This window comes from Mustela lutreola, chromosome 1, assembly GCF_030435805.1.
Source record: "Mustela lutreola isolate mMusLut2 chromosome 1, mMusLut2.pri, whole genome shotgun sequence".
Lineage (NCBI taxonomy): Eukaryota > Metazoa > Chordata > Mammalia > Carnivora > Mustelidae > Mustela > Mustela lutreola.
In genome coordinates, this window is record NC_081290.1 from 85,651,583 (window position 1) to 85,723,671 (window position 72,089).

Here is a 72,089-nt window from a genome sequence, read left to right on the forward strand (position 1 = left end):
TTATTTGCATATAACACCCAGTGCTCATCACAACACGTGCCCACCTTAATACCCATCATCAGGTTACTCTATCCCCTTACTCCCCTCCTTTCTGTAACCCTCAGTTTGTTTCCCAGAGTCCAGAGTCTCTCATGGTTTGTCTCCCTCTTTGATTTTTTCCCATTCTGTTTTCCCTCCTTTCCCCTGCACTATTCCTTCTGTTCCACATGTGAGTGAAACAATGTGATAATCGTCTTTCTCTGCTTGACTTATCTCACTTAACATAATTCCCTCCAGTTCCATTCACATCGTATATACAATGGAATATTACTCAGCCATTAGAAAGGAAGAATACCTACCATTTGCATCGACATGAATATTATATTTTCTGCCTAAGATCCTTTTTGACTTCAGTGTCTGCTTCAGATATCCCCTAATCCACTGCATAATCCTGGATGCCTATTGACTTGGAAAGTCTTTGACCCTTATATTTTGTTCAGACTGTAGGCATTCATGGTCGTGTTGACCCTGCACTAGTCTACTAATCATCTCAGCATCTCCTTATTTCCTCAACAAAGAAGTAGGAACTTCAAATATCATAAAATTCTCACCCTTCTGCAGGCTGTAGAAACCAAAAACACGGCCCCCAATTCATTTGTCCACCTCCCTCTGTGCATGATTCTGATCCAATGCCATACTTCTCCAAGTGGTCAGCCACATGAGATGTGTTTGTGAAATAGGCCAGGAGATTTGATATTCACATTTGCCTTGTTATATTTACCTAGATGTTGCCCAGCTCCATACTTACCACCCAAGGCTGATTTTCAAAATAGTACAGAAAGACTATGGCATCTTATCACTTACCTCTGCTTCCATATTCTTCTCTTTTCCCAGTCCACTGAAATAAATGGCAGGCTTTCCATTACTTTCCCCTGGAAGGAAATTACCTTCTATCATGTTTTTCTCTGTTCCAAGGTGATATTCGGTGTTCATCGTTCTGAGAGTCATAGCAAAAGAAGTGAGAGGAAAAGAAACTGGTAGAGTGGAAAGAGAAATTCCAGAATCCACTCTAATAGATGTAAGCAGACGGCTGCAATGTGGATAGATACAAACTAATCAAAATATGGATATAGGTAGATATGCAATATCCTTTTGTACCTGAATGGCTCAATAACTAGAAGGTGTGTCCTTCTCTTTGAAAGAATCTGGCTCAATTTATCCTAATAACTTGGAAATCATTTTTGAGAACTCATGAATATGAATTAAACTGTCAGTGTTCAAAAAAAACATTATTTGATTTCCTTCTTCTAAGAAATACAGCATTCACAGGAAATAGAATTTAATGACAAGTCACAAGATAATTTGGGGTAGACTACCTCATTGTCTTTCCCAGCTAACCCACCAGAGGGAGGGAAATGCATATATAATGCATTTATAATCCCATCCTTCTAGTCTCTGATTTACTTCAGCAACAATGGGAAATTGGCCTTCTTACATGGAAAAATTATTTTGTAACAACAACAACACAAGGGCCAAAGCAATAACAAAGACTTAGTTATAAGAAAACAATCACTGATAGTTTTGTGAATGTTATCTGAAGATGATTTAACAGAGGATTTTTCCACAAAGTTAATTGCTACATAAAGTAAAGCTGCATACAAAGAGCTAATTGCTATAAATCAAAAAGGGATTCTAAGAATTTCTTGCCTAATGAGCTTTCTGCAACCATATTAAAAAAAAAAAAAATCTCAGTGTTGCTTAGAAAAAGCAATTCTCCACCAAACCTTCAGAGAATATGTAAACCTCTTTTTAAATTAGTTCAGTTTATTTCTTCTTATTTTTGAACTTTATACAATCTTCAAAGAACAATCTATGTTTGATCAATCATAGATTGTTCTTTCCAGTCCACCCCCTCTCCATCTTTCTTGGAATTTCACCAGGACTTCCAGTCCTCCCACTTTCTCCCTCATCTAAACTGATGTTTACTGGCCAATATATAGTCCAGAGCAAATTCCCCATTATTCTTAAGAAGTAAGCATGGAAGTGCTTGATTTGAAATGCAAGCAAGGATAATAAAAAATGGAAGTAGGAAATTAATAGACAAAATTCCCTTACTTTACTTAACTTGACTTCCAGTTTATTCAATTCTTATAAAAAGAACAGGGAGAGTAAAAGGACAGTAGTGCAAATATGAAAATCACCCTCAGGAAAAATGGTCAATTCCTTATTTAAGCACATTCCTCTATGTGTGTGAATTTAAGATAAGAAAACACAATTGCTTCTAAAAATAAAAATAAAGATTAGGATTCCTTCTTTGTATGCTTTTTTAGTTTCAGAATCTATTCTCTCCAAAAAGGCAAGAGATTTTCTTCAGGATGCCATTGTTTCAGAATAATGATCTTGACAAAATAATGAAACTGATATGTGAAACATGTCAGATGCTCATTAAACTGATGATAACTCTAGGGATTTTCTCTTTCTCTGTTTCTTAAACACACTAGTCATAAATGACAGAATGAGACACCTACTCCTTCTGTTATCAATGAGGGAGGAAAAGATATTGAAAGGAATTTTGGGAACATGTTGTGTTTGAATAGATGACTATTCTTGGCTACTTTCAATTTATAATATTTTGAAATAAATAAAATGACAAAAATGAAGATTAAAGTTAATATCTAATAAGAGTAATTAATAATAGTATGAAACATCTAAATTTATATACATAGTAGATTTATAATGTGTAAATTATACCAAACATCTAAATGTATATGTTATATATATACCATATATAAATTTTATGTACACATATATGATATATGTATGTGTCATATATTTATATCTATTATATATAATTTTTTATATATATGTAGGTATATAGAATATAAACAATATGATGAATATATGCTACATAATATGTATCTACATATCCATACCTTTACATGTCATATGTATATATATGCATATATAAAAAAATTCTGGTTGATTATGTGTGTGTATATCAAATTGTGTGATCCTCTAATACTTTATTAGTATTGCCTCTTTATTATCTAATATAGATTATTAAATTCAGTTTTTAAAAAAAAAACACTTTTTAAAAGATGTACTTATTTATTTGAGAGAGTTAGAGATAGTGGGGGGGAGGGTAGAAGGAAAGAATCTCAAGCAGACGTGCTGTGAGTGGAGAGCCAGACACAGTGGGGGTCAATCTAACAACATTGAGACCTTGACTGGAGCCAAAATTAAGAGTTGGACATTTAACTGACCGAGCCACCCAGTTGTTCCTACGTTTTTTGTTTTTATTGGTTTTACTATAATTATCTTCTGTTCCCTAAATAGGATACATTGGTCCTCTGTATTACAAAGTCTGAAAATTCAAATTGAATTACATTAAAATCAATTTTTGTCCCACATTTTTGTATTTTTTAAAAATAATTAGTGTATAAGGATAAAAACTTGAATAATATGACAATAAAAGATAATAATTTCAGAACATGAAAATGAAAATTTTGAGAAATATAATTTTAGTCAAACCTAATAATCCCTTTTATATGATTATATTTCAAAAATAAAATATGCCAAGACCACTAACTAAAAAGACTGAATTACAATGTTTAGAAGTTATTAAAAACTTGGAAATAGGGAAAAATAGAGTATCTATTGTATTGAAGCTCTATCTCACAAGCACACTAGAGGACTGATTATTCAACTTTCTAGAATGCCCTTGTCTTCTAACTGCTCAGTACCCACACACTGATAGATTACATATCAATTTGCTTATTTCAGTCCAGTTGACAGGATAATTCCAAAGGTTACAGCTTTATTGTTCTGTAGGCCACTGATCTGTTTTATTTTTAACTTACTTAAAAATAATGCTTATAAATACACAATTCCTCAAATGTTCTTAAAACTTTGCTTGAAGAGGTGCCTGGGTGTCTCAGTGGGTTAAACTTCTGCTTTTGGCTCAGGTCATGATCTCAGGGTCCTGGAATGGAGCCCCACATTGGGCTCTCTGCTCAGCAGGGAGACTGCTTCCTCCCCTATCCATCAAATAAATAAATAAAATCTTAAAAAAAAAAAAAAAAAAAACTTGCTTGAGATTTTACTTACTTTCTCATCATTGTGTTCTAAAACTTTTGATGGTCATTCCATATTTGTAGGGGAATTATGGTTTTAATATTAATTTTTTAAAATTATAGTTTGATTCTTCTGCGGAACCCACTAAGTTCTGAAGTCCTCCAGTTGGATTTATCTGATGGAGCCAATAAAGTGGGCCTCATAGACTATTAATGCTCAGACACATTTTCTTGACTTTCAGAGTGATTCCCAAGTAGGACCAAACTTTACCTTTGTAAACATTCTATTTCTTTAGTTGTTGTTGTTGTTGTTACTGATATGCTAGTTTCCTACTTTTTTTTTGTTGTTGTTGTTTTGTTTTTTTGTTTTGTTTTGTTTTTTTGACAGACAGAGATCACAAGTAGGCAGAAAGGTAGGCAGAGAGAGAACGTGTGCAGGAGCAGGAAGCAGGCTCCCTGCTGAGCAGAAAGCCTGATGCTGGGCTTGATCCCAGGACTCTGGGGTCATGATCTGAGCTGAAGGCAGAGGCTTTAACCCACTGAGCCAGCCAGGCGCCCCTCCAGGGGTGTTTTTGTTTGTTTGTTTTTGTTTTTGTTTCTGTTTCTGGTTCTGGTTAAGTCTGTTATTCCTTCCATCTTTTGTCTATGCCATGCTCCTTTCTGTGGCTCTTCCTACAATAGGAACTAGTGAGTCTGTCTTGTCTCAAAACATTGAGTTGGTTTCCACTGTACATAGAGAGAGTAAAAATCTGATCTGTGCAAGGCCAATAAATCTTTCCGCATTAGTGGCTGCAGGGTTTGGGAATCTGGTTTCATGACAATTTGGTGATTTCTATTGGCATAATAGATGTCTATTTTCTGTTGGAGGAGGAACAATAGAAAATACAATTCATAAGTCTAGTTTTGATTATTTTGCCTATTTTATTCATGAGAGCAAATCAATTAGGAAAATATTTTGCACCATCCAGAAGTAAGAATGGCTCTCTGCAATCTGATCCAATTAGATCTGTATTCAATGTTGACCTGTGATCCATGTCTGAGCTTGGACAAACGAAACTATAAGCACTCTGTATGCTTATAATTCAGAAAAGCCTTTGCATATTTACCCATTTCCATAAATAATATTAAATATTATTATTACTACTAAAAAATCCAACTATGTTCTGACTAGTATAAAGAGATTTTTATGTACCTATATAAATCTAATAATCCCCACCAAATATGTAAAAAAAAAAAAAACCCATCTAATTCTTTAAATGGGATAGCCTTTTAAAAGATTGCTTCTTTCAGAAACTGCTAGCTCAGCAGGAGTTTTATATAAGACTTCAAATAATTATGAGAAAAGTTGAAACTTTGGAGAAGTCAGACTAATTTGACTAATTTAATATTTTTTTCTTTCAATAGATTAGCTATATTTTTTTCTCTGTATAAAGTATAATATAGAATTTAAAAAAAAAAATAAGGTTTTGGGGGCACCTGGATGGCTCAGTCATTGGGTATCTGCCTTCAGCCCAGGACATGATCCCAGGGTCATGGGATCAAGTCTTTTATGGGGCTCCCTGCTCCAGGGAAACCGGTCCTCCCTCTCCCACTCCCCCTGTTTGCGTTCCCTCTCTCGTCATGTCTCTCTGTCAAAAAAAAAAAAAAAAAAAAAATCTTAAAAAAAAAAGAGTTTTATTTTCACTAAGAAACTAATTAACTTGTTGAGTGTTTAAATTTAGTATATTAGTTTACCCATTAGTTAAGGTAAGACAATAGCTGCATATTTATGATGTTGAAAATGGTTCAATTTTATTGAATTAAATTTATGTGTCATGAACACATTCTGTATGGAGAGCATTGAGTTTAAATGTAATTTCCAAGACCCTTAGTTACTTTAAGGTCTCAAACTAATATTAAATAAAAGTAATGTATGGATATTATCTTGATAACCAGATACTTTCTAAGTGAGATAGAATACTGACACCTGGGACACTAAGTAATTGATTATGTTTGTGTATATGTATATTTACTTCTTTAGGATGTTACACAGTGCTTGTTCTTTTTTTTTTTTTTTAAAGCTTTTATTTATTTGACTGAGAGAGATCACAAGTAGGCAGAGAGGCACGCAGAAAGAGAGGAAGAAGCAGGCTCCCTGCTGAGCAGAGAGCCTGATGCGGGGCTCGATCCCAGGACTCTGAGACCATCACCTGAGCCGAAGGCAGCGGCTTAACTCACTGAGCCACCCAGGTGCCCCTACACAGTGCTTGTTCTTATGGATCATATTGATATGTTCATTTTTGCTGCTTGGAAAAGATGTAGGAAAAATGTGGGAGGTTGTAGTACAGCATATCATGTATGCTTGTGAGTATTATTAGTCTGCTAAGATGTTTTGTGTGGCAAACAATTATCAGGTACCTACCCCCCAGTTTTCTCTGTGAAGTAGTAATTATTTTGAATATAAATTATAGTTAATATGGGTGATTAATATTATACTAGAAGTAATGATAGCATAAGTGTTATATGTGTATGCAAGACAATGGAATCTATTTTATTTATCAAAGATACTGAGTCTAGTAAATTAGTAAATTATCTAGCCACATGAAAAAGAAGATAGCAAAAATCAAAACCTTAGGGATACCTGGGTGGCTCAGTCAGTTAAGCATATGTCTTCAGCTCAGGCCATGACCCGAGTGTCCAGGATCGAGTCCCGCATCTGGCTCCTTGCTCAGTGGGGACCCTGCTTCTCTCTCTCCTGCTCCCCCTGCTTGTGCTTTCGGCTTTCTCTGTCTCTCTCTCTCTTTTTCTTTCTCTCTGTCAAATAATTAAATAAAATCTTAAAAAAAAAAAAGAGAGAGAGAAGAGAAAAAATGTCAAAACCTTAACAGATATACAAAGTTGTAAGTAGTAGAAAGGAACTTTTACTTGTCTGGGTTTATTATGTTTGTAAATAATGAGTCTGTAAAGAAGCACAGAAACTTGCTGAATTTTAATAAAATTTGTTCAGTTTTAATGGATTATCAACTTATCAATGAGAATTTTAAAAGAGTTTGTGAATATTGTAGTGACAAATGTTTTATTTATATATATTAAAATATCTAATATATCTAAATATATATTAAATATATAATATATATATATATCACAAACTTTACTGTTTAAAATAAGACTGTTTCTCATAGCATGTCTTTCTCTGGACTTTAGATTTATGGGTTCTCCTAAAACCTCATTTCTCTAACACATGCAAGAAAAGTTAATATTTGCAGGGGTTTTTTTAGCTTTTTTCTTTATTTAAGGATAGAAGTGATGTTCCTATAAGCTCTGTACCACTGCCTTGAAACTGGAAATCTCAAGTCTGAGTATTTTAAATGCTGAATTTATATTATTTTAGAAGCATATTTTTGAGAAAATGGAGTTATATTGCCTAAAAATGATCAGAAATGTCATGGGTTATTCTTGAGTTTTATCTACAGATTAAGAAAAAAGTTAACTCCCTGAGGAAAATCATATAAACATTTGGAAGCAAAGAAAAAAATAATAATAAATAATAAGGTCCTTTACCACTGCATTGCTCAAGTTTTCTCTGGTTTAATCTAATAGGAACAATTCGTTAATTCACACTGCAAATCAATAAATTGTACTTGTTCACTCAGTATTTTAAGGGAGAAGAATGAATCTAATGAGATTTAATTCACTAAAGTGTTTACTTGGGAAATGTTCATTAAGCTGAAATTGGTGAATTAACATTGGTTAAACAAAAAAATAATTGAAGTAAGAAATACTTAAAAGAACTGAACGGAAAAAAAGTCCAGTCAGAAAATGGAGCTGTTGGCAGATCTGTTTGGATTAGACTCTGGGCTGGAGTGAAACTGAGGCCCAGTCAAAGCCCGACTGTGGCAGAAGGCTCCACTGGTGGTAATACTGGCCCCAAGGCTCCTGGTTTGTTCACCTCTGATTCCACATCCCTCCTCTTAAGCAGCTTTGCCCTTCTATGCGCCTATGTATATGGATAGCAAGTGGTTCCTGCAATGTTCCCTGGGAACTTTCCCTCCTGAATGTGTGAGGTGGGATTTGTGCCTTTTCCCCTCTGTTGGTTTTTCTTTTTTCTTTTCTTTTCTTTTCTTTTCTTTTCTTTTCTTTTCTTTTCTTTTCTTTTCTTTTCTCTTTTCTTTTCTTACTTTTCCTTTCCTTTCCTTTTCCTTTCTCTTCTTTCTTTTCTGTTCTTTTCTTTCTTAGTCCTTCCTATTTCCACATGCTTGAGTTCAGTCCAGTTCCATATGTTAGGAGATTGTTTCCTGAAAAAAGAAAAACTTTTCCTTTTTTTACAACAGTGTTAGGAGCAAACTGTCGAGTGGCCTTGGATGCAGATGTGACAATTCCTATCACACTAATTACACACACCTTTTTCCATAGTTTCTGTATCACTTGTGTGGCCTGCTCAGATCCAACTTAAATGAAGAGTTATCACTATTCTCCATCCATTTTCTGATTCCTCCCAAGTGAATATGGCATGGAAAAAGACTTCCTAAGGGAAAGTTTACAAAGTATGGCCCTGAAGGAACTGCTAAAGCATTTTCCAGATGGTTTGGATTGGTGGTTTTTGACATCCGATGTGAGGGGTGTTTATGATTCTTTCAGCTTCACTAAGATGCTGATTCATCTGTCAAAGTTTCCATTGTGTTCTTGGGTATCCTAGATACTTGAGATATTCAAAGAAAAAAAAATTTGGACAAACTTTAAGCTTGCCTCAGATTTGGAGGACTTAAGGTGACCCCAAATAGGCTTTTGTAATGTGGTAGAGAAATCCAGGGCTTTAGATTCAGAAACACCTATTTAAATCCCCAGCTCGATTACCTAGAAGCTTAGTTACCTGGTGCAGTCGTATTTCCTCTATGAACCTCATTTCCTCATGAGTAAAACAGGAGTAATAACTATTTCAAAAGAATCATTAGAAACTTGATAGAAAAATACCTATTAAATACCTATTACAAAGTTTAGTATACTGAAAGCACAAAATGTGGCAAGTATTATTATTAACCATATTGGAATTTTATTATTACTTTTTTTTTCCTTTTTTTTTTACCACAAGTGATTTTATTATTTATTTATTTATTTTTATAAACATATATTTTTATCCCCAGGGGTACAGGTCTGTGAATCACCAGGTTTACACACTTCACAGCACTCACCAAAGCACATACCCTCCCCAATGTCCATAATCCCACCCCCTTCTCCCAAACCCCCTCCCCCCAGCAACCCTCAGTTTGTTTTGTGAGATTAAGAGTCACTTATGGTTTGTCTCCCTCCCAATCCCATCTTGTGCAGGAATCATTCTCAGGCCTACCCGCTAATGTACAAGTTGTGGAGTTTTATTCTACCACAGAACACTTGTGCCTATGATGTGCCTTTAACTCATCCCTTAAAGCAAGTCGAATGCTGTACACATATATACACCTTTTCAGAAAAATAATTCTGATGTTCAGGGCGATTTTCTTCTTTTCTCTTAAAATTTTAGGGTGCCTGAGTAGCTCAGTCAGTTAAGTGTCTGCCTTCTGCTCAGGTCATGATCCCAGGGTCATGGGATAGAGTCCCAAGTCAGGCTCCTTGCTCAGTGGGAAGCCGGATCCCTCTGTGTTCTTTTTCTTTCTCTCTCTGACAAGTAAATAAATAAAATCTTCAAAAAACATTTCATAAGGGGTGCCTGGGTGGCTCAGTAGTCGAGCATCTGCCTTTCGCTCAGGTCATGATCCCAGCATCATGAGGTCACACCCTGCATCCGGCTCCCTGTTCCAAGGGAAGCCTGCTTCTCCCTCTTCCACTCCCCCAGCTTGTATTCCCTCTTGCTATGACTCTCTTTCTGTCAAATAAATAAATAAAATCTTTAAAAATTTTTTCATAATATTTTAATCTGTCATTTTTCATATCCTTTTAAAGATCTCCTCAAATTAAAAAAAATCAAGACAAAGCAATAAATGTCAGTCATTGTATGTCATTGCTAAGATGGCACTAGGGCAAAACATTTGCACGAGGGAGTAGAATATAAAAATTTTCTCTGAGTAAGAGAGCTAATTAATAGAATTATGTACATTTTCTCCCATAATGGCTTCCTTTCTGGCGATCTTAGTCATTGCACTGGGTTCTTAGCTGTTTCCTCAAATATGTGTTTGACACCTTTCCTAATTCAGTTTTCAGGGTCTTCCCCCAGATCCTTCACATTCCTCTCTGACTTTGCCCTATGATTTGCTTTTAGTTTGAAATTTGACATGACATCAACTTATTGATCATCAAACTGGAGTGCTTCTTGTTGGGATCAATGGATTTCAAGGTATGTCAGTATTCTGCACAATCTTACCTCCATGAGTACTTTAAAGGAATTCTCTGGATCTCTCTCTCTAGAACACTTTTTTTTTTCCCTGTCCTTGTGTAGGAAAGCTGTTTAACTGAGGCTAACTAATCCTGATCCTGCCAGCCTCCCCTCTGTTGGTCACCTGAGGCCCACAGGAAAAGCATCCCATGTAATATGATATTAGGAACTAACTCAGGTTTTGACATCTTTTCTGCAGGTACCATGGATTTTAAACTCTTCATTATGTGTTTACTCATCTTTTTCTCCCAGGAGCAGCTTTTGCTGCCTCCTTTCTAGAACCTCACCTGTAATCTCTTCCATCCCTGGAGTCCATGTTTTTTGTTACTTAGATAGATTTCCTGGGATAGGGGATGCTGGTGTTAACAGCCCAGTACAGATTTCCTGTATATTTTACCTCTGGAAAGAAACATGGCAGAGTGAGTGGCTCTCTGGCAGGAGAGCTCCCCTGATTTTCCATCATGTTTTATTTATAAATAAAACAGTCATTGATCTCTTTGGAAATGAACAACACGTTAACATCTTTGCAATGAAAAATAGAAGAGAGCATATTTCAGATTTATGTAGGTGTTCATGTAAATAAGTTAGAATTAAAAAAATCATCCCCCTCTGTCATTTTGCTTGACCAAAATATACTATGAATAGTCCTTCCTAGCTTCCACTGACAATTTGTGCTTTGGACTCTGGCCTTGGACGTCTGCACAAACTAATTCTCCAGGCTTGTGACCTTAAGTGCCTCTGGCTTACACTGACGTGGGAAGCCACAGAGCAAAAAATCTCCAGGACTTACTTTGTGCTTTTTTGCCTTTCAGCTTTTTAGTCACAGCTATAAATCCTATAAGGTATGTACCTGGGAGCAGCATGAGTAACCTCTGTCCTACTTCTCATTGTTCTCTGAACCCTGATACTAAGCCTATGGAAATTTATTTTTACCTATTTTTGAGTAGGTCTTTGAATTTATTGAACAATTTGAAAAGGCACACAGTGTTACTAAGGAAACTAGCATTTGCTAGACGCCACAGTGAGGACACCAGTATGCTACCCACTTTAGATGTTGCTCTGCCCTCTGGTTTCAGGTCAGCCAGGGGTTTCTATCAGCATGCGGGAAACCACCATGGAAAGGGACTGTGGAAAACCCGCATCCTTACTCACCTCCGACACTGAGCATGAATCATTTCCTTCCTTTGCAATAAGATCCAAGGGAAGGATTTTAAAATAAGATGCATCAGCCATCTTCATGGCATGAGCAAATATCAACAAATCAAGTTCTAACAGGAATTAACAGAAAATGTCAGCTGGTATATGAGAAGGCATTACGAGACAGAAGGGAGAGAAGCAAAATGGTAATGACTCAGAGGAAAATCCTTCCTAAAATGGGTTTAGTTCATGACACAAAAGAAAATGTAGAATATTTGCTTCTTAGTAATATAAAAGAAAACTTTAATAGCTTTAAATAAGGGCAGGGTGGATATGACAAGTGTGACATTCGAGGAGACATAATTGCCAAATAAATTGTTCAATGGGAAGAGTAAAAAGTAGATTGACACTGAAGATATCAAACTAACAGTACATAAAATGGACTTACAAAGCACTTCTAGAATCTAAAAAGAAAAAGTGAAAAATATGAGAGAAATGAGTGTACATAGACAATTAACCATAAAAATTCAAGTTATGATTGAAAAAGAACGTGGAGGGGCGTCTGGATGGCTCAGTGGGTTAAAGTCTCTGCCTTCACCTCAGGTCATGGTCTCAGGGTCCTGGGATCGAGACCCGCATCGGGCTCTCTGCTCAGCAGGGAGCCTGCTTCCTCCTCTCTCTCTCCACCTGCCTCTCTGACTACTTGTGATCTGTCCTTCAAATAAATAAATAAATAAATAAGAAAAGAAAAAGAACGTGGAAATTTAAGTATAAGTGAATTATCAGAACTAATGTTTGAAGATACAAGTCCAGAGGCTTTTATGATCAGATTAGCACTTGGGCCCACTCTAAAGCCCTGAAGATTGTACAGGTGTATCCATTAACATGGTGTTCAATGTAGACCACCATTACTTGGACTTGTGAAAGATGTGGGAACATTCAAGGAAACAAAGCAGTGATCAGAAAATGAGCAGGAGGGAAATAATGAATACTTTAAATGCATTTTATGAATAATTGCCTATGGAATGCTTTTTTTTCCTTTTTTTCTTTTTTTTTTTTTTTAAGATTTTATTTATTTATTTGTCAGAGAGAGTACAGACAGGCAGAACAATAGGCAGAGGCAGAGGGAGAAGCAGGCTCCCTGCAGAGCAAGGACCCCGACGTCAGATTCAATTCCAGGACGCTGGGATCATGACCTGAGCCGAAGGCAGCTGCTTAACCGACTAGCCACCCAGACATCCCGCCTATGGCCCACTAACATCAAGTTGGATTTAGAGCTTTCCTTTGGTAAAATGAATTCCTAAACAAAAATCATATAATATTTCTAAAACATTCACTAAAAAACAGTTTAGTCATGATTGTTTCAAATGCTGTCAAGCATTTGAAAATACATTATGTTCAGGTATCACAGCCTCTGGGAAAATGTTCAATGAAACACTTTAGATTATTATAAGAGAAATCAGAAAAAAATTCTATGAGATAATTGATGTCAAAAACAGGATGAAAAGATAGAGAAATATATAAATAAATTCTTATGGCAGATAACCTATTTATTAGTTTCTAATTTCTTCTCCCTTTGTCCTCAGTAATCGTACCTCAAAATTATAGCTAAGTACATGACCACAAAGTAAAGGCTCCATTCCTCTGTCCCCCTCACATAAGTGTGATAATATAATTAAGTTTTGGACAATGAGGTACAGATGAAAGAGGTGAGTGAAACTTAGGGGAAATATGTTATAGTGAGGGATTATGCCTTTCTCCTTCCTGTTTCTCTTTTTTGACTGGCTGGATTGGTTACCTCTAAGGAAAAAATAATTATAAATGAAAAGAAACCTTGTGCCTGTATGGGGGCATGTATGTCCACACATGCATGTACACACACACACACACACACACACACACACTCTGTCATTGTCCTTACACCAAAAAAGAAGCTATCCATATTGTAAAAGATATGACAAATAAAGCATGAAGAATAGAAAAAATAATACAGTGACAAAAGCATGGCAAAATATTGCTATTAATTCATAACTATCAAATAAAAGACTTGAAATTACATAAGCTGTTTTAAAGGAGTTTAATGCATATTTATCTATTTAAGGAAATACTATAAATTATTTTATTTTCCACCCATCATTAATAAGTTCAGCCAAATTCAGACATTTAATCTCACCTATATTTCCTAGTACTTCTTGGTTTGTTTGGCTTTGTTCTTATGATAGTCTCTTCTGCAGATTTTCCTACTGATCCTTCAAATCACCCCTCATCTCTTTAGATTTCTGTTTATATTTTTTAATGGTTTTATATCATTGAGCTTCTGTGACAATTGCTTCTCTAAAAACATATATATATATTTTAAGGGATTAAACCTCAAATTAGGAATCTACCATAAGGCAAATATGTGCATACTAGTATTTTCTACATTTCTTAGTCACTTATATTAAGAGCCACTGAAGTGTAGTGGCCAATGGCAAAGGTGGCCCAAAAATAAGTCTAGGAAGGTGTAAAAAGAGAGGTTGGAAAGAGTCAAGGATATTAATTCAGGAAAGGAAATGAGTTCAGACGGAAGAGTGATCATTAGGATAGTATCATTAAAAATCATAATAAAATGAAGGAGAAAGAAGAGTAGCTCTAAGAAAGAAATAGAAAATCAAGGCAATCTTATTTTTTCATTGTAGCAGGACATAGGTCCCACTCTCCATTGGAGAAATGGAGAGAACATAAGAAGAAGTAATCAGGGCGCTGGGGTAGTTCAGTTGGGGTAGTTCAGTGGGTTAAGCATTTGCCTTGGGCCAGGTCATGATCCCAGGACCCTGGGATCCAGCCTAGCCTCAGGCTTCCTGCTCCACGGGGAGCTTGCTTCTCCCTCTTCCACTCCCTCTGCTTGTACTCCTGCTCCCATTGTCTCTCTCTCTCTGTGAAATAAATAAATAAATCTAAATAAATAAAATAAATAAATAAAAATATGTAACCAATAAAATATCGAATACCAGAAATCCAAAGGAAAAAAAAATACCCACTATCATAGCTTAACACAAAATTTAAACCTTTCATGTTTCATAATGAGTTTTCAACACACACACACACAGACACACACACACTCACATTTGCGACACACACCCCCACCACATCCACACACACAGACTGCCATATCATAAAATTTCATGCACCAGAGCTTGTTGATATTCACCAAAGAGAAATAAAGACAGATTTTTTAAATAGATTTTATTTAATATCATTTTTCTACTTTTATCTATATTTAATTTCTAGATAATAACTGTGATACTTTACCTTTTGTTCCCTACTTGCTTTCTATAGCTGTTTATGTAATGAATAATTTTATTTCAAATGATAAGTTTGTCACTTATTTTTCTAAGAGATATAGATTAAGAATCTTATTAAAGTAAATGAATCAATATATTTATAATTATCTCCTGAAACTGAGAGATATATTTAATCAAAGTTGAATTTTAAAATTTCTCAGTAATAAGTTGTACTCCTATCTTATAAATGAAAATAGAACTTGAATTAGTCAAATTCATTATATTGAGACCATACTATTAAAACATACCTCCTATTAAAGTGGTATTTCTTCATAAAGTAAAAGCCTCAAGAAATATCATAAGTAGTAAGTTGCATTTCATTAACAATTAAATTGTTTGTAAAATGAAGTAAAATAGAATTTCACTCCTAGGAAGAGAAATCTAAATAATTTTCTCAAAATTATCACATTAAATTATATTAGTGTGAGAAAACTAACCTAAGCATATTAAAACATGCTCAATCCATTACAATTTTATTAAGCTAAAAGGATAGAAAAACTCCATATTTTGAAGCATTTGCATATTCCAAAATACCTGCCTGGAAGGCCGTTTTCTCTGATGTGAGGGTGATTATTTCTCTGTGGTCTTTCCTATAATGCTTTCATTGTTCTCCAGAGCTCTCACAGGAAGCTCTGGGCTAGCTATCTAAATATAGAAAACTATTCTGATATTTTATCAGATAAACATGATACGTTCACCTGATTCTGTTAATCTGCATTTTGGGCACAGAACATAAATACAAAACCCTGGTGAGGCCAGTCAATTCAGTCAGCAGGGCAATCGTAGGGAGAGATCTCAGTTGTCGCCTTCCTCATTTCTCCTATGATAACTCGGTTAACGTGGTACTAATCATCTCTTCATTTGTGCATCGGTGCATCCAAATTCACGCTGGTCACTTTTGTGGAGTGAATTTAAGGGCTTCCAGGTATTTTCTGGATATCAGGGTTAAGAGTTGGAGTGGCTGAACTCTGTGATTGAATTTTCCTTGTATTTCAGAGAAAGAACAGGGAGGACTTTGATAGAGGAAAGGAAAGGAGGGCCTTTGTTTTGTAGCTAACTCTCAACATCCCTTCTTAATACAGTGGGGGTAACAAAGGTTGACACTAAGTGACCCTAATTCTGAAAGATTTACTTTCTACCAGATTAACACATAGGTTTTATCCTCCATGCCAACCCTGCTTGTTTGATATTTTTTGAAGCTATTTCTGATATTAGTAGAGGATAGTGGATTTAGTCATTTCACTTTCCATAATGGGGTACGAATCATCATCCTGAGCATAGAAATTAGTGTGTCTGATAAAAAAAATTGTGCTGCAGGACAATATATGATAGGGCAATTTTTAATAATGATGTTACTAATAAAATGATAAGTGTTAAAAAAATAATGGTAAAAGCAAAAAAAATAATAATGGTGAAATCTGTTTACAAATTGTCGTAACATCTCCTTTTGGCCTGCATTTTTAGCCATTTAAATAATAAATTTGGATCAATGTATCCATAATTCTGATAAACATTACATGTGTAATAACTATTATTTTAAACATTATCATTTTCAAAAAAATGAAATATTTTAGTGTTTAATTAATTATATTTCTAAAATATAGAGGCAAATCAAACTTGTACTCTGGTGAGTAGTAATATGAAATATGAGATGCCTACTCTCTAAAACACATTCTGATTTTCTTAATTTTTTCCATGAAACCAAGCCATAGATATGGTTGGGAAACGTGATTTTAATATAATAACTTAAAAACATGTGCCCTCACTTTGTTAAAATTTATTTGCCTGGCTGGATTTAAATACTTCAAAATAAAGAAATAAATACATAAGAGTATAAAGTAATCTAAGTAGGGTATAAATTTTGAATAGAGAACATCCTACTTTGGCACTGAGAAAATAAAATATATGCTAAACTTTCAAGCATATTCCATAGCTTTTTTCAATTGAATGTAATGAAAAAATGAGCATTGAATATTTGGTTATTTCCTATATATTAAAAACAAAACAAAACTAGGCTTTGGACAAGGTTTCTAGGATGATATAATCACAAAGATCACACAAAAAAAGTGGTTAAAAGAGGAGTAATTGTAAATGGCATATTCATTAGTAGTAATACAGCAATATATATTGTGGATGGTTTCGATGTGAAAATCAGCCATGATGTAACCAGGTCACTCTATTCTTGCACCAAAGAATTGGAGACCTGAGTCCGGAATGGGGAGATAGAGTTTGAGTAGATCTGTATAGTATCCTCTCAAGAGTGAAAGCTGGTCGCTGCCTGAGCAAGAGTAACAATGGCACCCCCGGAGCTCTAGTTGTATCCTTTTAAGCCTGTTTTCTACAAATTTATAAATTTGTTGTAAATTTGGTTTTGATTAACATTTTTGATTGACCTTGGTGATTATATAACATTATGGCTTCTGCGCATGTGCCTACCCATGATGCATTCTATTACAATTGTATTTATTTTTGTATTTCATATTTATGGGCTTTTAATGAGCTGTGCTGTGGCTCTAAAAGTACTTAAGATCAAGTTGTAGGTTTTGTGCACATGCTTAGCTCTTGGAAGTCCCCTTACAGGTTTTGAGACAGCTCTGGCTCTGCCTTTCCCGTTCCGTTAACCCTCAGCATTGGCACCAAGGGTATGGAGAGCCTCTGCTTTCTCTTTCCCCGCTCTAACTACCTATCAATGATAAATCTATAGAAGCTGAACTCTGTTTTTGTCACGTTGCTAGCTTTTTTCTACTTTCTCTTTCGCACTGTTATTAAAAGCACTCTTATTTATACATGCAAGTAACAGAGTGTTGTTTTTCTCTTGGAATTCACAAGACTTCTTGAGAGCAGCAATTTACCATCTCTTACTAACTTTTTTGTTGCCAGTTTCTTGAGCGGAGCCTGATGGACACACTGCACTCAAAGAATGTTTGTTAAATAAATGGTTTCGTGTACAGGTAGTTTAAGTAGAGTTTATATCTTCTGGTATGACATATTGTTGGCCATAGAATTTTTTTTTAAAATTTATCTCAAAATGACATGGAAAGAGTATACTTTGGCAGAAGCATCTCAATTCTATCCTTTTGGTAATATATTTTTGGAAAATGTCGTATTTGTAGCACTATACTTTAATGAATTATAATTTAGCACAAGCGACATTTATGTAATGGAAATGGGCCATCTTAATAAGATTATAATTTTTGATGGTTACATAGAGAAATAAATGCAATGTGAATAAGATAATTTTGCAACCATTCAATAACACTGGCTTTCACCATCTAAATAATTATTGCTATTACAACTTTAATTTATTTCATATGTTAAAAATTCTTTATGTAAAATTAGTATTTCAACACATTTTTGGTCAACATTAAAGAAATGTTACTCATTATGACTAAGTCTGCTTTTATTCATATATGTTTATAACAGGGTAAAAAAAATCAAATAAAATATTGCAAAAGTAATCACTAACAACTGATTTGACATTGCCAAATTTGTTTTATGTTTATGATTTCAATTTTTTCCTTCTCTTTTTTTTTTTTAAAGATTTTATTTATTTGACAGATAGAGATCACAAGTAGGCAGAGAGGTAGGCCAAAAGAGAGAGAGAGGAGGAAACAGGCTCCCCGCTGAGCAGAGAGCCTGATGCGGGGCTCGATCCCAGGACCCTGAGATCATGACCTGAGCCGAAGGCAGATGCTTACCTGACCAAGCCACCCAGGTGCCCCAATTTTTTCCTTCTCTTATATGTAGCAAGAATTTACAGACATCTGTATAACAATTTGAGTTGAGAATCCTTAGAAATTTTTAAAATTTTCCTGCTGATATTTTATGGCTGACACCCATACCAGATTTTATCAACAATTTATTTTCAAAAATATTTCTCTCACTTACTTCTATAGTATTCTATAAAATATAGAATACTATATTATAATACTATATAATATAGAATACTATAGTATTCTATAGTATTTCTATAGTATTCTATAGAAAAAAAACATTTCTATCACTTGTTATTTCTATAGTATTTCTATAGCACTATAGAATTAAGTTTAGGAAAGAAATTATCTTCCAACAACCATATGTCATTGTTTTGTATAATATTGAATTATATTGTGTAATTGCAATATTAAGTAACTGGTACCCAAAACTTTTCAGAATGAAGCCACATTCAGCAAACACTAGTAAAGCAAATACTTCCAGTGTCTTGGAGCCTACTACTAGCCTTTCGTGTTCAGTATTTTACAGACTTGGTTCTGCAATAATGTGATTTATAAGAAATTTATATTTGGTCATTCAGATGAGCCATTGTCTTTTGTTATGTTAATGAGGTGACTTCTGGAATGCACCCAAGGCAGATGGGGTGGGGTGGTTAATTGACAGAAACTCAATCTCCAAACCTCTGGGGAAAGTAGAGGGGATGGAGGTTGAATCCATGTCCGATAGTCAATGATTCAATCAACCATGTCTATTATAATGAAGCCTTTGTAAAACTGTCCGAAAGGAGTGGGCTTGGAGAACTTTTGGATTTGGTGAACAAATGGAGATTCGGGAAGAGAGGTGTGCCTAGAGAGGACATAGGAATTCTGTGACCTTTCCACATACCTTGCTCTATGCATTTCTTTCATCTGGCTATTCCTGAGCTATATCTTTTCATGAAAACTGGTAATCTAATAAGTAAATGTTTCTCTGAAATATGTGAGCTGTTCTAGCAAATTAATCAAATTCAAAGAGGAGATCATGGGGAGCTGTTTTATAGTCATTTAGTTGGAGGTACAGGTAGCAACCTGGACTTTGATTAGCACCTGAAATCCAAGGAAAATGTTATTGGAACCTTCAATCTGTAGCTGATCTGTCATAAGCACGGGTAATAACCCAATCTTGTAATGGACATCGGAATGGACAGGGGCTCAGGTAGTCTTGAAGGACTGAACTTTTAACCTAGGCAATCTGATGCTATCTCTGGGCAGACAGTGACAAAACTGAGTTCTTGGATACCCTGCTGGTATCTAAAAATTATCTGGTGGTGAGGGAAACACTTGCCTCTGCCCACATTGGAAACTGGTCTCACAACACAAGAGTTACTCTTGGGAACCAGTTAAGCAGAACTTGGTAAGAGGGTTTCCATAATGTTTTCCAAATTTTTCACAACTTATATATATTATTTCGAAAAGAAACTAGAACAACATACCTACGAATGATAAAGTATATTTAAAAACCGCTACCATGAAACATACTCGCAAGAATCACAGATTATATGTGGTTGATAAATATCAAGAAACCTGTATCCAAACTATTTAAGATGTGTATTAAACTTTTAAAATTTTTTTTATAAATATACAATATATTTTTATTTTTTTTGTTTGACATTTTATTCTTTTTTTTAATTTTTTATTTTTTATAAACATATATTTTTATCCCCAGGGGTACAGGTCTGTGAATTGCCAGGTTTACACACTTCACAGCACTCACCATAGCACATACCCTCCCCAATGTCCATAACCCCACCCCCCTTCTCCCAACACCCCTCCCCACTAAGATGTGTATTAAACTTATGAGGTATTTATGTTAAAATGATGATGAGGGGCACCTGGGTTGCTCAGTGGTTAAAGCCTCTGGCTTCAGCTCAGGTCATGATCTCAGGGTCCTGCTCGGCAAGGAGCCTGCTTCCCCCCTCTCTCTCTGCCTGCCTCTCTGCCTACTTGTGATCTTTGTCTGTCAAATAAAATCTTTAAAAAAAATAAAATGATGATAGAAATAACATTCAGAGGTATACAAACCAGATTTATTATATTTTATACATAATCAATAAAAATTATTCTTTTCAGTAACTCCGTGATCTATGAAAAAAGCAAGAATTATCCGGCAAGATCAATATACTGAAATATAAGCTAAAAAGAAAGTTAACAAGGTATGTGCACATGAAATGTGTCAATAACAGAATTAAGAAGTTACTACAATGAATCAATGTTTTGTGTTCAAAGACTTTTCTAAGCATTTGAAAAGCTTATAAAATGGTAAATGCTCTTTAATATTATGCCACATTTATTTCAAGGTTGCCAAAGCTGACCCAATATTAATTACTGGGAAATGTTCTCAGAGTCTTTTTTGAAGAGTCATAAAAATTCTAACAAACTACTTAGTGCTGAAATGCAAGACAGAAGTCTCAGAGGAAAACACTCTAAGGTCAGTGAAAAGAATCTGACAAGGTTGTCCTACTCTGAAATAAATGAGGGCAGATTCACATAAAACCACTTTACAGTTCTGCTCATATAGCTAATCAAAAGATTCATTTGATTTTTATTTGGATGGGATTTAGGTGATCTTTACAAAAGAATTTAAAATATTTATGTTGTTCTCTATTATACTTTCGGTGCACCTAATATTAATTCTAGTTATGTTATCAAGATTACTGCTAGATTTTATCTTTTACAAGAAATACCCATGAGAAGTAATAGATAACACAGAAATGTCCTCTTTTCTCAAAGTTATAATTTTAGTAAGATTTAAATCAAATATTTACTATTTGCTTTATAATATTTGTTTTATAAAATATAGATCTTTGAAAGATTTACTGCTGGTTTTTTGATGAATCAATAAGAAAAAGGAATATTTTAGCATCATAAAATTAACATGACTTTGAAACAAAAAACATTAAGAAAATGGCATTGATTTCTGTGATAATCTTAACGGTTTACTTCTTTAATCACCTCATACCATTTAATAACATTTTCACCAAACTGCTATATATGACAAAAAATATATGTAAGCTGTGTATATTATATATTTTCATAAATATACAAGCACACATATATCAAATAAAATATCTTTTTTCCTAAGAAATCAGAAATTGATTTTAATTATGTTTAAACAAATGACATTATTGGTTTATCATCAGAATCATGGACTGGACATCTTTTCTAAAATTGTTTATTATTCCTGGAGTGACAGGGAGAGGTTTGTGGCAAGAACTATAGAAATATACCAAGAAAAGGCTGATTTGTCATAACTGAATATGAATGCAACTTATCTTCTTATTCTTACTGAAACACAGCTATCTGGGATGATTTCTGAGTTAAGCTAACTGATAGCTAATATAATGTCTTATCTGATCATATGTTTTCATTCAAATATTCATAAAAATCACACAAATAATAAATGTTTGAATCAGCACCAGAAACAAAGTAATTAATTTGACTAGTTTATTATGCACTGTTAAAAGGTTCTTGGTTTCAGTGGTCAGTCTGATACCATAATTTTCTCCACTTTCACAGAATTTCCATTCTGGAGAGAAGAGCTAGATGAGAAATGAACAAGTACATTAGAGTAAAATCCTTCCATAAGAGAGAGAATGGTGCTCCTAATTTAATTATGTAAAATGAGGGTTGTGTTATATCAAAATTAATGGTTTCAACTGTCTTAAATGTACAAAATTAAAAACAGTGATAGGGCTTGTTTTTCCACTGTAGTTGTTGAAAGCACCCTTTTGCTCATCAAATCTAACATTTTCCCAGTTACTTAGATCTATGTATTCCATCTATTTCATTCCTGGAGGCACCAAGATCACTTTGTCTGTCAGAGGATGCAGATAACATACTCTAATTGCCAATCTACCTCTCCTGCCCATTATAGTAATTTTACCCACATTGTCTGTTAACTGTTATCAGCTCCTTTAAGAGAACTTTTTCATGACCCAGGATTCCAGAAAGTCCATTTAGATGGTATTCTTTCCCACTACCATTCCCTTCTTTCAGAAGACAGCCACTGCAGAGCCTTTTAAAGATGCTAGGACTCCTTATACCGATGTTCCCAGGGCTTTATTGTAGCAATTATCCTCTTGGCACTCCTCCCCCAAGTGCTTCTTACTGGCCCAAGTGATCCACAAATTGTTGGCAATAGAGTCCAGTAAATGTATTTGCAGAAGTCAGTTTCCTAAGATAAAACCAATACTGAGGAAGTTCAGAGAATTAATCACAGAGCAAATAGGTAAAAGAACACCATAATCATGCATAAATCTTGTTTGTTTTAGTAGATAAGGAGAGCCAAACTGAGTTGGAAGGGAGTGAGGATTAGCCACTTCCTCCATAAACTCAGTGCCAGATAATAGCAGAATCAGATTTCAGAGTGAAATTTGTCATAAATTCCAATACTGCTCTACTTTTTCATAATTCTACTTTTTTTATAATGAGGTACAACATCACTCATACATTTCTTCTATAAGCTTGATTATGTTTCAGCTTTTTTTTTTTTAATGTTCTCTAAGCATAGTTTGCGTGGAAGCATCACTTACAGATGACAAGACAACATTTTACAAAGTCTGATACTTGTAGTTGATACCAAGCAGAATTCTGGACACAGGATCATTTAGCATTCAAATTACTGCACTGTCCCTAAGGATACTCACAATGCATTTTCTAGAATGTAATCCACATGCATGCAAAAGTGAAATGTCTTCTTTTAAATGGATCAGTTTCAACTGGTGAACATATTGGCTATCTCTAATATGACCTATGAGAGCTCATTTTTAACAGCTATTAAACTAATTACAAAACTACAAATACCACTAATAAAATTTACCATTTCCAAGATTCATTACACTAGGTTAACAAAGACTGTCAGGTTAAGGACAGAAATAATTCTTGTAGAAGTGACCCTGTAGTATGGCCTTTCAGAGTAATTCTAGCCCACCATCTCTTCAGTGTGAATCCCTCATTAGGTCAGATGATTTTTCCCAGAATGTAGCTTAACTAATGAATATACACATTTCAATTACCATCTGTGCTGAAATATTTTAAAATAAATTACAGTCATTACAATTTTTCCCCCCTTTGGTAGTGGGGGTAGGGGTTTCTTAATTTTCCATATTGAATCCAATCTTTCACCTTTATCTCCCACTTTCAACAATGGAAGGTGTGAAGTGCTATAATTAAAGAACCCACACAGTTACTAGACTCCTACCTTCACCAGCTCTTCTAACTTCTTTCAGACAGAACTTTATTACTGTTCACATAGTTTTCTGCCATTGAATCTTATTTAGTTTCCAACCTTGTAGACTTGCCAACTTCCAGTCCATTAATTATTTACATTTGCCAAAAAAATATTTTTTTAAAAATTTCAATTTGGATAATGGCAGTCCCCTTTTAGAAATCTTAGCAACTTCTCACTGCTTCCTTCCAACAACTAAATCCTAAACATTATATTCAACGCTAATGATGATCTAACCTCTACCTCTCCTGATTTTTATTGCTTAACATTCTCTGTTTTTTCCTGTATTCCATCTATTTTAAATTATTTATGCTTCCCCAACATGCTACATTGTTTTACATGATCAAGTATTTATAGACCCATTCTTTTTGCCCAAATTCACTCTTCCTTGTTCATCAGATTAATCTCAATTCATCTTTTAAATTCAAGTTACTTTCCCAAAATATTTTCTTCTGATGGCCTGGGTCTCAATAGGTCAGATAGCCCATATGTGAACCTCTGAAACATCACACAGTTCCTTAAAATATAAAGCTTCACCACTATATTATAATTATCTTTTTATCTTTTCTCTTCCAGTTGGCTATGAGGTCTCCAAGGTTATAGATCTTATCTATAACCTTTGAATTATCAAACCTTAGAACACTGCTTAGCAATATGAAGCATAATAATTGCATCTTAACATGTTTCAATTAAATTTTTAGGTCTGAGATTTAGGACTTATACTTCCATTTTTTTTACGTTGGTTTCTTTACCTATGAAGTAGTGGGTAGCAATTCTCTTCACCTTTGCCAGATGTCTTATTTATCATTTTCTTTATCATGATCAATATACCAAAAAATCCATTTAATTCATTTACTTTATAGTGCAATGCTTTGAAATATTAGTGCCCAAAGGATTATTTCATTTGAGATAAGAAAAAAAGGACGTGAATCCTTGTTGTCTTTAAAAAGTTCTTCTGAACTCTAGATCTGACATATTACCGATGTCTGTATTGATTAGGTCCCTAGCCTTCGGTACTGCCTCTTGTTCTTTTTTTTGTGTTGAATTTTTACGTCTTGTCATTTTGTCCAGATAAGAGTAAATGAAGGGGCAAGTAAAATACTAAAAGGGTGGCAACAACCCCAGGAAAATATGCTTTAACCAAATTAGAAGAGATCCAAAATCGTGAGTGGGGAGAAAGGGGATAAAAAGAGGTTCAAAAAGGAAGAAAGAAAAAAAAAAACAAAAAGAAAAGAAAAAGAAAAAAAAAAAAAGAAAAGAAAAGAATTTTTAAAAAAGAAAACACCTAAGAAAAATGTAAAAAAAATATATATATATATTAGATAAACTAGTAAAAAATCGTTAAAAAAGAAAAAGGTAACAGTTAAAAAAAAATTTTACCCAAAGGCGAGAAAAAAAAAAAAATGAAAAAGAAAAAATTAAATTAACTGCAAGACTAAAAAAAATCACAGGAAAAAAGCCATGAGTTCCGTGCTTGGCTTTCTCCTCCTCTGGAATTCTGCTGCTCTCCTTGGTATTGAAACTGCACTCCTTGGTAGGTGAACTTGGTCTCGGCTGGATTTCTTGTTGATCTTCTGGGGGAGGGGCCTGTTGTAGTGATTCTCAAGTGTCTTTGCCCCAGGCGGAATTACACCGCCCTTACCGGGGGCCGGGGTGAGTAATCCGCTCGGGTTTGCTTTCAGGAGCTTTTGTTCCCTGAGCGCTTTCCGTAGAGTTCCAGAGGACGGGAATACAAATGGCGGCCTCCTGGTCTCCGGCCCGGAGGAGCCAAGAGCCCAGGGCCCCACTCCTCAGTGCGCCCTCAGAGAACAGCGCCCAGTTACTCCCGTCTGCCTGACCTCCGGCCGCGCTCCGAGCTCAACGAGCCTGCGACCGGTTCAAGGTAACACGGAGCTGCGAGCTTACTGTCAGCTCTGTCTCTGTAGCCGGCTTTCCCGTTCCAATACCCGCAAGCTCTGCGACACTCAGACACCCCCGATCCTTCTGTGACCCTGCGGGACCTGAGGCCACGCTGACCCCGCGTGGGCTTCGCCCCGGTTTAGCCTCTGGAGCGATGTCCCTCAGCGGAACAGACTTTTAAAAGTCCTGATTTTGTGCGCGGTTGCTCCGCCGCTTGCCGGGAGCCGGCCCCTCCCCCCGGGGTCTATCTTCCCGTCGCTTTGGATTCACTTCTCTGCCGGTCCTACCTTTCAGAAAGTGGTTGTTTTTCTGTTTCCAGAATTGCTGTTCTTCTTCTCTTCGATCTGCCGATGGATTTTCAGGTGTTTGCAGTCTTTAGATAAGCTATCTAGCTGATCTCCGGCTAGCTGAAGCAGTCTCAGCTTGCTACTTCTCCGCCATCTTGACTCCTCAAGATGTCAGACATCGGTAATATGTCAGATCTAGAGTTCAGAATGACAATTCTCAAGGTTCTAGCCGGGCTCGAAAAAGGCATGGAAGATATTAGAGAAACCCTCTCGAGAGATATAAAAGCCCTTTCTGGAGAAATAAAAGAACTAAAATCTAACCAAGGTGAAATCAAAAAAGCTATTAATGAGGTGCAATCAAAAATGGAGGCTCTAACTGCTAGGATAAATGAGGCAGAAGAAAGAATTAGTGATATAGAAGACCAAATGACAGAGAATAAAGAAGCTGAGCAAAAGAGGGACAAACAGCTACTGGACCACGAGGGGAGAATTCGAGAGATAAGTGACACCAAAAGACGAAACAACATTAGAATAATTGGGATTCCAGAAGAAGAAGAAAGTGAGAGGGGAGCAGAAGGTATACTGGAGAGAATTATTGGGGAGAATTTCCCCAATATGGCAAAGGGAACGAGCATCAAAATTCAGGAGGTTCAGAGAATGCCCCTCAAAATCAATAAGAATAGGCCCACACCCCGTCACCTAATAGTAAAATTTACAAGTCTCAATGACAAAGAGAAAATCCTGAAAGCAGCCCGGGAAAAGAAGTCTGTAACATACAATGGTAAAAATATTAGATTGGCAGCTGACTTATCCACAGAGACCTGGCAGGCCAGAAAGAGCTGGCATGATATTTTCAGAGCACTAAACGAGAAAAACATGCAGCCAAGAATACTATATCCAGGTAGGCTATCATTGAAAATTGAAGGAGAGATTAAAAGCTTCCAGGACAAACAAAAACTGAAAGAATTTGCAAATACCAAACCAGCTCTATAGGAAATATTGAAAGGGGTCCTCTAAGCAAAGAGAGAGCCTACAAGTGGTAGATCAGAAAGGAACAGAGACCATATACAGTAACAGTCACCTTACAGGCAATACAATGGCACTAAATTCATATCTCTCAATACTTACCCTGAATGTGAATGGGCTAAATGCCCCTGTCAAAAGACACAGGGTATCAGAATGGATAAAAAAACAAAACCCATCTATATGTTGCCTCCAAGAAACACATATTAAGCCTGAAGACACCTCCAGATTTAAAGTGAGGGGTTGGAAAAGAATTTACCATGCTAATGGACATCAGAAGAAAGCAGGAGTGGCAATCCTTATATCAGATCAATTAGATTTTAAGCCAAAGACTATAATAAGAGATGAGGAAGGACACTATATCATACTCAAAGGGTCTGTCCAACAAGAAGATCTAACAATTTTAAATATCTATGCCCCCAATGTGGGAGCAGCCAACTATATAAACCAATTAATAACAAAATCAAAGAAACACATCAACAATAATAAAATAATAGTAGGGGACTTTAACACTCCCCTCACTGAAATGGACAGGTCATCCAAGCAAAAGATCAGCAAGGAAATAAAGGCCTTAAACGACACACTGGACCAGATGGACATCACAGATATATTCAGAACATTTCATCCCAAAGCAACAGAATACACATTCTTCTCTAGTGCACATGGAACATTCTCCAGAATAGATCACATCCTCGGTCCTAAATCAGGACTCAACCAGTATCAAAAGATTGGGATCATTCCCTGCATATTTTCAGACCACAATGCTCTAAAGCTAGAACTCAACCACAAAAGGAAGTTTGGAAAGAACCCAAATACATGGAGACTAAACAGTATCCTTCTAAAGAATGAATGGGTCAACCGGGAAATTAAAGAAGAATTGAAAAAAATCATGGAAACAAATTATAATGAAAATACAACGGTTCAAAATCTGTGGGACACAACAAAGGCAGTCCTGAGAGGAAAATATATAGCAGTACAAGCCTTTCTCAAGAAACAAGAAAGGTCTCAGGTACACAACCTAACCCTACACCTAAAGGAGCTGGAGAAAGAACAAGAAAGAAACCCTAAGCCCAGCAGGAGAAGAGAAATCATAAAGATCAGAGGAGAAATCAATGAAATAGAAACCAAAAAAACAATAGAACAAATCAACGAAAGTAGGAGCTGGTTCTTTGAAAGAATTAATAAAATTGATAAACCCCTGGCCCGACTTATCAAAAAGAAAAGAGAAAGGACCCAAATAAATAAAATCATGAATGAAAGAGGAGAGATCACAACTAACACCAAAGAAATACAAACTATTATAAGAACATACTATGAGCAACTCTACGGCAATAAATTTGACAATCTGGAAGAAATGGTTGCATTCCTAGAAACATATAAACTACCACAACTGAACCAGGAAGAAATAGAAAGCCTGAACAGACCCATAACCAGTAAGGAGATTGAAACAGTCATTAAAAATCTCCAAACAAACAAAAGCCCAGGGCCAGACGGCTTCCCAGGGGAATTCTACCAAACATTTAAAGAAGAACTAATTCCTATTCTCCTGAAACTGTTCCAAAAAATAGAAATGGAAGGAAAACTTCCAAACTCATTTTATGAGGCCAGCATCACCTTGATCCCAAAACCAGACAAGGATCCCACCAAAAAAGAGAGCTATAGACCAATATCCTTGATGAACACAGATGCGAAAATACTCAACAAAATACTAGCCAATAGGATTCAACAGTACATTAAAAAGATTATTCACCACGACCAAGTGGGATTTATTCCAGGGCTGCAAGGTTGGTTCAACATCCGCAAATCAGTCAATGTGATACAACACATCAATAAAAGTAAGAACAAGAACCATATGATACTCTCAATAGATGCTGAAAAAGCATTTGACAAAGTACAACATCCCTTCCTGATCAAAACTCTTCAAAGTGTAGGGATAGAGGGCACATACCTCAATATCATCAAAGCCATCTATGAAAAACCCACCGCAAATATCATTCTCAATGGAGAAAAACTGAAAGCTTTTCCGCTAAGGTCAGGAACACGGCAGGGATGTCCATTATCACCACTGCTATTCAACATAGTACTAGAGGTCCTAGCCTCAGCAATCAGACAACAAAAGGAAATTAAAGGCATCCAAATCGGCAAAGAAGAAGTCAAATTATCACTCTTCGCAGATGATATGATACTATATGTGGAAAACCCAAAAGACTCCACTCCAAAACTGCTAGAACTTATACAGGAATTCAGTAAAGTGTCAGGATATAAAATCAATGCACAGAAATCAGTTGCATTTCTCTACACCAACAGCAAGACAGAAGAAAGAGATATTAAGGAGTCAATCCCATTTACAATTGCATCCAAAACCATAAGATACCTAGGAATAAACCTAACCAAAGAGACACAGAATCTATACTCAGAAAACTATAAAGTACTCATGAAAGAAATTGAGGAAGACACAAAGAAATGGAAAAATGTTCCATGCTCCTGGATTGGAAGAATAAATATTGTGAAAATGTCTATGATACCTAAAGCAATCTACACATTTAATGCAATTCCTATCAAAGTACCATCCATCTTTTTCAAAAAAATGGAACAAATAATTCTAAAATTTATATGGAACCAGAAAAGACCTCGAATAGCCAAAGGGATATTGAAAAAGAAAGCCAACGTTGGTGGCATCACAATTCCGGACTTCAAGCTCTATTACAAAGCTGTCATCATCAAGACAGCATGGTACTGGCACAAAAACAGACATATAGATCAATGGAACAGAATAGAGAGCCCAGAAATAGACCCTCAAATCTATGGTCATCTAATCTTCGACAAAGCAGGAAAGAATGTCCAATGGAAAAAAGACAGCCTTTTCAATAAATGGTGCTGGGAAAATTGGACAGCCACATGCAGAAAAATGAAATTGGACCATTTCCTTACACCACACACAAAAATAGACTCAAAATGAATGAAGGACCTCAATGTGCGAAAGGAACCCATCAAAATCCTTGAGGAGAACACGGGCAGCAACCTCTTCGACCTCTGCCGCAGCAACATCTTCCTAGGAACAACGCAAAAGGCAAGGGAAGCAAGGGAAAAAATGAACTACTGGGATTTCATCAAGATCAAAAGCTTTTTCACAGCAAAGGAAACAGTTAACAAAATCAAAAGACAACTGACAGAATGGGAGAAGATATTTGCAAACGACATATCAGATAAAGGACTAGTGTCCAGAATCTATAAAGAACTTAGCAAACTCAACACCCAAAGAACAAATAATCCAATCAAGAAATGGGCAGAAGACATGAACAGACATTTCTGCAAAGAAGACATCCAGATGGCCAACAGACACATGAAAAAGTGCTCCATATCACTCGGCATCAGGGAAATACAAATCAAAACCACAATGCGATATCACCTCACACCAGTCAGAATGGCTAAAATCAACAAGTCAGGAAATGACAGATGCTGGCGAGGATGAGGAGAAAGGGGAACCCTCCTACACTGTTGGTGGGAATGCAAGCTGGTGCAGCCACTCTGGAAAACAGCATGGAGGTTCCTCAAAATGTTGAAAATAGAACTGCCCTATGACCCAGCAATTGCACTATTGGGTATTTACCCTAAAGATACAAATGTAGTGATCCAAAGGGACACATGCACCCGAATGTTTATAGCAGCAATGTCCACAATAGCCAAACTATGGAAAGAACCTAGATGTCCATCAACAGATGAATGGATCAAGAAGATGTGGTATATATACACAATGGAATACTATGCAGCCATCAAAAGAAATGAAATCTTGCCATTTGCAACAACGTGGATGGAACTAGAGCGTATCATGCTTAGCGAAATAAGTCAAGCAGAGAAAGACAACTATCATATGATCTCCCTGATATGAGGAAGTGGTGATGCAACATGGAGGCTTAAGTGGGTAGAAGAATAAATGAAACAAGATGGGATTGGGAGGGAGACAAACCATAAGTGACTCTTAATCTCACAAAACAAACTGAGGGTTGCCGGGGGGAGGGGGTTTGGGAGAAGGGGGTGGGATTATGGACATTGGGGAGGGTATGTGATTTGGTGTGTGCTGTGAAGTGTGTAAACCTGGTGATTCACAGACCTGTACCCCTGGGGATAAAAATATATGTTTATAAAAAATAAAAATTAAAAAAAAAATAATAAAAAAATAAATAAAAAGTTCTGAAATTTCTGAAAGTGTGGAAGCAAGATTTATGTCTCATCAAAATAGAATTGGAAGAAAATAATTTGAAATATACGTTTAAAATAGAAATAAAAGTGTAGATGGTGTTTCTTCCAAATGAACAACATGCTCTGTCTTCAAGGCTGATTCCTGGAGTGAAACTACAGAATTCTACTGCTCAGAGACATTAGTGCTGAGCTTTGATGTCCTAAGTTATTTTCCATGCAAGCTTTCAATTAGGCAGACTATGCATCCCTTAATGTTTTCAAAGCTACCCCACCTAGGTTGAATTGTTGTTCCTTTGTGCTGGCATTCTCTTTATTGACTTTTTTTTTTTTTTGCGCCTGTCTCATCCTAGTGCTTTTACATCATGATTTCATATCTGCTTGCCTTTCACACACACACACACACATGATGGTACACAGATGCTTCTTGTGGGTATTTAATCATCAATTCATATATTGAGAGATCTCCTTTCTCCATACTACCTTATAGATATCCCATGTGGTTTATAAAGTATATCAAAATTATGACTATCTTTTAAGTTGAGGGAAATAGCCTGCCCCATTAAACTAGATCATGGAATTTATTTTAACATGTGTTTACATATACAATATTTATGCATGCACACATGTATATATGATATAGATTGAAATTTTATCATACAAATTATTAAATATTACATAACATTAGAATATTACATATTTTATATAATTATATATGAGTACTATATTCATATTATATAAAGAATATACCCTTTTTTCCATTTTAGAAATTTATAAGGTTTGTGCAGCAGACATTCTATGATTCTAAAATCTTTCATTATATATAATATATAGTCGCAGTTCCTAAGATAGTTGTAAATAAATCAGTGAGTTAAGAAAAACTCACTGGTTTCAGCTAAACTTTTGCCTCTCAGAGATGTCCTCCCTGAACTTGCAACTTAAATTTTACCTCTCTCTTTTTACCTTCTCTCACAGTACTATAATTTGTCTTCACATAGTGTATATCCATCTGTTTATCTGTGGTGGTATACCTATTGCCTAGCACAGTGTCAACCCTTCCTTCCTTCCTTTTTTCCTCCCTCCCTCCCTACCTCCCTCTCTCTACACATCCTTCCATCTATTGGTTGAATGAATACATGAATCAATGTATGAATGAAAGAGAAAGAGGGGGGGAAAGAGTAAAAAAATGGTGGGAATTCCTAAACAACAGCTCTATAACAGCTTTCATCTTTTCCTTGAGACCAGGTCCTACACTGCCTGAAAAGCTGAAATGATCTGGGCACAAAATGATGAGATAAATAGGGCCAGGCAACTGTACATACAAATCCCATACCTGTAGTTCTTCCTCTCTAGAGAAAGGTGATCCAGTACTGTGTAAAGCACTCATTCTTGTATGAGACTTCTGCCTGGGGACTTTGGCATTCACTACCATTCCTTATTGTTGTCATCTACCCACCTAAAATCTGTATCCTTTGTTCACTGAAGGTATGGAGAACTGGCAGAGTCTCTTTTGTATCCTGAAATTTGTCATAAATTTGAGAGATTTAGAATTCCATGAAGAAAAATTCATCTAAGAAGTTAGTATTAAAATGTGCAATGCTGGGGAGCCTGGGTGGCTTGGTCAGTTAAGCATCTGCCTTCAGCTCAGGTCCTGATCTCAGGGTCCTGGGATTGAGCCCCATATTGGGCTCTCTGCTTGGCAGGGAGTCTGCTTCTCCCTCTCCCTCTACCCCCTTGCTTGTGATTTCTCTCTTTCTCACAAATAAATAAAATAAAAACCTTTAAAAATAAAATAAAATGTACAATGCTATTTATTGTGATAACTTTACCTCCACTGACTTTGACAAACAAAATTTAGGACCAATCCTGGGATCTGACCATCACCTAGACTCACTCTACCTTACACATCTAAACTTGAACACTTCACTCTGTTGACAGACACTGTCTCCTTGTTCTCTCATGATCCTGGTCCCATGCCAATTTCTCTTTAACATCATATATGGTCCTTTGAGATCCCCATTTATTTCTAGACTGTCGGCACCACCACCCTTCATCCTAGCCAGCCTGGACAAGCCATGCAGCTGACACTTGTCTTTTTGTTTGTTTGTTTGTTTGTTTCTTCTTCTTCGTTTTTTGTTTTGTTTTGTTTTTGTTTTGGTTTTGGTTTTGGTTTTGGTTTGTTTTTCCTCTGTCTGCTAAGCCTCTTGAATATGTTCCTAAGGTCATTCTTATAGAAGCCAGACACTTGCTTTCCTAGGCTCTGGTATATAAGGTTTCCTAGCCTGTTTCACTCAAACATATCCTGTCAAATTAAAAATTAGTGATGTAAAACGTGATGAGAAAAGCTGGCACCACAGAGAATCCCTTCTGGCAGGCTTAGTGTGAACTGCATCCAGTTTCAATGGAGCCAGTGACCGAGGTTCTACTGAAAGAAACCGATATCCAGCATTGGTTCTCACGGTGCTATGATTTGTGTTGATCTGTGGAAAGGCAGCTGTCCACCACCCCTGTACCACTTCTCGGGGTGACACTAGGTACTTTTCTCTTTTAGGCAGCTTTTAAACCTTGCATTCTGGTCCATCCTCTGTAAATTTCTTTTCTTACTAAACTAGCCAAAATTGATTTCAACAAGTTATACTCATGATGGAGGCATTCATCTGCCGGAGTTTAAGAGTATAAGAATTAGCGTCTTTGGTTCAAATACTGACTATACAACTTAGTAGCCCTGGATCTCTGACAAGTTATTTCCTCCTCTTTGTGCCTTGGTTTCTTCATCTGTTATATGAAGATAAAAAGCAGTAGCTACCTCTGGAGCCTTCTGTGAGGAGTGCTTGGCATACTACAAATATTATGAGAGTATTTGCTGTCATTACAATTAGTGATCGCATTTGGTTGATCATATAAGCTTCTTTCCCACCAGCAACTTTAATTTTATTGTGTCTTTATTTCGATACAGCTTATTTATATACTTATTCACTTACCTACTTGTGCTACTTATTGTAGCACTTATTTAATATATATTTCTAATATAGTCACCCAGAAAAACTGAAGTCTAAACCTACATTACAAAATACCCTCTCCAGCTCTCCATATGACTTTAAGGTAGGCTTATAAAGACCAGGCTGACTTGTTGCTGTGTCAGTTGAAAGCTCATTTGGGTCTTGATTACCAGCTTTCACAGGTGCAGGGTCAAAACCCTCTTCTATCCCCTGAAATGACTTTTTCAGAGCATGCTCATTCTTTTATTTTGAAATAATTTAGGCTAATTGATATCATTTACTTCATAATCTTGCCACTCAAATTTCTTAAATGTGTGAATTTCATGCTTTGTCTCCGCTTCCTTGATTAACTCCCTCTAATATGCCTCGTGACTTCAGGACACCGAGATCATGTTCATTACAGTTACCAAAAGTCTCCCAATTGCCAGACTCCAAGGATACTTTCAGTCCTTATCACACTGTAATTTGTTATATTATGTGACAGGATTGCACACTTCATCCTCAAGCCTCCTTAACCCTTTAATGTCCATAATCACCTGCTTCCTTGGTTATTTTCACATCCCTGTGCCTCTGACGGATACTTCTTCCATTGTTCACGCTTGCATTTTTGGTGTCCCTTATGATTTAACACAAAGCCTAGACTCCTTGACCAATCTCCTAGAGCAATTACCACAACACACTGATGTTCCTAAATTGATCTCTTTAGTCCCTACCTTTGCCTGAGCTCCACAATCTATTCTAGGCATTGTGCACTTGTATTGGTTGAAAGCACATGTATGATTGTTTTTTGGTAACCGGGGTAAGTACAGGGCTTTGTAGTCTGCAGAGACAGAGAATCCAAAGGTAATATGCATGATGATTGGAGAAATGTTATGAATGTCTGAGTGAAAATGGTCAGAAAATGGAGAAATACGAAAAAAGAATTGTCGGGTTAATGATATTGTAATTTCTTGGTAAAAGACTCTCGTACTTTAATGCCTGACTATAAAATAAGCATATGACTCCCATAGTCAGGATTTGTGAATGTAAGAAATATAATAGTGAGGAGAAAATGATTATGCAGCAATGTCTACGGTAGCCAGAAGAACCCTGTTTAATTGTCTTCAACATAAAAGGTTAAATTCTTTTATTTCTGCTCAGCAGAGGATCTGATTTTAGCTCAGATCCCCTCAGGAAGTTACTTTCTCTACCATCAGAAATGGAATATAAAAAAAAAAAAAAAGAAAAGAAAAGAAATGGAATATAATAGACTTCTCTATCCCTGCAGTGTGACCTAGAATGTAAAAGGTACAAATTTTATTAGCACATCAGAAGTCTGAAAGAAACACCATTTCATGGCACCTGAAATTAGGAATAGGCATTTTTCACAGCATATGGGGGAGATGCATTCTTTAACAAATACAATTGATATTTTGCTATTCAAAATCTGAGAGCAGAATAAGATCAGTAGGGTGACCTGAGCCAATCACTGTCCTGATATAAGAAAGTGACACCCAGGGCAAACCAAATAGGAATACAAATCTTACCTGTCATAGGAAGGCGAGCAGCAGAACTTGCATGAAGGCAGAAGAAGAAAAATTTGGACTGAAACAGAGATATTATGTCAGCCTCTGATGATGGTCTTTACTTAATCCTTAGTAAAAAAAAAAAAAATAGACTATGAAAATTGTGCATATAACTTATATATTCCTTTTATTGTTATGACTAAGTTTCTACACAGTACATATTTCTCAATTTAGAATTTGGTCAATATTTATCATTTTTCTTTTTTATTTTTAATTAAATTGAATGACCATTTCAGAGCGGGAGATGTGGGTTAGGTAAAACATTTCCTGAGTCATGCAGTGAAGCTTCACATAGTCGGAGCCAACAAAACTGGGCCAGGCAAGCAAGAAAATCCAGACTGGGGTTCTAATAAATTAACTTTTATCTGAAAGTTCTCTTCTTTTCTTTTCTTTATTTTTAATATTTTATTTATTTATTTGACAGAGAGACGCAGCAAGAGATAGAACACAAGCAGAGGGAGTAGGAGAGGGAGAATCAGGCTTCCTGCTGAGAATGGAGTTCAATGCAGAGCTGAATCCCAGGACCCTGGGATCATGACCTGAGCTGAAGTCAGATGCTTAACTACTGAGCCACCCAGGTGCCTCTGAAAGTTCTTTTCTATGTACTTGAAAACACCTATAAGGACAGTTACTGAATAAAACTACACTCACCCCCATAATGCTATTACTATCATAATTTGTATAAATTTAAAAGGTTTATGAATGTATTTTATACTAAATTTAAAAAGAATGATTTATGATACACAATTTATATAAGATTTATTTATTCATTCTTTTTTGTATTAAAGTTGCATTTACACAATATTTAAAGAAATAATCTGTGGCAGTAATGGTATAAAAGGGTGAGTGGATACATAGTTGAGATAAATTTTTGTATATTTGAAATCAAAATGGGATTAATATAAACTAGACTGTTATAAATTAAGATTTTATTTGTAATACCCAGGGAAACCACTAAGAAAATTGCTTAAAAATATACGAATTCAGCAAAGTCACAGGATATAAAATCAACATACAAAAATCTGTCACATGTCTTTTTTTCCTCATTTAAATTAAATTAATTAACATATAGTGTATTATTAGTTTCAGAGGCAGATTTCAGTGATTGATCAGTCTTATGTAATACCCAGCTCTCCTTACATCGTGTTGACCAACAGAGTCATAATTCTTTTATGAGGTTGTAAAATAAAAAGAGGTATAAACAATAATATATAAAATTGTACTGAGTTTCTACCAATTGCGTACCTGATTTTAGGTAATGTGGCTATAACAATATTTTTTTAAAAGATTTACTTATTTATTATATATAGAGAGATAGGTGAATGGGGAGTGGAGAGGGGCAGAGGGAGAGCGAGAATCCTGAAGCAGACTCCCCACTATGCACTATGTGGGGCCCCATTTCAGGACCCTGAGATCATGACCTGAGCCAAAATCAAGAGCCTCCCACTTAATTCACTGAGCCACCAGGTTGCCCCTGGATATATCAATAATTAAAACAGATGAAGTGTCGGCTTTCTTGGAGTTCTTATTCTAGTTGTGAGGAGAGTAAGGGAGTGAGGTGTGAGAACATTGGAAGAAGAGCACTAGAGGCAGAAACAGGAACATCTACCTTTCCCATGAAAGGAAACACTCAACTCAGGTGGCAAGAACGCTCTGGGGGAGAAATGGTGGGATTGAAGGATACTTATAGGAACATCCACAAAGCTTGTCTTGAACTATTGGATAAATGAAGGTCTTAGTTACAGAGACTACAAAAAGTTGGAGAGGACAAAGCCCTGGGTTAAATTAGTCAAAATTCAGGAAAACAGATAAAATATCTCTGACATATAAGAAAGCAGCAAGAGGAGATTTAACACAGAGAACTAAAAGATAACAAAACCACAGGAGAGGCCCAGAGAGCAAAGCTCAGGAAAAGCTGCTATGAGCTTCAAGACACCAAGGAGTACAGAGATGAGAGCAAATTGCCATGGCTGATTTCAATTTCCTGGAGCAGGAAAATGAGTGATTCAGAAGAATGTATTCCAAAGCTTCCTCCAAGAAAACCCACTTCTGTTGACTGCTGAAGTCTACAGATCTTTATTTTCTGCGTGAACAACATTGACTATGGATCAATTGCCACATTATCAGAATAAAAAACATTCTGTGGGTTGCTCCAGTAAAGAAACCACATTGTACCATATCTGATCATGGAGTCATCAATTGATATTCCCATCATTTTCCAATTCATATATTTAAATATGCCAGATAGGTGAGTTAAATTAAGACTTACCATGAAGATCTACCATGAAATATATCCTTTAAGTCTTTCATGGAGGCACTAAATTCTGTCATTCTTCCAGGAATGTAGTGCTGGGTTCAGTTTTCCACTTTATTAAAATATAAATTAATGGTGTTGGGAAACCAGTTCCAGGAACTTCCACTTGGCCCTTCCTAAAATAATAGATGCTAATTCGAGGGACAATTTAACTAAAGAAAGCATTTGTGAGCTTCCAAATAAGGAGAAAAATTCATAGGTAAATCCACAAACACTGAGTTTACTCTAACATAGACCCTATCCAAAACTCCAATTATCATCATACTGTCATAATTATATCCCTGATTCATGGGCCGCAGTGATGTTTTACATCTCTAAAGATCTTCACTTCAAACACACCATTAAATCTTCAAATCCTGGATATTTTCTTTCCCTAGACCATAGCCACTCTTTTAAACTGCCACGAGAACATTACATGAGAAACAGGAAGATTTAGAGTACATGTACTTGTCAGTGTCTCTTGTCTCTAGTACTTCTTCAAGCAGATCCATCATCTACTTCTTTCAAGTGTTATGGGACAGTAAATTTTCTCAAGCCTGGAATTGGGAGAGAATTCATGACTGTCCATTGTAATGACTCAGTCAGGTATATTCACCACAAAAGAGACTTTTTTTTTCTTTTACACAAATGAAGGAATAACTTATTAATATGCTCATTGGTTTCAGTTCCATAAACCCCATGATCAATTAGCCATGGCCAAATATTTCTGCTTGCCCAGCTTACTACTGACTTTAGCTTACATCAGCTAGGTCATCAGCAATGAAGCACTAACACTTGGTCTTTGCCCCTCCAGAATCTCAACTTTCATGTAAATATCAGCAAGCCACATTCATAAACTTCATTCCTGCTTGCTGAGTATAGTCCCAGAAGTTTGGAAGAATGTCCCTTCACCAATGTTCTTTTTTTTTTTTTTAATTTTTTATTTTTTATAAACATATATTTTTATCCCCAGGAGTACAGGTCTGTGAATCACCAGGTTTACACACTTCACAGCACTCACCAAAGCACATACCCTCCCCAATGTCCATAATCCCATCCCCTTCTCCCAAACCCCCTCCCCCCAGCAACCCTCAGTTTGTTTTGTGAGATTAAAAGTCACTTATGGTTTGTCTCCCTCCCAATCCCATCTTGTTTCATTTATTCTTCTCCTACCCACTTAAGCCCCTATGTTGCATCACCACTTCCTCATATCAGGGAGATCATATGATAGTTGTCTTTCTCTGCTTGACTTATTTCACTAAGCATGATACGCTCTAGTTCCATCCATGTTGTCGCAAATGGCAAGATTTCATTTCTTTTGATGGCTGCATAGTATTCCATTGTGTATATATACCACATCTTCTTGATCCATTCATCTGTTGATGGACATCTAGGTTCTTTACATAGTTTGGCTATTGTGGACATTGCTTCTATAAACATTTGGGTGCATGTGCCCCTTAGAATGTCCCTTCACCAATGTTCTTAATGCTATGGTTAAGTGACTTGTTTTTTGGGCCCTCCCAAGGGAAATAGTTGGCTGAGCAATTCACCATGATTAATCTGTGTAAACAAGTCTATCTCTCTAATTCTTTGGATTCCTTGCTCTAAAAGATACCAAAGGATTTCTGGCATCTCACTTTTTTCTAACAAAGATCACTATGGTGTCCAAGATTTGGTTAACCGACTAAGTGAACTGTTGTTTCCACTCCCAGATGCTGGAGCTAAAATGGAATTCTGAATTTATAGTGAATGTTCCTATGTTCATAAACATGGTTCAATCAAATATTATATTCCATCCTCCTTATTCTCACACCTTTATAATCCATTTTTGTTTGCATTTTCTAGATTTCCACTGATATACTTTTGTAAAATTTTGTAATTCTTTTGATACACACATTACTTTGACCTAGGTAGACTCTCATTCACTTTACTGGTTTCTAAGTCTGCAAATAAAAATGGTCATATATGTGGAATTTACAGAGAGTGGACATCCCCTTATAAGATAACTGTTTTAAGTAAGAACAGGAAGTATTTGTGTGGTGGGAAGATAACTTTAGTTGGGGGAGAAGATGGTGATTCTAACTGCAAATAAATTTGAAGTTTTAAGGTACTCAGATTCATTGGCATTCACCCAAATCTGTTGCACTCCAATTCACAGGTCCCTAAATGAGACCTAAAGTTTCAAATAAGGTTACCAATAACATTGCGAATGAACTTGTACTATAATTCAATAGTTCACAGTGACTGATTATTCTCCAAAGAGCTATGTGGGAAGAAGAAGGGGACCTTAACCATGGAATCACATTGGTTCTCTGAACCATGTCTTGGCTGGACTTGTTATTTTCATTCTGTCACTCTCCAGTTTATTCAGAAGCAGTACATTCTCCTCAGTTTTTTATACTCATGTTTTCATGATACCATTTTATACTAATAACTACTTTATCATCCCAAACCTGCTTCTGATAAAAACTTCATTCCTGGTATATATAGGGCATAATTTACCTATTTACCTAATTAAATAATTTGCCTAATTAATCTAAATAATTTACCTAATTAATTTGCTACTGCACACCATGGGGAAAGTTTCTCCTTTTCCACCAGTGAAGAGCCATCATATCTTACCAGAACAAGTAATCGACTAATTCCATCTCTGAGGGTGTATCTCTTCACTGACTGAGAAGTTAAGGTTTGACCGAAACATAGGAATCACCCTGATATCATAAACAAGAGGACGATCAACATGTGGAATGAGAATCTTAGAAATTATTGAATGGCTGGGGCTCAAAAAGATCAGAGGAAATCACTGCTAGCTTTAGGAAATCACTAAGTGCAGGCATCACAAAAACTGCTTGCGGGGCACCTGGGTGGCTCAGGTTATGATCCCATGGTCCTGGCATTGGGCTCTCTGCTCAGCAGGGAGCCTTCTTCCTCTCTCTTTGCCTGCCTCTCTGCCTATTGTGATCTCTGTCTGTCAAATAAATAAATAAAATCTTTAAAAAACAAAACAACAACAACAACAACAAAAAACTGCTTGCATTTATCACAGCTGTTTTTGGCAACAAAGTGAATAATTTATAAGAGAATGTGTGGAAGGTGCTGATCCAACTTTACATATGCCACACATTTCCTTATTACTACCATTGAAATAATTAATTTTCTTTCTATACCATCACTCAAATTCCAGAAATGAAAATAAATGCTGCTTAAGGAAAGGAAAGGGAAAAAAAAGAGAAAGCAAAGTTTTGGATATTTATTAAGCATGGATGAGGTGATGATGATTAGACAACTGAATATAGAGCTCTGGAATTCAGGAGAAAAGTCTGGGATAATAATCTTTAATTTCAAATACAGAGTTTAAAGACAATTTAAATTCACAGTTGTTTTGGAATAGAACCTTATGAAGTACACATAGGTAGAGAACAGAGGAGGTTCACTGACTATATGCCTTAGGCCATTCCAATATTACACATGAGGAAAAAAGCATAGATTAGTTATTTCACCCAGGAAACAAAGATCAATCAAGGATTGATGAGAGAGGAAGGCAAAGAGAGCGTGGAACCCAAATTCAAGCCAATAATATGTTTCAAGAAGTAAGAAACTAGTAATTACATTAAATGTAGCTGAGAGCTTGTGTAAGAAAAGGACTCTGAAATGACCAAGGGTTTTAGAAAAATAGAGGTTATTTTACTCCGACAAGAGTACTTTTGGTAGATTGGTGGCAGAATGGAGACCTTTTGTAAATTTAAGATTGATTTAAAAAGGGACCACTAAAAAGGGGGGGGCACTAACCATTATACAAGTTACAGATGTTAGGATTATATAATCAGTGGATAACTTCCTCTCATCATAAAAACTAACTACCCAACAAACAAAATAACTAATCCTACAAATCCATTATGGCTGTAACCAGATGCCTTAAAAATTAAATAACACTTTCAATAATCCAATTGGTGGATGATAGTCTCAGACTTTCCTAGTTGATACTGAGATAGAGAAAAGTGGGCAAATAAGAGATAAGGAGGTAAGGTACCTTAGTGAATAAATCTGTTGACAAAGATAATATATAAATCATCCAGTTTGTTTAGTGTGAGGCACTAAAAATAAACTTTAAATGATTTCTCATGGTAGAATTAGTATAGATTCCCATATTATCAATGCAGTATCTTCTGACTGAATAATATAACCTAAAGAAAATAATATTTAGAGTCAGAAGTAAAGGAAAATAACTTTTGAGTCCTGCTTTGTATTAGGTTTATGCATGTCTAATCCTCCCAATCCTTCTTTGTCAAAAAAGGTAACTGAAGCTTCCAGAGATGTTAATTTGTCCCCAGTCTAGTCAATGCTAGATCTGGGGTTCAAACATAAGCCCAAGCTAACTCATTCCACTTTGACTACCCTTGGTTTTATGTTTCTTTTGTTCTTGGGAAAGTGGTGTATACATATATTGTATAAGTAACAAAATATATTTATTATATTAAAATATATATGAGATAGAAACATCATCTCCTACCACATTCTAGACTTTATGATAGATCTAAGATTAAATGAGACAACTATGGAAGAGTATTTTATAAACCACAGAGCTATAGAACATTAGAGACAAAACAGGATTTATAGATCATTTTAAAATATTTTTAAAGTAATGACTTTGAATTAAATAAATCACTTTTTCAAAAGGGTTTATTTTTTTTATCAAAGCCAGGTATAAAACAAACAAAAAAGAATACTAGAATTATGATGGGCTCGTGAATTTTAGGCAAATCCTTCACTTACCCACGGAAGATTTTGAGGATGTTCAACAATGTATTTTCAACAAAAAGTCTCCCAGGTCTGTGAAGCATACAGAAAGATGAATAAAGCATCAGAAATGTAGAGCAAAAGGCTCACAAGAGGGAAGGAGATTCAGGATAATGATACTAAAGATTGCAATGACATTCTGAACAATTACACATAATTTTATCAGGAAGCTAAAAAAGCAAAATGTCTGTACTCTTAACCTATTTAGAGAAAAAAGCCTTATGCATTTTTTAATAGGACTTTAGGAAGGAGTCCTGAAAAATCAATAGGCTTAGCAATCTGAAATGTCAAATTAAAAACTTACTTTATAATTAATTATACTGTGAGACCTATTGATCTGGTAGGTAAACAACTAAAATTTATAGATAAGGTAATATCACCATCTAAGTTTTAATAGATTTTTTTAATTATTAAGAATAATTACGTGAAATTTCAGTTGTATTATTTTGAATCAGAAACATAAGATAAAATGATGATCTGAGTTCTATCATCTCAGAAATTTTAAACAGCATGAATTAAATGTCAGCTACTTAAATTTTGGCATGAAATCAAAAGCTATTTTATTTCTTGTTCTACTAAAATCAATATGATTTTTGTTCAGAATATATTAAGTACATCAAATACAAGAATATTTACGTAAAAAGACTACATACATTTAAAATCAGTATTTGATTTGCTTATACAGGTTTTCTTTTTTTTTTTTTAAAGATCTTATTTATTTATTTGACAGAGAGAGATGACAAGCAGGCAGAGAGGTAGGCAGAGAGAGAAGGAAGCAGGCTCCCTGCTGAGCAGAGAGCCTGATGCGGGGCTTGATCCCAGGACTCTGAGATCATGACCTGAGCCAAAGGCAGCAACTTAACCCACTGAGCCACCCAGGCGCCCCATGCTTATACAGGTTTTCTATGTCACTTTTCCCTCCCACCTTATCTTAAATCTTATATCCATTTCTCTATTTACATATTAAATGTTTAGTCCAAAACAGAATGACAAATACGGACCAGCAAGCTAATGTCATAAAGCCTGTTTGTGATTTTAAAGCTTAAATATTATGCTCTGTGCCAGTGTCAATGACTCCTTTATAAAATAGAAAGCTATGAAAAAATATCTTAGTTTTAAACCATATGTCTCCAATAAAATACTTGCATAATTAGAAACATGGCAACATTTCAGTGAAGTTAAAACTAGACATAATCAGAATCAAAGCAATTAAATTAAAGAGGAAGGGATGCATCTGTATTATAAGATAAATGATAGAAGTACATTAGAGATATTGACAATAGATTTCACATGAGATGGGAAAATAATGACTTCCCTATTGTCATTTTCTTAGACATTAACCCACATTTCTTATTATCAAATTCTCCAGCTTTGTCTTGTTAAATTTTTTCAACTGTCAGCATTAAAAGTTAAAGGCCCTGTACTGAGACTAGGTTTAAAACAGTCATGGCAAAGGATGCTTCCAAACTTTTTCAAGTAATATTTTCAGCAAGACTTTTAGCAGAATTCACAGAAGTTGGTTCACACTACTTGAATTGTATGGTCTAAGCAGTGGAAAAGAGAAATAAAACAATCTACCAGAATGTGTTAAGAATTAGAGAAAATCAAATAGTTTAAACAATCCAGAATATTTGAAGAATTAGAGAAAAGCAAATTTGATTTGTAGCCTCCTCACTAAGGCAAGTATAAAATATGAGCATTTTATCACCAAAATTGGAGGATTTTATTCTTTTTATGGTTTTATTGTGTTTATTTCTGTATGCAAACTGCCACATAACATAAAACCAGAAAACACATCCTGAACCTTTTGGGAAAGATAGCACCCTTCACACATAAATCTTGGTGCCTCTTTATCTTGATGGGTAGTGTATGTATTTGTGTCAAGCCTAACTACGTTAATTCCTTTCAGAGTCCCTAATGGCCATTAGAGTAGTGAAGGCTCTGGGGCATTGTAATAGCCGTTAGTTCTAGAGACACTGATTACTTGGGATGATTAAAGGTGAGCAAGTTTCAGCTATGAAATTGTTTTACATCTCTCAAATAACCTTTCCTCATTGCAAGCAAATAAAGGAAGCAATAAAAACTTAAAAAATATATATATATGGGGCCAAAGGAATTAAAAAGAGCCTATAATAAAAGACAAATAGCTACCATTTTAATTTTAAACTCTTTTTCAAAAACATATGTATTACTATGAAAAAGTTATTAAACAAAATTATATGTATTTTCATATCTATAATATGTAATATCAATATAAAGTCACATATATTATATGCCAATATAATAAATGCCAAGTGGGAATAGTATAGCTAACTTAAGAGTAGTGATATTAAAGAAAGAAGAGATGTTTCTAAACCAGGGTATTTTATTTGAGGATTCATGGTCACCTCCAGGCATAATTCTTTTAACTCAGCTAAATTTTTTTTAACTTTTCTCATCAGAGAGGATGAGGAATTTTGACCACAGCTTGGTGATATTTTAGTCAGGAAAAAAAATTGAGAAGTTAATAAACTTCCAATTAAGTACCTAAATTTTATCTCTGCAGTTTTTTTCCCCATTAACCAATATGGAATTAACTGCAAAAATGTCTGTTTTCCACAGGTCAGTTTTTTTTTCTCTTTTAATTTTCCTAATTGCTGCGCTTTGACATGACAGTGAAAATAAACTTGTTGCCCGTTTTTTCTTTGGCACTAAAAGGCAATTCTCATTGACTTAGTAGTAATATCCTAGTGAATTTTTTCATTCTTATTTTCTTTTTTTTACATTTCATGAATTTTTTTTGTTTTTGTTTTTGGTTTTGTTTTTTTAAATTAATTTATTTATTTTCAGAAAAACAGTATTCATTATTTTTTTCACCACACCCAGTGCTCCATGCAATCCATGCCCTCTATAATACCCACCACCTGGTACCCCAACCTCCCACCCCCCCACCATTCAAACCCCTCAGATTGTTTTTCAGAGTCCATAGTCTCTCATGGTTCATTCTTATTTTTTATAAGAGGGTGTCAGAGGCAGAGGGAGAGAGAGAAAATCCTAAGCAGGTTCCGCGCTCCACAAAAGCTCAATGTGCCCAATCTCACGACCCTGAGATCATGACCTGAGCTGAAATCAAGAGTCGGATGCTTAACTGACAGAGCCATTTAGGCGCCTTTCCTAATGAGTTTTTAAGATGGACTACATTTTTAAAGGACAATTTGTGGTCCTTTATAAGAGGTATGTATCAACTGGAACTATCTGCTTTGGTTAGGACTGTTTCAAAATATCTCTCTCTTCAACTGAATAAGGTAGCATGTAAAATTAAATATGCTTCTTCTAATCAGGTACATTCTGGCTTCCAGTCATTCTCCCAACATTGCATAGATTTCCTATGCAAATAATACAGTTAGGTATAAAATTCTTAATTTTCTATGAGTAGCTATGATATTAAATGTTTTGGGTTTTGTTTGTTTGTTTTTCTACTAGAAAACATAGACATCGGTTTAAGTCAGAGTGATGCTCTAGAACTTCCTGGGACTTGGAGCCACAGACCTGAGTTTCATCCTTACTCATCCACTTAAACTGTTGTGTTATTTAAACTGTCCAGTCTCAGTTCTCTGTAAAATGAGAATATGTATGGTAATGTCCTTCAATATAATTTTCATGATGAAAACTGTATAAAAGTGCATATATAGTGTCTGCTGCTTAGTTGACACCCATTAAATGGCAACGATATTACTTTAAAATATTTTCCAAAGAGGAGGAATGAATATTTGAAGGTCTTCATGTATGTTTATCTAATGCTGAAAACTTAACAGTTGAATATAGTGTCTTTATCATCAGTTTCTTATATTTGCTACTCTTACCTATCCTTCTCCTAACCATAATACCTTAAAATATTTTCTTTGGGGGTGCCTGGGCGGCTCAGTGGTAAAGCCTCTGTCTTCACCTCAGGTCATGGTCTCAGGGTCCTGGGATCGAGCCCTACATCAGGTTCTCTGCTCAGCAGGAAGCCTGTTAAATAAATAAATAAAATATTTTTAAAAAATAAAAATTAAAAAAAAATTTTCTTTGGTCCCACCCAACTATATGAAACGACTTGTATTTATATGTTTGTATTTATATTTAAGTGTTTGTAGAGGCTTGGGACATCAGTTGTGATAGGCCGGAAGTCACAGACGATAGAGATAGCCAGGAAAGGTCTCTGGTTTCTCACCACCTTGCAGAATGTCATGCATGGGCAGGATTGAGAAAGGTTCCCTTGGGGGTCTGTTTAGGAGAAGGATTCCAATCTTCCAGGGCTTTCCCTTTTGTGCACAGGTAAAAGAATGGATTTTTGAGGGTGGTGATAAATGTCTGGGGGCCAAGAGCCAAGAAGAATGGATTTTGGTGCCAGTATATAAGAAGAATACTGGGGAATGCCAGCTGCCCAGAAGCTGGAGAAGTTGTCCTCTACCCCTATAAGATTCTGAGAACAGGTGCAGCCCCTACAGCTGGGGGTACTTAGATAGACCATTGAGAACTTTCAGGGTGGTGAACTAGACAGTGCTACTAGTCTCTGCAGCAGAGTGTGTGGTGATTATATGCTCTTAAGGTCTCTTAGTTTCCTGTTCACTACTCCTAGTCCTTCAGTTTAGTCAGAAGAAAATCCATTCTTGAAATTTTCCTGTGAGCATACATCCTTCAATGACCTAGGAGGGACAAAAATTATAGGAACGACTGACCACAAAACCGATAATACAAAATTGAATAAAAACGCCATGGTGTTCTGTATTAAGGTGAAATTCCCTATATGAAAAATATATTTTTATTAATAATAATAATATTTATTTATTTATTTATTTATTTGAGAGTGAGAGAGAGAACATGCACACATGAGTGGGAGCAGGGACAGAAGGAGAGACTCTCAAGTGGACTCCCTGCTGAGCATGGAGCTAAGCACAGGCTAGAGCTCAAGAACCATGAGATCATGACCTGAAATGACAAGTTGGTTGCTTCACCCACTGAGCCACCCGGGTGTCCATCTATATTATCATTATATTATATCAAACAAGATTGGGCAGATTGGGTAGTTGGAACCATGAACAGTTTGCATTAGGAAAGTCTCTGTTTTCCTGGTAAAGGGCTGTCTCAACACAACAGCTGCGAGGCCTTCGTGTGCCACTCTGCCTTGCTAACTACTCAGTAGGTAACATTTAAATGTCACAGGTCAATAAATAAATAAATAAATAAATAAATGTCAGAGGTCCATTGAGATTATAAATGATAGATAAAATTTTTAAAGTGCTTCGTGAATTTTGAAGGGCTATAAAGTGTTAATAATTTTAATAATACTTCTGAAGATCTTGAAAAAGAAACATAAACCCTGGTGTTTGAATTGATATTTTCAAGGCCTAGAAAAAGATAAATGTAGTTAAAAGTAAATAACACTTGTAGGAAATTTAGATTTGTCTCTGCCATAAGTTTTGCTTTTAGTTATTTCCAACAATATGAGTAATAAACACTATTTTGTTTGCTGTCTTAGATCATCTCTATAATATTGAGAGATACGCAAATAAGTTAAGTGAAAAACAGAACAAAAGCCTTACAACCAAATATTAACCGTGGCTTTTTCTGGTAGAAAGAGTTACAGGGATTTTATTTACTTCTTTTATATTTTAATACTTTAAAATTTTCCATAATTTCTGTGTGTTATTTTTATAATAAAACATCTGTCTAAAATATGGTATAAAATTATTTAACTAAAATACTTTTGTATTCTTAAATATTCAAAATCTATACCGCCTACCTGATTTTTGTTCTGCTCATGATTGTGTGTTGAGATCATCATTCTTTTCCTCTGATTTCAAGAGATTTCGTTATCTTAACATGTCAGTTCTCAAGTAAGATATAAAATATTTTAAAAATCATCATACAAACTATTAGTATCATCTGTTTTCTAACGTTAAGTATATTAAGATTTAAGGAACACTTACAATCCATTGCTCATTTACATTGTTACCAAAGATGCTCTTCTCTGCCAGAAATACAACTTCAGTCTTCCATCTTCTCATTTTATGATGGATTCAAGTATAAGGTCAAGCTGAATAACTGAGGCTTATCCATGTATACCATGAAAAGAATGCTCTCTCTCTCTTTTTTTAATGCTTTCTCATTGTTCCTGTAATAATGTTCTACCATTCCTGAGTCATCTTTGACTGGCTATTCCTACTGTCAGTTTTATAAAATGAACACAAAATTGAATGTTACTAAACATATTAGATGAATTTTTAGAAATTTTTAATGAAATTACATATATATATATATAATATTCCTAACTGATGTATTTTATTGAAAGCTCATTAATTTATAAAAATCATTTACGGATATAAACTGTTACTTAAACAGAACTTGCAGTTGGTATGAAGCATATTTTGGTAATTTTCATAACAGTTGAGATGTGCTTTTACATTGATCTTTTGAGCCAGGATCGTCCTAATTTGATGGTTCTTCTATAGCAGCTACATGTAAGTGTTCTGAATTGCCTAAAAACCTCATAGAACTGGTTTCCACTGTTCTTTTACACTGTGGCCTCTATTGAGACATTTTAATATCAGCATCAACCTATAATTCATTATTGTATTAATTCTGTGGCTATAAATGAGGACTTATTCCACCATATAACCCAAAATCCCTTTTAAAAAACCCATATGAAATGCATTTTTCATTATATAATATCAGAGAAAAGCTGCATATAATTACACTGGTGTATTTCAATTTATGAACATCATGGAGAAGTTTAATGTCTGAAGATTCTTTAAAAACACTTGCTGGTAGGAAACATGCAGTCAATCTATAATCTTCCTATCAGCAACTAGACAAAGCCTGATTTTATAGATTGTGTCTAATTATTGCATTCCTGGAAGAATTCACTATGGTATTAAAATTTACTTCCATTCACCTTTATTTAAAAATTCATTTAATTTTTCATCTTGTATTATACTTTTCTCTTTAATTCACCTTATATTTCTTTTTAAAGAGAAATGTCCTGAAATAAGTCACAAGGAGGACGGTGCCCTTTTTAAGTAAACAGTTTACATATAGCAACATGATCTTACTGTGAAAAGTTGGACAACTGGGAAGGCAATAGACTTTAAATAATGTATATTCATTTAAAAGTGCATATTAGGGGTGCCTGGGTAGCTCAGTGGTTTAAGCCGCTGCCTTCGGCTCAAGTCATGATCTCAGGGTCCTGGGATCGGGTCCTGCATCGGGCTCTCTGCTCGGCGGGGAGCCTGCTTCCCTCTCTCTCTTTCTCTGCCTGCTTCTCCATCTACTTGTGATCTCTCTCTGTCAAATAAATAAATAAGATATTTATAAATAAATAAATAAAAGTGCATATTAATTTTTCCCTTATAATTTCTACTTGTTCCTATTTTTAAAAAATTTGCAACATTCACATGGGCTATGACATTGTTCCAAATTATTTTAAGCAAATTCATGTACAAAGATCCATTCAAATATCTTCCTGGCTATTAAAGTGCTTTCTTAAATTTGCAATTTGTGATTATTTTATACTGATAGATTGTCGGGGACCGCCTCCGGCCGGGAAAGTCCCCGCCATTACAAGATGGCGCTTGGCTCACTGCCAGCAAAATACACTGCAAGTAAACAAGAAACATTCTGGTGAAGCCCGCCTAAAAGAGGGCATAGTCATTGGCTGTTTCAAATTTAATCAGCATAGTAACAGGACTCTCATTGGCTCGCCCCATTGCTTCACCCCTTATTGGTCATCCTGCCATATATAAGCTAAGGAAGTTGACGAAATAGAGGGATGAAGCATTAAATAACCGGATGAAGCATTAACACCATACCAGGCTGATTGTCGTTCTTGTGGGCCGAGGGCGACGATAGATAAGGGAAGGAGAGTAAGAGTGATCATATTTATGTACTTCCAACAAAAGAAAGCCAAAGCTTTGCATTCTTGTCAGTAACTATTGATTATATAATTCCATTAATTTTTGGTGGTGCACATAATGTAGAGACAATAAAGGTAGAAAAGCTTATGAGGGTCTTGGCACTTAGCTCTATATACTAATGAGAGAGGAGTCTTTGATTCTGACTTTTACACAGCAACTTTGGTGAAGATGGACTAGACATCAGTAGGTTTCTTCTGTCCCTAGGAGAAAAGGAACCTGGTCATAGGTCCTTAGGATGAACAACAAAAAAGAAGACCAGAAAAAGCGAATCCCTCTCAGGAGAGTTGCTACTACTTCACCAGAGGGCACCATGGGATCTTGAGAGAATCCTTGCTTGGAAAACAGCAAGAACAATTAAAAGGAGCAGATAGTTGGTGACTCAGTCTTCTTTGGTTAATTCCTCCCTTCTCCCTACTGAGCTAATACAAGGAATGCTTAATCTACCTGTGTGGCTAGGGTGTTTGGGGATAAATTATCTCCTTCTCCCTATCTTATTCTTTGACTAGTTCTAGTACTTTCAGAACATTGTATGAAACTCCAATTGCACAAAGATATTAGAACCATACTAGACATTTCCATTGAATGTTTGGTGAACCATGATCTATATAATAGGTTGGGAACTATCCTAAAATATAAGACAAAGCTTTTATCTTCCTTAGAAATTACCTATATAAGTATTTGTCATATACAATTATAGTGAATTGAATAATGTCCCTCAAAAATTCATGTCTTTTCAGAACCTCAGAATGTGACTTGATTTGGAAGTAGGGTTTTTTCAGATTTAATTAAGGCAAGGATTGAGGAGAGATTATATTAGAGTTGGGTAGGCCCTACATCCAAAGCAAATGTCCTGATAAGATATAGAAAAGGACACAAAGAGATATAGGGAGGAAAATCATGGAAACACTAAAACAAAGACTGGATTTATAATAGCATAAGCCAAGGAAAGCCAGGAGCTACCTGGAACTAGAAGAAGCAAAGAAGGATTCTCCCCTAGAGCCTTTGTAGGGAAACTGGGTCTGCTGACATTTGACTTTTGACTTCTGGCCTCCAGACCTTTAGGAGAATACATTTCTGTTTTGAACCACCCATTTTGTGGTCATTTGATATGGCATCCTTAGGAAATTAAATAGCCATCTACAGGCCACTTTAGACAAATTATTAGGTGTGAAATAATCCAGAAAGTTCTCTGATGATAATATTTTAGTTTTAAGTAACTTTTGACCACTATAAACATTCAAAAAGTAAGATACTTATACATACCTGTGGTTCTTATCATCTTTGTCATGATTTTTTGTGTTATAGTTGAAACATCTTTTTGGATAACAGGCCCTGGTTCCAGTATCTCTGGAGTCCTCATGACTTCAAGAAAATCAATTAAAACTTCTAAAGGGCAACAATTTCTTCTGAATAATGAGGGGTTGAATAATGGGTGCAAATAAAACCAGAAATGACAATTAGTGCAGGCTTAGAGTTTATTTATTAGGACGACTTTTAGGTATAGGGCTCACAGAATGCTCAGTCCCTGGACTCTATCCATCACTTGGAGAGGGGTCTTTGAGCTAGAGATGCAGAAAACAGAACAAGTTGTGCTTCAAGAAAGGAACCCAGAACCTCTGATACCTCTCATGGTAAAAACGGAGTTGGGGGTTGACAGGGACCCCCTAATTGATTTAGGAGACTTGATTTGCAACTGGGTTCTTGGTTAGGAAACACCCACTCATGAAATACCACTCTGTAGGGCAGATTGCTGACAAATCAAGCTTTTAGTTGGAAGGCTTGAAGGCCCCTGTTGAACTGGCAAGCCTATTATAAGGATTTTAATACTGGATATACACAATAGTAGATAGAGAAAGACTTTTGCCTTGAATTTAGGAGGTAAAATGATGTCTACTCTTAAATATTGAGGGGTAATATAAGTAAATGTCATCAATACTTAAATCGACCTGGTAAACATTAAACCGACATGCCAATGTGCCTGAACTTCTTGTTCTTGCTATTATGAATGACACCTTATATTACTCTATTACCATAGATAAAACATCTAAAGCGATTTGAATCTTCACATTATTTTGTGTCACTTTATGTTTTACAGCTTTTCTTAGACCAATAGACCCCTACTATTACATATGTCACATTCCATTAGGTTCAAAATGAGCATTAAGTACCACTTCAGTTCTATTTATCAATGCAAAAAAAAAGTTGTAACATTCTGAGGCCCACATAAATGTCAAAATATTTACAAAAAACTTCAGTATTACTGTAGATCTGGGTAATAGTACATCATGATTCTCGTGTATTATTGTTTATCGATTTAATGATTTTTATATTGTTTAATGATTTTGTTTTGTTTTTTGCTTTTTCAAGATAATTAGGCTTTATAAAAGACTGAAACAAACAGAAATGTAAATAATAGGAAATAAGGAAACACTGACTAGAATTTTTACAGACTTAAATCATAATTTATCCTTTTAGTTCTATGACCTTCACTAGATGGCCCAATGACTTTGTTTTCCTAAACCTGAAATGATAGCTTCTTTGTAAGCTTAGACCACCCTATCATTCCATTTTTCCTAAGACACTTTTGTATAATAGCATCATTCCTTATAATGGAAACTTGCAACTATGTTGCTAGGCAACATTTTAATAGAGACTTATAGCTATCACTTGATCTCATTTCAGTTTTCCCAGTTGAAAGCTTTTGATCATCAACATTCTGATTCAAAATTAATTTCAGGGTACCTGGGTGGTGTAGTTGATTGAGCACCTGGCTTTGGTTTTGGCTTAGGTCATGATCTCACAGTTGTGAGATTGAGCCCTACTTTGGGCTCCATGCTCCGTGTGGAGGTGGCATGAAATTCTCTCTCCCTGTCCTTCTGCCCTCCCTGCTCATTCTCTCTCTCTCTTTCTCTCTTATAAATAAATAAATACTCAAAATAAATTTTATGTAAATGGGTATTTGGGACAGACGATGGTAAGATCATCAAAAGCAGTTTTGCTCAAAGTGAAGACAAAATAAAATGAGTAAGCCTATTTTAAAAGTTTGTCAGAATAAACTAAGAAAGAAAAGGCTGGTTATCCTATATAAGTGTTACTTTAATTGGGAATTTCTCGTCACAAAACACAGAGAAGAAGTGTTGAAATTAGAAAGGTAATTTCTTTATTCATGTTTTTACCTCTGACCATCTTGAAACAAAAAAATTCAGTAATTTAAGGGGTTGTAATAGTCGGTAATATATGGACTATTTGAAAATGGAAAGCTCCATTGTGGCTTCAATGGAATCACAGGCATCCTTAAAAGAGAGCAGCAAGAAGGTCAAAAGAAGAAGGTGATGTGATGCCAGAAGCTGGAGGAGAAATGACCGATGCCAGGCCATTACCTGAGGAATGTAGGCAGCCTCTAGAAGCTGGAAAAGTAAGGAAATGGGTTCTCTTATACAACCTTCAGATGGAGCTTTCCCTGCTGATAACTTCAGACATTTTCACGTTTCAGAATTCTAACCTTTGGACTGTAAGAGGATAAATTAGAGTTCTTCAAAGCACAAAGTGTGTGGTAATTTGTTATGGCAGCAGTAGAAAACCATGCATACTTCTTTGATTCCTATACTTCTAACCCTAGCAGTTGGTGTTCAGTGCCCATGTATTCATGCTTCCTTCCTCACAAGTGGCCCTCACTCTTCCAAGGCTCTGAGAAGGCAGAAACTCTTCTATAGATATGATGAACCCAGCTTAGTGGTGGGCAGGGAAGATTTGACAATAGCAAATCTATTGTCAGATTACATATATTCGTACTATAATTAGTAAGAAAAAACAGGTATTAAAACTACTGATGTTTTAACTGAAGTACTATCATATACTTATACATACAAAAGAAGCTTAAAAATTATCTAATCCTTTTTCAATAATAATCCCCTTCATTTGTGTAGCACGAAATTTCGAAGTATTCAGTGGCATAGGGTATCATTTGTTCTTCACAATAACTGTGTTAAGTAGACTGTTCAGGCACCAGTATCCCTTCAAAAGAAGCTACACAAAGTGATGTAAGTCAACTGCCCTGCACTACAAACCAATCAAACAAGAGCCCATATTCAAGATTTTCAATTAAAAATCTAGTCCTCTTCTCATAATCTGACTAAAAATCTACTTCCTTTCTCCCACTGAGCTGGATATATTTCACTTACCTCTTCTTTTTGATTCTCCAGTTAATGTAGGAAACATTTTGTCAAAAGAACTGACCTCTCATAATCACATGGCTAATTATTTATCAGAATCAAAACATAAACTAAATTTTATGAATTAACAAAAACTGAGGTAAAATTGATTGAACCATCACACAAAATGAACTTTGTGTGCTGGTCTTGTGTTGTTGTCAAAAGTAAGGTATCCCTAAGCAAGATTATTCAATAATGTAAGATGTCACCTTGCAGATGATGTAAACAGTGTATTATGGTGGCATAAGGTCTCCAAGGTGATGAAATAGAATTTGTCACCCATAAATCCAGGAAGAGATGGAGAGTCTTAGTGAATAAGCCAAGAAATATTAGATGGTTTAAAAAAATGCATACTAAGTTCTTTATAGATTCTGGACACTAGTCCTTTATCTGATATGTCGTTTGCAAATATCTTCTCCCATTCTGTCAGTTGTCTTTTGATTTTGTTAACTGTTTCCTTTGCTGTGCAAAAGCTTTCGATCTTGATGAAATCCCAATAGTTCATTTTTTCCCTTGCTTCTCTTGCCTTTTGCGTTGTTCCTAGGAAGATGTTGCTGCGGCTGAGGTCGAAGAGGTTGCTGCCTGTGTTCTCCTCAAGGATTTTGATGGATTCCTTTCGCACATTGAGGTCCTTCATCCATTTTGAGTCTATTTTTGTGTGTGGTGTAAGGAAATGGTCCAATTTCATTTTTCTGCATGTGGCTGTCCAATTTTCCCAACACCGTTTATTGAAGAGGCTGTCTTTTTTCCATTGGACATTCTTTCCTGCTTTGTCGAAGATTAGTTGACCATAGAGTTGAGGGTCTATTTCTGGGCTCTCTATTCTGTTCCATTGATCTATGGGTCTGTTTTTGTGCCAGTATCATGCTGTCTTGATGATGACAGCTTTGTAATAGAGCTTGAAGTCCGGAATTGTGATGCCACCAACGTTGGCTTTCTTTTTCAATATCCCTTTGGCTATTCGAGGCCTTTTCTGGTTCCATATAAATTTTAGAATTATTTGTTCCATTTCTTTGAAAAAGATGGATGGTACTTTGATAGGAATTGCATTAAATGTGTAGATTGCTTTAGGTATCATAGACATTTTCACAATATTTATTCTTCCAATCCAGGAGCATGGAACATTTTTCCATTTCTTTGTGTCTTCCTCAATTTCTTTCATGAGTACTTTATAGTTTTCTGAGTATAGATTCTGTGCCTCTTTTGTTAGGTTTATTTCTAGGTATCTTATGGTTTTGGGTGCAATTGTAAATGGGATGGACTCCTTAATTTCTCTTTCTTCTGTCTTGCTGTTGGTGTAGAGAAATGCAACTGATTTCTGTGCATTGATTTTATATCCTGACACTTTACTGAATTCCTGTATAAGTTCTAGCAGTTTTGGAGTGGAGTCTTTTGGGTTTTCCACATATAGTATCATATCATCTGCGGAGAGTGATAATTTGACTTCTTCTTTGCCGATTTGGATGCCTTTAATTTCCTTTTGTTGTCTGATTGCTGAGGCTAGGACCTCTAGTACTATGTTGAATAGCAGTGGTGATAATGGACATCCCTGCCGTGTTCCTGACCTTAGCGGAAAAGCTTTCAGTTTTTCTCCATTGAGAATGATATTTGCGGTGGGTTTTTCATAGATGGCTTTGATGATATTGAGGTATGTGCCCTCTATCCCTACACTTTGAAGAGTTTTGATCAGGAAGGGATGCTGTACTTTGTCAAATGCTTTTTCAGCATCTATTGAGAGTATCATATGGTTCTTGTTCTTTCCTTTATTGATGTGTTGTATCACATTGACTGATTTGCGGATGTTGAACCAACCTTGCAGCCCTGGAATAAATCCCACTTGGTCATGGTGAATAATCTTTTTAATGTACTGTTGAATCCTATTGGCTAGTATTTTGTTGAGTATTTTCGCATCTGTGTTCATCAAGGATATGGGTCTATAGCTCTCTTTTTTGGTGGGATCCTTGTCTGGTTTTGGGATCAAGGTGATGCTGGCCTCATAAAATGAGTTTGGAAGTTTTCCTTCCATTTCTATTTTTTGGAACAGTTTCAGGAGAATAGGAATTAGTTCTTCTTTAAATGTTTGGTAGAATTCCCCCGGGAAGCCGTCTGGCCCTGGGCTTTTGTTTGTTTGGAGATTTTTTAATGACTGTTTCAATCTCCTTACTGGTTATGGGTCTGTTCAGGCTTTCTATTTCTTCCTGGTTCAGTTGTGGTAGTTTATATGTTTCTAGGAATGCATCCATTTCTTCCAGATTGTCAAATTTATTGGCATAGAGTTGCTCATAGTATGTTCTTATAATAGTTTGTATTTCTTTGGTGTTAGTTGTGATCTCTCCTCTTTCATTCATGATTTTATTTATTTGGGTCCTTTCTCTTTTCTTTTTGATAAGTCGGGCCAGGGGTTTATCAATTTTATTAATTCTTTCAAAGAACCAGCTCCTAGTTTCGTTGATTTGTTCTATTGTTTTTTTGGTTTCTATTTCATTGATTTCTCCTCTGATCTTTATGATTTCTCTTCTCCTGCTGGGCTTAGGGTTTCTTTCTTGTTCTTTCTCCAGCTCCTTTAGGTGTAGGGTTAGGTTGTGTACCTGAGACCTTTCTTGTTTCTTGAGAAAGGCTTGTACCGCTATATATTTTCCTCTCAGGACTGCCTTTGTTGTGTCCCACAGGTTTTGAACCATTGTATTTTCATTATAATTTGTTTCCATGATTTTTTTCAATTCTTCTTTAATTTCCCGGTTGACCCATTCATTCTTTAGAAGGATGCTGTTTAGTCTCCATGTACCTGGGTTCTTTTCAAACTTCCTTTTGTGGTTGAGTTCTAGCTTTAGAGCATTGTGGTCTGAATATATGCAGGGAATGATCCCAATCTTTTGATACCGGTTGAGTCCTGATTTAGGACCGAGGATATGATCTATTCTGGAGAATGTTCCATGTGCACTAGAGAAGAATGTGTATTCTGTTGCTTTGGGATGAAATGTTCTGAATATATCTGTGATGTCCATCTGGTCCAGTGTGTCGTTTAAGGCCTTTATTTCCTTGCTGATCTTTTGTTTGGGTGATCTGTCCATTTCAGTGAGGGGAGGGGCACGTGCACCCGAATGTTTATAGCAGCAATGTCCACAATAGCCAAACTATGGAAAGGACCTAGATGTCCATCAACAGATGAATGGATCAAGAAGATGTGGTATATATACACAATGGAATACTATGCATCCATCAAAAGAAATGAAATCTTGCCATTTGCGACAACATGGATGGAACTAGAGCATGTCATGCTTAGCGAAATAAGTCAAGCAGAGAAAGACAACTATCATATGATCTCCCTGATATGAGGAAGTGGTGATGCAACATGGGGGCTTAAGTGGGTAGGAGAAGAATCAATGAAACAAGATGGGATTGGGAGGGAGACAAACCATAAGTGACTCTTAATCTCACAAAACAAACTGAGGGTTGCTGGGGGGAGGGGGTTTGGGAGAAGAGGGTGGGATTATGGACATTGGGGAGGGTATGTGCTTTGGTGAGTGCTGTGAAGTGTATAAACCTGGTGATTCACAGACCTGTACCCCTGGGGATAAAAATATATGTTTATAAAAAAAATAAAAAATTTAAAAAAAAAAGAAAAAAAAATGCATACTATAGGTATCAGTCCTGCTGTGATACACAAAACTAATGGATGAGTAGTTTCACTAGCAAGGGACCATCCATATTCATGTACACACACACACACACACACACACACGTTATCTTTATTATATTTAACCTTATAATATACTTTATAATATACTAATTCAAACTACTGGATTGGAAGGTTAATGGGGGACAGGGAGAATCAACATTGTAAGTGAAGAGAAAGGCCAAGACAGCCAATCATAGAAGGGAAAGTACAAGGTCATCTCAGAAAATGAATAATTCAGCTTAATTTATAGGAAAGATAAGTGAAAGAGAACCATAGAAAATAAGATTGTAAAACTAGGTTGGGAGATGCTTTGAATTTTATATATTCATAAGCTAATTTTATAATTTTATATATTCAAAGCTAAGAATTTTATATATTTATATATAAATTATATATATAATACATATATAATATATTTATATATTAAAATACATATATAAAGATATAATTTTTATATCTTTATAAAGATGGGGAGTGATGAGGAGTAGACATTTTAGTGTATAGGTCTGACCAATAATCCTGAATATTGTTTCTTTGTAAGGTAACAAGACATAGCAAACGTGTTTTTGTTATGTCAAAACATAAAACATGTTCTTGACATAACAAGAATATGCTTTAGAGAGATTTTTCTGAATGGAATGTATGTAGGATGACTTGGAAAGGAACGGATTAGTGATGGGGAGGTTATAATAATAGGTCAGATAAGATAAAATAAGGGTATAATGTTATTTCTATTTTTGTTTATATAATAAGCAATAGTAGCTAACATGAACGTAGCACTAGCAATGGACCAAACATTTCTCTAAGCACTTATATGAGATAATTCATTTAATCCTCAGAGCTCATTTATGAGTAGCTATGATTTTTATTCTCATTTTACAGGTAAGGAAATTATAGAAGTTAATAGATTTGGGTGCTTGGGTGGCTCAGTATGTTGAGAGTCTGCCTTCAGCTCAGGTTATGATCCCAGAGTCCTGGCATTGAGTCCCGCATTGGGGTCCTTGCTCAGCTCAGCAGAGAGCCTGCTAATCCCTCTGCTTGCTTCTCCCCCTGCTTGTGCTCTCTGACTAGCTCTTTCTCCCTGTCAAATAAATAAAAATGTTGATAAAATCTTTAAAAAAAGAGAGAAGTTAATAGATTTGCCCAATGTCATACAACTAGTAATTGATAAGGATCCCACTTTGAATAATAGTAGTCTGACTTTAGAAGTCATAACTCTATACAATACTGATAGGTGATAAAGATTACACAATTTTGTAAACACAAAAATAGTCTCTTTTCATAGCTATTTATCATGTCATTCCATTCTATGTATGCATGTATATGTGTGATACTTTATTTTTATTGTTGAGCTGAATGCATCTAGGTTCATCTTAGAAAGAAGCAAAATACCTTAGAAAGAAACAATGTTCAGGATTGTTGGTCATTGTTATTATACTTTTATATCTCCTATTTCAGTGATAGTTATTGACCACTTGCTTTGTGTCCAGCACTGTGCCCTTCACTAAGAGACAGACAGTTCCTGCTCTCATGAAGCATGAGATTTTTTAGGTTTTAAATTCTCTATGTGTCTCAGTACTACTGGTGGACTTGCCATATTCTTTGTAGAGAACCGTTGCTATATCTGTCTGCATTTTCAAACTGATATCCTTTTTTGTATTATATTTAAAATATTAACATACTATAGTATAGACAAGAGGTATTCAAAGTTATAAAATGCCAAGTCTCCACCACTTTCTTTCCTTTTTATTCAAGTATAATTAACATACAGTCTTATATTAGTTTCAAGTGTACAGTGTAATGATTCAACAAATTATATACATTTCTCAGTGTTTATCATCATAAATGTACTCTTAATCCTCTTTCTCTATGTTGGGTCCATTATCAAAGGAACAAGACTGAGGCAAGTGAAAGTTATGTAAAGCTTTATTCTATGCCAAGCATTAGAAGTCAGACTGACAGGCCAGGGCTGCCTCCAAAGAGAGCGACCCCACTTTGGTCTTACAGGCTAGTTTTATAGGGCACAACCGCAGACCTCTACGTATGTGGCTTTGGTTGATTGAATGTCTCCTACCTGTGTGTTTTAGTAAGTTACCTGGAACCGATACTAGTAACTGTTGAGGTGTTTATTAAACAACAAAATGGCCTTGTTTTAGGTATGTGTTTTAGCAACGGTTACCTAGAACCAGTATCAGTAACTGCTGAGGCATTTATTAAACAACAAAATGGCTACCTTGGCAACATGGAGTCACTATGGCTGAGTAGGCCCAAGCAGGCCCTAGGGGGTTAACAGGTTTTAACATGGAATCGGCCCCAACAGTCTATTTCACCTATTCCCCAACCAGCTCCCCTGTGGCAACCACCAGCTTGTTTATTTGAGCCCATCATTCGGTCTCTTCTATTGTTTACTCATTTGTCTTGTCTCTTAAATTAGTGTTTCAGCAACTCTCTGAATCTTGCTGAGACTCTGCCATCTCTTGATGGCCTCCACCTCATGTTAGAGTGACATGATACTACTGCAGTGGATCCTGTGAGATACATATGAAAATCACAGATTGCATGTAGCTGCAAATTATGAATTGTTATGAACATTATTTATTCCAACCTACTGAAAAAATCTAATTTCTAACAATTAAAGGTAAAGTGTTCTTGTGTTAATAGTATTGATACTGGAATTGAACTCCTTAAAATTGTTTTCTTTTTATCTATCTTCTTTGCTGTGTCATTCAACTTTCATTTGATGATTAATTGCTTAATTGTATGCATATTTTTTGCAACTGTCATATGTTTAAGGACATTGAATGTGTATGATGTATTGAACATTTTTGTATACATCAAAAAATTACATTTTCACACCCTGCTCATTGTATTTACCATACTTTTCAAGTGTTCGTAATTGAATATTCCTTCTGATATCACTGTGAAGGATATTTTTCACTTATGTATTCTTCATGTTCATTCTTTCAACTTGGGCACACATAAAGCCTTTTATGAAAAAAGTTTACAAAAATTATAAATGACAAATGCTTCAAAAATGTTTTGAAGAACCATATAAACATACAAATTCAGTACAATAGTCTTGTAGTTCAAGCATAAGGTTGAAAATTACTCTTGTCAGGGACTAGGCAGTGCTTGAGTATACGAATTAATTTTCCTGTAACTTTATAAACTCCCTGGAACTACTCAATTATAAAGGAAACCATGATTAGTTTGTCTTCCAGAATTGCTTCTTCTATAATAGAAAGTAAGACATAAATAATTTTCCCTCATTGTCTCTCTACAGAGTCTTGATTTGCATTTAGCTAGTGCATCATTTAACAATCTTAATTGGATCATCCTTTTATTCACCTAAAAATAGCTATTGAAACATTATACACAATCATTTTGTCCCAGACCAAGCAAGTCATTTGTGAAAGAACAAATCTTTCTATAGGCAATGCCATGTAGTCTAGTACGCATTGGGAACAAACAACTAGTGGTGAGTAGCGTAGCAAATCCACAGAGAAAACTACAATTTTTTTTTTTTTTTTTGGTAAGTCTAGAAAGGGGAGAGAAAAATATTTTAGGTATCTGGTACACTAATATATCAAGGAAATACTGAAATATTCATTTTGTTTTGAGGATAACTTGTATCCTATGAATATTGTACATCACTTCTTTATGTGAGAGAAGACTTTACTCAACTCATTACTACTGACAGCATGTTATATGAGAAGACATTAGACCATGAAACAGCATAAGTTCCCCATCTCAAAGCAGTTTCAAAGATGGGAGGAAATTGCATTTTGTTCACTTTACATTCCCATTTCTAATCACTAATTTCTGCAGTCAGCTACAAGGGTGATGAACTGTGGAACTGGGAAATTTCATTTTCCAGAAATCTGCTCATAAAAAGCATGCAAAAGAAATCCATTAACCTCTTCGGAAACTAACTTCCATCTGAGTGGCAGTGCCTAAGCTCAAGAAGCATGGATGTAGAGGGGTCTTTGCCTGATCAGCTCTCTGAGGGAAAGTGTACATTGTTTGGAAAATTTTCCACAAGGGCAAACTTCCTACAAGAAATAACTCATTAGAAACTCTCAAAGTTTGGTTTGAGTTACCTGCAGGGTTAAAAAGTGATAATAAATAATAAGTACCTGGATTTATTTGATTCTGTCCTACAGTGAGTTTCCCACAGAGCTACAGACCTTGTCTTATCTACTCTTCATTTCTTCAGGACTCTAGAGGAATGTCGAGTCCTCCACAATGTTGGTCCTCCTTCATTGAGCTTCCCACATGGTGTTAGATATTTTCCTCTTTGATCTTTACTGGCATCTTGTTCTTAATTCTGTTATTGTCTTTACCATTATATTATGTCTTTACCAAAATACTATATTCTTACACCTCAGTATTAAATTCCAAAATATAAATTTCTCCAGACAGGGATAAAATCTTCTATTCATTCATCTCCCTACCTAATGCAGTATACTACTTGGGGTTTTCCCAAAAGTGAACTGAGTCAAAGATTCAAATGCAAGTAGTTTACTCCAGAAGGGCAGAGAATCCTGGCATGAAAATCGGGCAAGCAATACAGAGCAAAGAAATTATTAAGTCGTAAGCTATTAAGTATATTAAATGTTAGGGGAAACTTGAGAAAATGGTCCAAAACCTAGTCCTCAGATTTATCCTCCCTGAGGACAGAGGAAGTTGGGTAACCGAATACCAACTACTGAGAGAAATTGATTGAGGTCTACTCTTTCCTTGGCACTTTCAGACTGCTGCTTTGCAATCATGAGCACCACAGCTTTCTGAAGTTTAAAGAAAAAAGCCCCCTGGGCACATGTCTACAGATACTGACACTTGGAAGTCTACCTGAATGCATCAAGAGTAGCAAAGGCTGTGAAATACATAGTGGATGCATTTTGTACTCCCCTGATTTATTCATGCCTCATATTAAATTTCCTCCCTCTCATTCCTGTTTCTTTAGTATGGTTGCCAGTCACAGTTTCTAGGGAGCTTATAAAGGAAGCTTAATGGAACAAATTACAGTTTCCACTACTGCAATTGATATCCATCATCTTTCTCTTCTTCTACCCATTCCAGATTCTCCTCACTCTCTGCCAGCGCTGCTGTTTTGGAGTGTTTGGCTGATGGCATAATGCAGACCTCATTCCTGATGAGTTGGGGCCCCTTGCTATCATGTCCTTGGCAGGCTAAATGGCTGCAGGTGCCCATTTACAATTACTACTAGATATAGAAGCATAAAAGAGCTGTTCAAGTGAATCTCCTTCTACTCATTATAGAGCAGCGGTCTTAGCACCCCATAATAATCAGGATCAATTTTCTATTCTGGTGTAAGAATGACTTTTTGCGTGCTAGTCTCCTGACCAATCAGGTGTAGCCACAACTTTCACTAGGGTGTTCTAAATTTAGTGGTGCTATCAACCTTTCCTAGACAATTCATCTTCTTCATTTTGTCTGCCAACCACACCTCTGCTGTGGATGCTATGTGGTGAACACCAGCATGGGACACAGAAGTGCACCGTCTCTGTACCTGATCCTATAGGCACATCCATCCCCCGAATCCCCAAGAACAGTGTATCTCATGTTTCAATGTTCTCTCCCATCCCTGGCCAATCAGCTAAGCCATTTGCTGTTGCTCAGAATTTTGTGAACTTACTTATCTCAGGTCAGCTCTCCCTCTACACAAATTTGATTATTTGAATCTCTACCCACTGAGATAGAATCTCTCCTCACAGTCATTCAGAGATATACTTTATGGGACTCTCATGCAGCAGCAGTGCACTGTAAGCTTCTATCCACATATCTACACAGCCATTATGAACTGATTCTTAGTTTTTCTCTTTTCCAATAGCTGGAAATAGCTGGGGGCTTCCCAAGAGACCATAGGTATAAATTGTAGGAGAAGCATCCATGAGACAAGAATAGAAGGCATGGCCACCTGCATTTTAAGTTACTTCTACCCTCTAAGTCTGACTGGATCTGATTTAAAGTGTTTAATTTCGATCGTGTGATGGATTACTCTGCAAATAACCCCCTCTGTGACTCACTTGGTGGGTTTTGTAATATTCAGCTCATGATGGGCAACTCTGCTAGCACAGCCACTTAATTGCTCAAGCTCCATTGCCTGGCATGTGCTGGGGCTGAATAGCAAATCAGGAACTACTTTTAATATGATGGCTACTTCTTTGCTGGAGTTGGCATGTCTTTGCTCTAAAAGTCCCAGGGTCTGTGCTGTGACACTTCTACTGGAGTTTGCCAGAGATTTTAGCAAAACATTTTAATGTGCCAGGGAACTTTAAAATGACAGCTTTCCAAGCCACCCACTAAATGGGGTATTTTCAAATGTGATATGTGTTTTTTTCAAAATATGAAGAAGCTGGGGTGCCTGGGTGGCTCAGATGGTTAAGCGTCTGCCTTCAGCTCAGGTTGTGATCTCCAGATCCTGGAATGGAGCCCATGTCACACTCCCAGCTCCGTGGGGAGTCAGCTTCTCCCTCTCCTTCTGTTCTCTCTCTCTCCGTCTCTGTCTCTATCTCTCTCCCAGATGAATGAATAAAATCTCAAAAAAAAAAAAAATACAAAGAAGCCTACTAAGTTCTATACATTTTCTTAGTCGTAGGGCACGCAACATACAATAGCTTCTCTTTTATCTTAGAGGAGCTATCTTGACATACTTCTAACCATTGGACACTTAAAAACTATACTTGTGTGAGGTATTCCAGAAACTTCTAATGTTTTATCTTCTAACCCATGATACATATTGTCTTATGAGGGCATCCAGTGCACATCCCACTTATCTTACTTTAGGTTAAATTAACATGGTGCCCTCAATGTAGTAGACCAGTATGATGTAATGTGAAATGTCCTGATGATCAAGGTCCCATTTGACTTTCTTGTTATGAAGAGAGTCAACTTCATCCAATAACAAAACTGATTCTATACTGCTATTTATTCCAAGTGATTCTGATTCCAAGATGATTCTGATTTTTCTGTGACAGGGATTAAAGCAATATATTAGTTAAATCAATAGATGCTATGTCCTAGAACTTATGTAAAATCTTGTAGTAAAGATACCACCTACAACACAATCACTCTGATTGGGACTGCATCTTGAATAATTTATGGTAGTCTATCATTGCTGTAATCCATGTGGCTTTTTTAGGGACCAGACTAGTAAACAGGGATATAAGTGGTACCATGACCCCTAGATCCTTTAAGTTATTGAGAGTAGCACCAATATTTATCATTTTAATCCTCAGTAGAGCATTAGTTCTGATTTACTACATTAGTCAGGGAAAAGAGAGTGGTGTGAGGGTTTCCTCTTGGCTTTGCCTACCACTATGGCTTTCACTCCAGAGGATAAGAAATCAATGTGTGAATCAAGACAACTACAAACTATCTCCATCCAGAAGCAGGCCTGGAAAACAACTAGACACATTGTGAGACAGGCTTTAGTTAGGATCCCAGTTATCACCTGGTCTTTATATGCCCCACTCTAACAGTAGGCCATGCTGGCATTTGAGTCTTCAAGTATCATTGTCATTCTACATTCTATATTCAAATATCTTAAAAATTTTTTAAAAATTATTCTTAAAATATCTAAAGTTATTTTAAAAATATCTTAAAAATTTTTCAATTGTACAGATATTTTACTATGCGACTAAAGGTAACTTTGGGGAATGTAGAGGAAAATCTTACTCAATATATTTGCCATCTGGGGTCCTTTTGCAAAATGAGCTAGTCTTCATCTTAAACAATGAGCTCTGGGTCATAGAGTTGCCTCATATGTAGAAACTAGATGAGACATCATGGCTTTCCATTGTGGCCACTGATGTCAGTCTCTAGATCTCTCATTCTTTGTCTTTTCTGGTCACATAGGTCAAGGAAGATATTTGTCATATTTTTTTTTTCTCACCTCTTTGAATATCATCGTATGTTAGCTATTACTATAGATCATTTCAAGTCAGATATGTTAGTTATGTCTTGCAGCTCTATTAGTAATAAATATTTTTCTTCTAAAACAAAAGAAACAGTTCCCTTAAGCCATGCTGAAGTATTATCCTAGCTATTTGCCTAGAATGTACAAGGGAAGATGGGGTCAATTCTTAGAGGACAAATACTATTTTTTGAGGCATCTGCCTTTTGTAAGTCCTCTACATGGTCCTCAGACAAGATCAATTATCTGTCCTTGAACAAGGGGCAGTAAACCACTTCTATAGTCCCAGGGCATTCATGGAATATGGAGGTTCAAGTTTGCTTAGTATATTCACACAGATGTTCTCATCTAAATTTCAAGGTCCCAATACTTTTCTGTTATAATCTTTACTCTAAAACAAAGGCCTCTTGTGATTTAAAGGGAGAAAAAAGGGCAAAACAAACAGAAACTGCAATTTGCTTCGCTCACAGTCTTATCCTGGGCCTTGTTTTTAGCCCTTAACACACCAGCTACAGGAAGTGAGAGTCTTTGGCTCCACATAAAGAACTTTAGACTCCTCATTGTGCTCTGAATTGGTGGTTGTTGAACTTAAACCTGTCCTTCCCTTTCTTTTTTGCATGATTGACATTTAATAAGAGCCAATCAACTCCATATTTCTTGAAATTCCCATTATTATCATATAAGCCAAATGTTGAAAAATTACATGATCAATCCATCCCCCTCTATCTCTATTGTATCCTAATTCAGTACAGGTGAGACTTAATAATTGTGACACTACAGCATTCCAGGGCTTGTGCCTCTACCAGAACCACCAATGGGCTTCTTGTTGTCATTTAACTATGAAGGTCCACGAACTGCTTCTTGGACTGATAAGAAGCTTCTGATAAAGTGTCTTAGAGTGGGTTTTTCAAAAGGTGATCCAAAGACAAAAATTTGAATGTAAGTAAGTACTTGGAAGAGCAGAAAACATGGTTTTGGAAGTGGGGGACATAATCTAGGAAGGGAAAGCTGTCAATAAAGCTTTGAAACGTTCATCAGAGCTATTTAATATGAATCTAAAGCAATTCTGAAGAAAGATGAATAACATATCTTAGAATTATTCTCCCCAAGGAATAAGGAAACTGAAATATTTATATATCATCTCCTGAGAGTAATTCATTGAGAGCTCCTGGTGGTAGTAATGATATTCCATTACAAATATTACAACTTTTAAGTTTCAATTTAAAAAAAAATAAATAAAACCTCTTGGGCCCAAAGATGAACATGTTGACATTTAGAACTTCAAGCAGTTAAAGAAGGTAATGAGTGGGCATAAAGAACATCTATTATATACATTGTATATAGGATATATTAGGTGTAGAAAAATACATGACTAGTAATAATCATTATGGGAAGCTGGCTCTTAAGAAGTTAATTTTCATGTGAAGGTAATTAAACTTTCAAAAGACACTATATTTAAATGTGAGCTTTTTTTTTTTTTAAGATTTTGTTTATTTATTTGAGAGAGAGAGATCACAAGTAGGCAGAGAGGCAGGCAGAGAAAGAGAAAGGAGGAAGCAGGCTCCCCACTGAGCAGAGAGCCCGATGCGGGGCTTGATCCCAGGACCCTGAGATCATGACCTGAGCCGAAGGCAGAGGCTTTAACCCACTGAGCCACCCAGGCGCCCCTAAATGTGAGCTTTTATGAAAGCACAAGAAGTTTGCTGTTGAATACAGGCAAATTGTAATACAGAAATACAGCTTCCAGAAAGATAGGATGGGTTTTGACACATGGAGTCAAAGTCATTCTACATATGAGAATTTGCATGATTTATTATCTCTAGTAGTAATTTTATCTGTATCAATCTTGACAAATTATTTAAACTCTTTGAATATCAGAGAACTTATTTGAAGGGAGGAGTTTGTTGCAGCCCATGTTAAGGCTGCAAGTGACAGACTCGAACAATTAATAGCATATTTATCATCCCTCATAATATGAAATCTGGAGGCAAGAGAGTCTCAAGAGTTGATAAACGCACTAACTTGGAGTTCATCTGCCACATTTCTTCTGTCTTTTTGCTCAGCCATTCTCAGCCTGGATGTTTCATAGCATGTATGTTAGTTTGGCTCCTCCTCACAGCTCAAGGGGCTATGTGCAAAGGATAATATTCAAAGAATGTATCTGTTCTGTGTCCACATTTTTTACTCTGAAGAAAATTTCAAATATCCTGTGGCAAAGTTTTCCTCACTTTCCATTGCCAGGATTATACATATGCCCACGTCTAAACTAACCACATGGCAGTTGGGAAACCATTCTCCACGCGGTCTCAAGCTTCTGCATGTATTGCAAACAGAGGTACCAAGTGCTCTCTGTTCTGGATTGTCTTTTGAAGGATGTTTGCATAATGAAAAAGCCTCCAAAGATAGAAATAGTGTGTCCCTCTGGAACAGAGTGTAAGTTTAATTACACTTTTGGCAAATTAAGATAGTGTCTTCCTTGGGATTAAAGACAGGTCTTCTTATTGAACATTATAAAAGACTGATGTTCCTTAAGTTTTGGTTTCCTCTTCTGTGTTGTACTCCACTGTGTGCTCAGGGGTCAGCTGTTCCTCTATGTATCACACTGTGGGGATCAAGGCTCTGAGAACTGGTGCAAAAGCTGCTGGTATTCTGGCTACTGATAATGCAATGGGTGTTAAACAGTGCTTCATCTGGTACAGAAATAATGTGTCTTCTACAAGAAACTGTGGAACTATAGTGGGCTAAGTTGTTAGCTACCAATTCAGGTAGAAGCCAGACCACAAAAGAAGCTCAGAAGAACAATTCATGAGACAAAACGAATACAAAGCTCAAATACATAAAGGCTTACACCCTGAATTTGGGAATAGTTTAGGTAATTTCATTTAAGAGGAGAGCAAAGAAAATTAGAATTCTATTTATAAAGAAGTACATGTCTGGAGATGGCTATGGGATGAATAGCAACAATAACAACAACTACAACACACATGCACATATACACAAACTATTTTCGACAAGGCTAATAGATACCTTGTAAAATAATTTTGATTATTAGATGTGTATTTAGTAATTCTAGCCATTTGATAGATATATACTAAATGCATAAATCTTTTTATAACAATGGATTATGGCATGAATTTTGCTTCTCAAAATAATATATGAATATATGAACTAATATACAAATATTTTAGAAGTCCAAATACAAAATATAAATTAAATATCTGTTTTGCACAATAGATGAATAAATGCAAGTTTTTAAAATATCTCCTCTCTTTCAAAATCTCTTTGAAAGAGAGAAGAAACAAAATTTAAAACATATCTTTAGCAATATTAGAAAATATGTTAGGTAGCCATTAGCACACACAAAAAAGAATTTCTGAGAAAGTAAATAAAAATAACAACAGGTTATACTGATAATCAATTCTAATGATACCAAGATGAAAAATTGGATTCATATTTTTAATGATATGAGAGTATATTGAATGGAAACTTCAGAATTTGTACATTTTTAAATTAAATTAAAATTTGCCAAAAATAGAACTACTCTACAATCCAGAAATTTCACTACTAGGTATCATCCAAAGGATAGAAAAATACAGTTTCAAAGGGATACATGCACCTTTATTATCAACAATAGCCAAACTATGGAAAGAGCCCAAATGTCCATCCAAATGTCCATCGACTGATGAATGGATAAAGATGTCAGTCAGAGATGACAGTCAGCAAAATAAGTCAGTCAGAAAAAGACAAATACTGTATGATTTCATTCATATGTGGAATTTAAGAAACAAAACACGTGAACGTATGGAAAGGGTGGGGAAAAGACAGAGAAACAAACTGTAAAGAGACTCTTAAGGATAGAGAACAAATTGAGGATTGATGCAGGGAGGTGGGTCGGGAGCGGGCTACATGAGTGATGGGTATTAAGGGGGTATTTGATGATGATGAGCACTAAGTGTCTTATATAAATAATGAACCACTGAATTCTACTCCTGAAACCAATACATATTGTATGTTAATGAACTAAAATTTAAATAAAACTTGGAGGAAAATTTTGCCATAAGATTTGTTTCAATAGTTGTAATAAAAGGAGTGTACATTTCCATTTCATACCTATGGTTACAATAAATCTGGGTAAGTAAATCTGGGTTAATATAAGATCTCAATAAAAAATATCCTAAAAGTAAAACCACAAACATAACAAAAAAGACTTTGTTCTTTGCATGGTGAAAAACTTTCAAATGAAAAAATAAATCTGTCTTTATAAATAGACTTTGGATGTGGAGGACCTTTCTATAAAGGAAAGGAAAACAGCTCTCAGGAAAAAGACTGGCAAATTTAGCTGAATAAAAAAGTCTTGTGCATGCCAAAATTTATCATGATCAATGTCCAAATAAAGCCATAGTTTGAAAAAAATTTGAAACTTCTACAAATCAACATAAAAAAGACAAGTAGCTTTGTAGATAAATTTGCAAAAAGTATGAAAAAGTAATTGCAAAAGATGTTGAAACTGGAAAAGATGCTTAACTGAGCTGGCAATAAAAAGGATTTAAAAATGAGATATTTTAGAACTAGTTACTTAGGCAAAATTACTCAAAATTGATAATACTGAGTGTTAGTAATGGAAAAAGTTTTTTCATACAATATTTTGTGGAAGAAGAAATTGGTACAATATTTTTGTGGGCAATCTGACAGAATGCATAAATTATCAAAATTTACCTCTGTGTTGCTACAGTAATTCCAATTTGAGAATCTGTCCTAAAGAACTTAGTATTCAGACATCCAAAAATTCTTTTCTTTTAGAATATTCCTTACAGATATGGTAATAATAGTCAACAATTAGAAAGTAAACTAAGTATCTAGTAAGAGAAAAGTGATTAATTAATACATTTTTTTAAAGATTTTATTTATTTATTTGACAGAGAGAAATCACAAGTAGATGGAGAGGCAGGCAGAGAGAGAGGAGGAAGCAGACTCCCTGCTGAGCAGAGAGCCCGATGCGGAACTCGATCCCAGGACTCTGAGATCATGACCCGAGCTGAAGGCAGCAGCTTAACCCACTGAGCCACCCAGGCACCCTAATTAATACATTTTTATGGACCGTTTCATAATTAACATATAGGCCAAATCCCTGCTGGCTGGATGCGTGGATGAGCCACCAAGACCAGGAAAACCTGTTGACAAGCTGGGTATCACAAACTGGTGGGCTAAATATGTATATTTTGTATGTCACTAAGCACTGATGTTAATCTGTTATACAACATTATTGTAACAATAATTATTGAAAACACATATAACTGAGAAAATACAAGTAGACAGAAATTTTAGAGACTTTTTATATAACTATTACAAAGAAGAAAGTGAAACAAACCAATAGAAAATAGTCTAAATGACAACAACCCAAAAGGATGCATAAAACCATTAAAAATCAGAGG